At 34.9% G+C, this 72,089-nt stretch overlaps 2 protein-coding genes across 2 annotated transcripts; both read right to left on the bottom strand.

The window, feature by feature from the left end:
* Positions 1–36,127: 36,127 nt before the first annotated feature.
* Positions 36,128–41,356, bottom strand: LOC138306610 (uncharacterized). The gene has a single exon (XM_069247049.1). The coding sequence runs from the start codon at positions 41,354–41,356 to the stop codon at positions 36,128–36,130; it is 5,229 nt and encodes a 1,742-aa protein (XP_069103150.1).
* A 255-nt stretch (positions 41,357–41,611) lies between these two features.
* On the bottom strand, positions 41,612–70,270 carry LOC138306609 (streptococcal hemagglutinin-like). The gene is made up of 2 exons (XM_069247048.1): positions 70,169–70,270; positions 41,612–51,421 (listed from the first exon to the last, which is right to left on the bottom strand). Exons 1-2 carry the CDS (start codon positions 70,268–70,270, stop codon positions 41,612–41,614), a joined length of 9,912 nt encoding a protein of 3,303 aa, XP_069103149.1.
* Positions 70,271–72,089: the final 1,819 nt, after the last annotated feature.

Genomic DNA, 72,089 nt, shown 5'->3' with positions numbered 1-72,089 from the left:
GTTGTTTAATTGACTATCAATTGGCTGTTGATTGCTATTTGATTGGCTGATCACGGTCATTTGATTAGTTAATTGATTGTTAATGGTGTGTTGGTTATTCAAATGATCGTTCATTGATTGTAGATTGTTATTTATATGTTCATTCATAATTTGAACATTATTATTTAATTGGTTATTCACGGCCTGTTGATTATTTAATTGACTGTTCATAGTCTGCTGATTGTGATTTATTTGCTCATTTATAGGTTGTATATTATTGCTTAATGCATTGTCTACTGTTTGTTGATTATTTAACTGACTGTTCACATCCTGATGATTGTTATTTATTTGTTCAATCATAGTTTGAATATTATTCAATTGATTGTTCATGGTCTGTTGGTTGTTGTTTAATTGGTCAGTTTGAATATTATTATTGAATTGACTGTTCAAGGTCTGTTGGTTGTTGATTTGTTCATTCATAGTTTGAATATTATTCAATTGATTGTTCATGGTCTGTTGGTTGTTGTTTAATTGGTCAGTTTGAATATTATTATTTAATTGACTGTTCAAGGTCTGTTGGTTGTTGATTTGTTCATTCATAGTTTGTATATTATTGAATTGACTGTTCAAGGTCTGTTGGTTGTTGATTTGTTCATTCATAGTTTGTATATTATTCAATTGATTGTTCAAGGTCTGTTGGTTGTTGATTTGTTCATTCATAGTTTGTATATTATTGAATTGACTGTTCAAGGTCTGTTGGTTGTTGATTTGTTCATTCATAGTTTGTATATTATTCAATTGATTGTTCATGGTCTGTTGGTTGTTGATTTGTTCATTCATGTTCAGTTGATGAATGTGATTATTACTGCTTTGTTGTAATTGCTGCTGATTGTTTAGTTGCTGATTGTTATTTGACGGGTCATTTATTATCTGCATAGTAATTACTTGTTGACCACTAACCTGTTGATTAGCGTTTAATTGATCATTGATTGGTTGTTGATTATTGATGAATTGATTATTAATGTTCTGGTGATTGTTAGTTAATGTATTATGCGTTGTTTGTACATTATTTGTAAGTTGACTATCTAATGACTTTGTACTGAATTCATTAATGATTGACTGGCGATTATTATTTAATTGGCTTCCCGCATTGTTTAAATTAGTATTTAACCCGTTACTAGTGGTTTGCACGTTATTTACATTTTGTTGTTCTATTGGCATTTCGATATTCCCGTTGATATTGTTATTGTTTAATTGTCTGCCATTTTGTTGCATGCTACCAAATTCTAACCCGCCAAATCTTGTATCGGTGACATGTTGTTGGTTATTTATCTGATGCATATTGCCATGTTGTTGATTAACGTCTACAAATGTGTTTGTTACCGGTATATTGCTTCCCCTTGTATTTGTTTGTGTATTACGAACTTGTGCATTATTTGTTTGAACGTTTACACCATTATTGACGATAGCATGTCTAGAAGCTGTTTGGTGATTGTTGACAATTGGCTGCGGACCCTGATTGTTGACCACGTTCAAACCGCGATTGTTTGTGGTCAGTTGGTTGTTTCCTGTTTGTTGGCTATGCCTGCTGACCACCTCCAAACCTTGACCGTTCATAACCAGCTCATTGTTTAATGTCTGTACACCACTATTCCCATTTATAACATGATTGCCTGCGTCACCCGCCATGCCCATCGGTACAAATGATGGTTGATTATTCACGTCCAAAACCTGGTTTGCACCTTGATGTTGAATTGTTATACGGTGTGACTGTGAATGTTCTGCAAACGCAGTCTGTCCATTGTTTTGCAGATTTTGTTGGACTGCAGTGATACCAGGGTTGAGATCAAGTGCTGGTAAAGGTCCGGGGTTTTGTGATGGGTCCTTTTGATTGTTACTGAATGATGCAGACACCACATTTACTATCGCCTGTCCGAGTGGATCCGGCGTTTGAAATGTGGTCTCCATCGAAGGCAACTGATCAATATGGCCACTCTGACCGTTTATTTGTTGTAAAAGATCTGTTGTTTGATGATGTCCACCAGGAATCGAAGAATGACCAGTAAACAACGGGTCATGTCCGGTGGCTGTGAATGGCTGGAAAGGCATGTTTCCATTTTGGGAAGTAGCACCAATAACCTGCACCGAAACTGAACCGGTACTACTCGCTGCAGTATTTGCTGCGACTGGTTCAATCCCATTTCCAATTATCCCCGAGCTAGTGATTTCGTTCATAGGCGATCCATTGTTAGATTGTCGATTGTTTGTATTAAACATTGCGTCAAAAACAGCTTGAGCAGGATCAGGGTTAGCAGCAGAAGCAACAGACGTTGCTGCTTGTGAAGTAGATTGTCCTGATGAGGACGATGCCAGAGTCCCGGTATTGAATTCTTGGGGTCCATTGGATGACCATTGTGATCTCATTTCATGCCATTGGTTAGATACGGTTGGGACTGAAGATATATGCGATTGATGGTTCAGATTATTCATATTTTGTGGACTAGCAAACACCGGAACTAACTCTCCTGTAGCTCTTATCATCGTTATGGCATTTTGAGTCCTCAGGTTATGCGTATTTCCAGACATTGGGTTACTCTCCACATTTACCTGACCTGCAGGTGTTGGCCCATTTATCCCTTGTCCCGGGGTAGGATGCATGAAAGAGTTGCTTTTTGTGTTTGTTTTAGGAACACCACTTACCTCTATTGGTTGAAGAATGTCACTTGCACTGGCTGCTGTCTGTGTATTGGTCTGATCGATCACTGTACTTGCAGGCGCCTGGTAGGCAATCACTTCCTGGTTTTGTTTCTTTGCCTGTGCATTGCTTGCGGCGACCAAATTTTGAAGTACGGATAAGTCTTGTGTGTTTGTTTTAACAGTGGACACCGGAGGTACAGTAACCTGTGGTTTCAGGTAAACAGGACTTAGTAGAGGTGGCGGATTCATCTGTTCTAATGGGTCAGTCCGTATGTCCGTCTGTAGACGGTTTCCTGTGAAAGGATCCTGAAGTGCACCTTCATGCACAATAGCTCCCCCTGCCTGCCCTTCTGGTACAATACTACCTTGCTGGATCAGAGATAACTGTGCATCAAGTGCAGACTGACTTGGACTCTGCGGTTGCTGATAAAACCCCTGATTGTGCTGGTTACCTCTATGAGAGAACGCCTGCTCCTGCATCATGCCGATATGTTGGTTGCTCTGAGCACCTCCGTTGGGTGTCATGACTTGTATATTATCAATCTTTCTCATCGCTTGTGGGTTTGGATTTGGCTCGTTCGTAATAGGCTGGCCGAATATAGGCTCCGACACCAACTCGTGTAAGGAAGGTGAAGGTAGAGGACTCGGTGACTGTAGATTGACGGCTGGTTTGGTTGGGTTCACATTAGCGTTCTTTCCAACATTTTTAGCAGGAGGTACAGTATTAGCGAAATCGAAACTTCCTGGATGTTGTATACCTACATTTGGTCCATCTATAGATTGCTGGACGTTTTGCTGGATAGAAGGTGCATTGGTGACTTGGGAACGAGAAAACTGCTGTTGTGGGGGCGCAAATTGTCCACCAGAGGAAAATGACGAAAACAGTTGCTGCATCCCACCGCTCGAGGCATGGTTTCGCATCGATTGCGCCATAGCGTTGCCAATGAGTGCATTTTTCACTTGTGTATGCAACATAATTTTACCACGTTTAGCGCCTCCAATGCCCTCGGTCTGTGGCGCGTTTTCGAATACAGTGGATGAATGATGTCTTGTTTGGCGATGTTGCTGCTGAGGATTACCTGCCTGACTTTGCTTTTGTTCTATTGGAGTGTTTGGATTTTGCTGCATTACGTGTTCAGGAATTGGCATTTGTTGGGCATGTTGCTGATGTTGCTGCTGCTGTGTTAATTGTTGTTGGTTTTTTGCTGGATGCGATTTATGTTGTTGTGGTCCCACCTGGTGTTGTTGCTGATGATGTTGTTGATGTCCTTGTTGATTTATAAAATGTTCATGCTGGTGATGCTTTTGTTGTTGCTGTGCATGTTGATGGGTTTGCTGCATTTGTTGTTTCTGTTCTTGATGGTGTTGTCCGTGATGTTGATTTTGTCTTTGCTGGTGATGGATATGATGCCCCTCTGGCTCTGTTTTCCTCTGCTGTTGTAGCCACTGCATATGTCGACTATGATGACTCGACTGATGTAGATTTTCTAGTGGTTTTGTTATTCTATGCTGTTGGATATTTTGTGGACGTCCATGGCTTTGCCAACTTGACTCTATCGGTGTGTTCCGAATTTCTTGCCGCTGTCGGTGTTGTAAATGACCCATAGACGATTGTGACAATGTCACTACTGGTTCCTGGTGGGGTACAGTTTGCCTCAACTGTTTTTGTTGTTTTTCCCATTTAAAAGGCATAGCACCATGCACATGGCCTCCCATCATCGGTCTGTCAAACGTTACGCCTTCAGAGACTGGTTCAGCTGCCATACCGATATTTGTTGATGGATTTGCCACAGGAAAGTGTGAGTTTTGAACTTCAGGCATTGGCTCAAACTGTGCTACCATTGGATTATCAAACAACCTGTCCTCAAGTCGTATTGGATCAAAGTTCATAACTGTTGAAGATGTTGCCGCCTTTGCTTCCGACCTTGCTTTGCTACCGCCCGATGTAGATTTCAACTGTGCATTTTTGCTTTTTTTAGCGGACGCAAGCTGATTTAAAACTTTTAGTACATCCTTACTATCACGACCTCCATTCGTCTGTATTGCTTTATTTTTACGGCCAGCAGTACGAACAAGTTTATGTTTTTTCAACAGCTCCACTATATCTAACGCAGAAAGCCATTTCTTACTGCCCTTGGTTCCTGTTTTAGCTTTAGGATTTACATTCGAGGATGACTTTTGATCTTGTGCGAGATAGGTTCCTAGCAGCCTCTGCCATGATCCTGACTGGTCTGGTGTCTGCCTCGACTGTTTCGGACTGGTTACGGACTCCGATCTCTGCAACAAAAAAGTGAATAGCTAGCGGTATTATCTTGCCAATTCAAATTCAATGAAACAGTCTGAGATATTACAATATAAATGCTGCAAATCAATCAACAATTCGAAATGGATAACATGGCATATAAATTAAAATGATTCAAAGTTCGAGCGTAGGTATAGTGTTAATCGACACAAAATTATGTCTTTTATTGAAATATATAAAATTAGATATAGATAATCAATAAGCTATTCAAATGCGGTATTCTACTCATTCATAGTGCAAACGAAAGTATTGGTAGCTTTATCGATTTACAGTAATTTGTATTAAAAATATATACAACAAAAACTTCCATCAAATGTATCGTGCGTCTGAACAGGGTAAAATAGTTAGATAGTACACCTGTGTTATCAAACCGATTAATGAACGATTTCAACTACGCACCATTAAAGAGATATCAACATAGACATTCCATAGTAAGACTTTTTGAATATTTTTCAAGGAAGTTCTGAACGAGAACTTTTTTGTACAGTCATAGATAATTTAGGAATAAGCAAACTTTTTAAATCGTCTTTATAGATACCAGTTGTGTAATTTGTTCAGTAAAATTGGGCTTTTAATAATGTTGTATTATTTAGTAGATTAAATAACATATAATAGTGAGTGTAATGAAAAGGAGACGATACCATATCGTGATATGAAATAATCAAATATAATAATAACGCCTTGTCAAAACATTATAACAGCTAGAATTGATAAACTCGATAGGAGTGAGGTTATTTTTCTACTTTATATAATTAGGCGTCAACTGTACTTGTTTTTCTACTTTATATAATTAGGCATCAGCTTACGTAGGTTTTTAAGACTAAAAAATTCATATATAATAGTAAAAAAAATTGTAATCAATCATACCTTTTTTTCGATGAAAACAATAATTATTTCTGAAATTATTAAAATATATCTATCACATGATTCATTTTGATTAACTGAAGATGACTGCAAGGTATGTCTGTTAAGGAAGAAACGTAATTGCGACGCCATGCTTTAATAAATTGTAACAATTGATGTCAGTGTGGACGATGTTTTGACGTAATCAGTCATACGCTTATCACCAATAACAGAATAGTAATACTGCAGCATAATTCTTCTAAAGTTATAATTTAGAAATATTAGGGAAACTTTATAATGGTGAGTTATGAAAAAAGTACAATGCAAAATATTGCATCCCATATTTTTATATCTCTATAATTTCAATATTTCCGTTAACAATTCAGTTTTTTATTCAGTTTGCCAAAATACACGTTATCTACAATTACGAATTATAGGTTTAAAAATGAAATGCAAACCATTTTATAACTCGTATAATGGCATTATTTAGTTTCAAATCAATAAGTCGTTTATGATATTCCGTATTAAACCTTTTTGGTTAGGTAGAATCTATTCTCCGTAGGATTAGTAAAGACGCTATTTGAATAGATTAAATATGTCAGGAAGAGCAACATCTCAATTGTCGGATAAATGCGCATTGTGTACATTTACACGTGAAATTGAATGGAACGCCATTGAGGTAATTTATTCAATGCATATAATTTGCAATTTCAGGTTGATTTTTTTAAATGCGTTTTTTATAAAAAAAACCGCATATGTGTATGTACAACATGTGAACGGTTTCTTGGTTTGAAATTTCAATAAAAGGAATGTTTATCTACTAAAACAATGAATATGGACGAAAATCTGCCGTTTTAATAACGTCTCTGTACAGACAACATGCGTTTTTTCTGTGGTTCGTTTTTATGCTCGAAGCAATATTGGTATAAACATCAACAGTCCATGCACACCATATCTTCGTAATTATTTGATAACACTTGTTTTTGTCCGTATCTAATTTGACGGTCTCCATGAAGTTCGAGAGAAATTTACTTTTTGTTTAAAAGGTACATCGATATTTAATTCCCTCGTGTCATATCTCATATAATTATATTCATAATTATACATTATACTGTTATTTTACTAAATAAATAAAACGTGTCAATTCAGCTTCATGTTACAATATCATATGTTTGAAGATGCTCCATCGCCGACAGAGCAAAAACGATACTCGTCATTTGAAAAATAAATTGGTATGTAATCATGTATATAAATGTTTCGTTAACACAAAAAGCAATATAAAATATTTTTATTGTTTTTGTTACATGCGCAGTCAATACTTCTTTCTATATAGGACAAAGTGTCACGGGATTTTTTCGGGATGCAATTAAATATAATTAATATTTCTATATTAAATTAAAATTAGAAGCTTAAGTTCAATGATTTAAACATATTTTATTTGCATATATACAAATGGGATCAGATAAGTAAGTAACTTTTGTAACCGAATTAAAATATGATTTTGCCTGCTCTGGTTTAGTATTGTAAAAATACCATTTGTCAGCGATGGAGCATCTCCAATGTTTATATGTTAGATAATGAATTCGCAAAACACTTTGTATGGTTTTGGCATTTTTTGACCCCAAAATCCATTAAAACGGTTATTAAGTATTAAAATTGTCGGATTTGACCTATTTAGTACATCCTTAATTTACCTGTAATGATTTTGCAGCTTCAGTTTCCATGGTAACTACTCGAAAAATGCATACATAATGAAAAATGTGGTAATTTTGATAATTTTGTGGTAAGATTTTGTATTAGAAACCATAGAGCGCATCCTTGAACAAACTTCATATTTCTCCTAAGACTGTATTGGATGTGCATACATATTTTCAGTAAATATTAAGTTTGGACAAGGATGCGCTCAATAGTTTCATAGAAAAAAACTTTCCACATTTACATAATGTCTGCACATTTTGAATGGTTGCAAAATTAGAAAACAGTCATCATAGTGGAATCAAAAATATTACAAAATCTCCCTTCAGTAATGAATATGAAGTATATGTATTTCATCTTCATCGCACCGCGAGCATGAGAAATGTATCACTCATGCATAAGTTAAATCATAGTACAAAAACCCCTCCGGCTTAGGCTATACTACATACCACAATTATGTAATAATTACCATGGTGAAATTCTGAACATGTACCTAGCATATCAAACAGTCTCTAAAGACCTCAGTTAGCATATTTTACAATTCATTAAGACCATTATTAGGAATGACATTAAATAACTTAATAATAATACACCCAAAATGATATTTATGCAACCGACATTGTTTTCGATAAGAATTAAAGTTTAGACTGTTATGTATTTATAAAACAAACGCGTTTACATCATAATTAAATAACTGCATGAAATAGCTATTCCATGCAAATTGTATACATTTCGTTTTGCATAGTATTTGCTCTTTAAAGCGAATTAAATTGTAACGTCTCTTTAGTTTGCTCAATACGTCATCATTTGTTGAGAAAACAAATCAACTAGTATTTTTGTTTACGAAAACCGATGACGTAAAATATCATCTGTTCAAATAGACTATTATTTACATAACGAAAGTAAAATCTTGCTTTATGGAAGCGACTTAACTTAGATAAGCGGATGAATGGGAAATTGGTTTTGTAATATTGATGACGTTTTGTATCATTTTGGGCGAATTTTGATATGTATCTAATGTGGTTGATGATTTAAATCTGAATTGTGTTAAATCAGAATGCAGGTAATAAGAAGGTTTGCCGGTTGTACTTCATAACCCCTGTTTGCTAGTGTATAAATAGATACAAAGAGATAATGTACAGGCATTAATAAATAATAAATACAAATAGGATAATGCAGTGATGACCCTGGTGTCAGGATGCCACTTACTGTTTGATTCCAGTTACGAAGTGCAGAATGTCATAATGTGTCACCGCTATAGGTGTTTGATTTCTGTTTTGAAATGCAGATGCAGGATATGACTCATACTGACAAATGATTTCCCCTTAAAAACCCCAGAAGCTGGAATACCATCGACGATATTCTCTACCATGCAAGCCATGCAGTTCCACTATATACTTCATAAGTAACGTTTGGCATTTTTTTTATATCTATCATTTAACTCTATGCCATTAAAACAAAGTTAATCGTATGCTTTGAACTATTCCGTCGTTGCATGTTACAGAGTTAGATCCCTTGCGGGTATTTATCGACTGCTACGCCACTATTTTTTAAGCGCAATTCACGCCATTTTCTCTGAAATGTATGATTTTACGTATGCAAACACATGAACTCACAATTAATACCTACCCGCAAGGGCATATAACTTTGTAATATGCAAATATGGAATACCATCGACTAGGTTCTCTACATTGAACGCCACGCATCGTTGATTTATACACTAAATTATTTTCAATGCAATTTATTCTTTCACTATATATATTAGTCATCGCTTTATGATTTACACAATAGCTGAGTAACGTTTGACATTTTTCTTGCTATCTCTTAACATTGTGCCATTTAACATATAGTATATCGTATGCTTTTCATGTTTGTTTCCGCATTGAATTATTCCGTCTTTGCATATTAAAGGGTTAGTTCTCATGGGGATAGGCATCGATTGTTACGTCAGTTTTTTTCACTTAATTCGCGTAGTTTACTCCTAGATATATGGCGTTACGCTCGCAAACACATTACGTCACAATCAATACCTACCAGCAATAGTAGATAAATCTGTTATATGCAAATACTGAATAAATTAAAAACGTTACTAATAATCTAATTAAAAAATATATATATTGAAGGTTAAAATTTACGTGCCGTGCTTTTCATAATCACCAATCAAGAAGATTTTATATATATATTCATCACCAAAAGTTATCCACAGTTTTAGAAACACAGTACTTTCAATAAATATGTTTAACTTTACAAGTTCAGACATCAAATATGTGTATACGGTCAGACGATGTAGCCAAATTACGGTCGAATATTTGATTTCACACTTTAACAGTGTATTTTTTTTATTGGTAGGTTACTTCTGTAGGTGTGTTTCCATCGAAACATATATCTGAACAATTTCATAGGGCATAATATATGTGTTATATAACTAACGTTGAATACAACTGAAGCCATTGGAATGATTTTAACAGCTTAATTCATCAAACCTTATTGTTTTCAATATATAACCGAAGAAAAAATAGCATGTCAAAAATTTCGCCCAGTTACGTCACATATATTGTATAACTTTAATATTAGCCTAAGCGACCATCTCCCTACAATGACCACCTGCGTATTGGGAACATTTTAAGCGTATATTAGTATTTATTGGCCATTGCTTTGTGTAAATAGGCCACTGATTATAGACACAATTCATTTTGTCTCTGTCGGTTTTTGTCTGTAACTTTTTCATCCTCTTATTGTTATCTAAAGCTATTTTACAGTGTTATCTATAATGGAATACTACCAGAAGTCGTAAAGTAATACTTGTTTGAATCTCATGTGAGACACATTATTTCCACATTAACAAAACAATACCATCATAACGTAATGGTCTCTAGACAATCACGGCTACTGTTCCAGCATGACTATCGGTAGGTTCCCAGTATATATCTTGGTTTTAGAGATAATTTCCTCTTCTCTCCTTGGTAGTTTTGTATAGATAAACTGTAGATGGTTGATCCCGTTTTTAGTTTTTAAAGCTATTTCACAATGCTATATATGTATATATATAACATCATATTCATTTGTCAGGTCAAACTGAAGTACAATCACGTTATTATAACGCGATTCAAGTCAGTGTCAACGTAGCCCTCGGGGCACATTAACGGCATTGAACACTCTCTAGGTCTGGCATTAGACACGGAAGTAAGTGGTTAAGATATAACGTCACGTGATAGCTAACCACTAAACGCTTGTCTGTCACGCTTCTCTCAAACACAGACAGGGATCGTGAGACTATTGATACACTAGTTTATAATACACAAATACCCTCCCATGATTATATCAACCAAGAGACGTCGGATTAGACACACATAAGATTCATATGCTTCAAATTGCATGGCGAAGGCTTTAAACGTTGACTGTCTGACTAGTGTTCGACACATTGTTTTTAATTTGTTGTTTTTTTTTACCAGATTGCGAATACTTGCGGTTACGGCAGCAAAAACCCAATATTATCAAAGGTTGGGTCGACTTATTTCTCAGCACCGCATCATTATTCCGAATTTGCATATTATAGAGTTATCTGCACTTGCGGGTAGATATTGATTGTGACGTGATTGGTTTACGAGCGTAACGTCATACGTTTCGGAGAAAACGACGTGAATTTCGCTCACAAAATAATGACGTTACAATCGAAACCTACCCACAAGGGAGCTAACTCAGCATATTTCGGACATGTAATTGTTCATGTGTTAATATTAGGGTCATATTATCATGTACTTCCTTTGTAAATACCTATGTGATTGGTATGTGATTGTATAACGTAAATGAGGTTATATCAACTTATATGGATATATACACTGGACGCTTACCACTTTTGCACACTTTTGTGTATGCTTTGCATATTACACAAATTTTTTACTGCCCATTGTTGAATAAAGCATTAATTCATACATTTATCTCTGCCACTCCAAAAGATATATACAATTCGATTGTCGTCGATACATGTTTTATGCTATAGAAATTGTAACGACAATTAAACAGCTTATTGAATCTTAACTTTCTTGAAATCTGATCATTAAGGTCAATACCAATATATATATATTTATACATTAACAACGTTCTTTTTTAATTCGAACTCGATATTGATCATTGCCGAAAATCTCGAAATAAATCTTCAAATTTTTAAATGTTTTTCTCTTGGGCTTTCTTTATCCAGGATGACTGTTTCTTTGGTTTATTCACGTTTTGGTAGTAAAGTATACCATGTTATAATGTAGTATTGTTTTGTATTCTTCTCATGGTTCGTATAATATGTCTGTAATACGTGTAACACAAACTATGTTTACAGCAAAGCGATATGGTTGGTCTCCCAGATGTTTTCTATAACCATGATTAACTGTATTGTCCCGATTAGCTTATCAAATTGTAATATATATTAATTTTAACTCCATAGCGATGTGAATCGTTTTAACAATAAAGTTTGGACTATTTTTTAGCTTTTTATGACTTACGTCCTAATGAATATATTAATAACAATCATCTGACGTTCCTTTAACAAGATAATTATCCAGGATTTGTTCTGAATCTATAAATATCATTATCATTATCATAACATACAAGTCTCATTTGACACGTTACGATGGTATTATATATAGTAAATCGGCTCTAAGTTACGCATGTTGACGCCTGGCTATCTAAGTTAATTCACCAAGTTATTGACTTGTCAACGGCGTATATTGCATTAAAAATTACAGGTTCACTTGCATCTACTCGGGTAATTGAAAATTAAGTTATTTTATTCATTCGTTTACAATTCATATTTATAGATTTATAGAAAGTATGGCTTATCAATTAATCGATCTTCGGAAAATAGTATCTTCCTGTACACTATACCAATAACATATGAATAAGTATATAAGGATTTATATCTTCATTTTAACTTCTTACACGATAATGTGTTTGTAGCCAATTTAATTCAAATGAAGATCGATTCCTATATTTCCATCACGGTTTTTGGTTTCAGTGCGAATAAGCCGGTACTTACGATCGCTGTCGTTGCTAGGCTTAATATACTGTATATACGCTAATGTATGCGCAATCATGTTTTACAAAGACACGGGTGAGAAAGATGTAACTATTTCAATGTGAAAATGAACGTATCCACGGATACAGTGGTAGGTAGTTTACATAAGAAATTTGCCTGTTACATAATTCCTTGATGCAATTCGATTACCTAAAATATCTTAAACGATTTAATATACGCATATATGATTTCCAAGGAAACCCATAGATCATTTTTTCAATGAATACCTTGATTTAAGCTACACTGTATATATTTTCTTTCCAAAAATGATACCTTTGGGAGTTGACATCCTTAAACTATACTTCGTCTGTCTAGATTGCAAACACAGATTTTCACAATTCTACACGCATTCTTATTGATTAATAAATAAATTATAGAATTTTAAATATTTATCAGTCTAGTAACTGATTACTTTAAACACATTTATCGCGTGCGGTTAAGTTTCGCGTTTGTGGGAGCAATACGAAATCGCAAAATTAAATCCTCGCGAGACCAGTCGTTAAAATAAGTTATAACATCGCCGCGACAACAAGTTTATTAATGGTTTTGAATGCAGTATACAAAATGTATATACTTTTTACGTTATTAAACTTACCCTGTTCGGATTACATAAGCTGAAATTCCACAATAAAACGGAGAATATACATCCATAACACAAAGTCCTGCGACCAGACGACATCCCGACTAGTGATAAAACAACATCTGTACTGGCTGTGAATATCTACCTATTAATACCGAGAAACATCAATTAAAATTCACAGATCATAATGACCTCGTTCATCTTCCTATGTAAGGTCTACAGAAGACCTGACACAGAGGAATATCATTAGCGATGTCTATTTCATTGATGGATATAACGTTTTATATTACATCTGTCACTGATATGTGTGGACCTAAATCAAATTTTTATTGTAGTCATCATAGCTACTTTTGTGCATTTGCCATTTTTGTTTTTTATTTACGTAAATTACTGTATTAGTTCTCAGATCTTATTTTTTGTAAAATTCAAATCCCAATCAAGTCTAGATTACATATATTTGCACTGTATAGAAACCAAGTTTTATTGAAATCCCTCCAGTTCTTTAGAAAAAAAGTAGTTTCACTGCTTTGTAATAAACGGCATCATTCTTAAAAACAACAGGTAAGGTATTATGTTCCTATATAGATTAGGCACATTAAAAATGTATAAGGACTATTATTTGTTTGCAATCCCCCGGTAGTTTGGAAGTAGTCAGTCGGTCGTTGTGCCTATTCTGGATTTATATATTACAGATTTAGCTGCCCTTGTGAGTAGGTATGATTTCAGACTTCCTGTGTTTGAGAGCGTAACGTCATACCTTTCACAAAATAATGACGTCACAAAAAATCACCCACAAGGGAGAGAACTCTAGTACGCACAGACAGAATATATGGATAAAAAGACAGGCGAAAGGCTGATGGTGTTCGGTTTACCGTTTGAATGTGATTGTTGATAATTATCACCGAATATATCAATTTAAAAAAGTTTTTTTTTCAGATGTCGCAGTACATATATATGTCCTTAAAGGGACAATTCAGTGAGGCCAATTCGTTACATAATCACGAAGCAAATATTACATAAATGTATTGTCTACATTACTTTATAAACATATGACAAGAAGTGGCAAATTCAACATTATTATTATTGTTAATTATTTTGAATAATACCATTGAAATTCCAAATCGTTGATCAATACGATTAAGCAGATACAGCATGTACGCTCCACCTATACCTGAGTCAAAGCCACGCACGTTAAACAAATGCAATACATAACCACTGAGGAGTTGATGAAATTATTTTTGGACAAGAACATACATCAAATAAGGTAAACACACTACTGTGTGAGCGATTTGAGTAGTTCTAGAAAACCAAAACTCTTTATCACACAGGTAAGGGTCAGGGTTCGGCATACACGACTATGTGTAATGGCGATTGAACATTTCACATACAAAATGTAAATTTTACTACAGTAGGCTTTTCTTGCATATCACAGTAAAACCAACTAACCCAACTAGCCTAATTTCCATTAGAACTGGTTTGTTTCCGAAATATGTGCAAGTTTTAATGAGCTCTTAGATAAAATTGAATAAACATTTTATATGTGTTTTACGAAACGAGTCAAAATCTATTTTGATTAAATGTACTTTAAAATAATTAATCGTGTATCGATATATGTGACTACAGAACGCTAGAGTTTTTGGGATTGGAAAACTCAAGCTTAAACATTTTTTTTGCAGGAAAAATATTTACTGACAGTAAATTAAAATTGCGAGACGACATATAAAAAACTTCACATCATAATACCACATATGTTTCATTTTTTAATTATTTCTAAGTAAAATTTTGTTTGTTGGGATAATTTCCTTATAGACAATCCTTTTGTCACGTCATTCTCGAATCCTAATCTCTTAAAAATGTTTATTGACATCACAACGCCGTTTATATAGTGACGTAACAATATACTCCCTGTGCCATATGGAAAACACTCCTCACCATAGAACACATGGTACATAGACAGATATTACATAAGCGCAATCACATGACAATCAGGCATATTGATGCAATAAAATGACCAATTAAATATAAAAAAGTTATTAAACATTTTTGAAAAAGAGTATGATTTGTGCGTAAGAATTTTCGACCTTACAAAACGTGAATTTTGTAATATATAACATGTTGTAGTTATGTGATAAAAAACTATTTTAGATTTCATTTATATTAAGATCAAAGTAGAATTTAAAAATTCTGCCGTAAACGAAGATAACGATCGCAATATAATCACCCACAACGCCACCCATCCCAAACACATAATTATCAAACACACAAAATAACAATATTATAAGATTTGTTCTATCAAAAACTTTTGTTTTCTATCTTGTTTTGATGCTGTTTTTCCTTATGGTGTACTGTTATATACTGGATAAGTTCAATAAAATTAAAATTTAAATACGACATATTATATGTTATTGCATTTATCTATAAATGTCACTGTGAAAATACAGCAATTAATGAAGAGAGAGAGAGAGTTTAAGAAAAAATATCGTGACCTTTTTAAACCGGAAACGATATTCATTTTATATCAATCGATCAAGTAACAATCACTTCTTGAATAAATAAATAGACTTCTATTGTATATATAAATAAAAAAAATATGATAAAGAATAAAATGTTCTGAGACTTGACAGGAAAAGTATCACAGCTGTTGTTTCCTGTGAAATGTACATCATAAAAATAATATAAATCTTTCATTTCCATTTCACATCTATCAATAATACATTTAGAAAGAAACGATTAACCTCATCAACTAAGGTCTAATATTTCATGCCATTATTTGTACATGAAGCATCAACAATACAATTGTCATATATCATAATGACGTATTACATTTGATATGTATTTAGTATTTTAGTACATGTAGACGTAATAGTAAAAACATACTAGGTAAAACAGGAATAACAAACTGCTTAAAAAAAGAATTCCAAAAGCTGTCGGCGTGTATCTGGTACTCTCATGTTTGTCACTGTTACAAAACGTTAATTGTAAAAACAAAACAATCAATGAATAAGAATGCGATTATTTAAACATATAAAATGTAATGATGAAAAAAATGGACGACAAATTGATTGGACGTATTATTAAATGTATTTGAATAATATAATCACAAAGCACTTTCATAAAAAAAATCAGACATAATTTTCCACTATTTATTTCTTCAATATTATGAATCGGCTTTGTCATTAGATACACCTTCTTTTGCTATTTCGGTGTTTTACGTATTAGTTTGATGTTAGCTATTAATGATACAATGGCAGATGTATGATTGAAGATCAACTAGTTAAGGATTAATTTGATTATGTCTTTATGCTGTGTCGTTTTACCTCGTAATCTCGCGTTTATAATTGAAAGACTCTTTTTTTTCAGTTATGAGCCGAGTTACTAATATAATGTTTAAAGGTCCATTACCTTTCCGAAATGGTTTTTAATGTATCAATTGGAATATAAAACGAGTTCGATAATTTTGTAGAGTCGCAAAAGTTATTAGCTTACCTTTAACACTTCACATTTCATCACCTCCTAGACAATTTGATTAAAAGAAATAGAATGACAATTTCCATAACGCGGGTCGTCTTATGTTTCCCGTCGCCGTCCTAAATACCGAGCGGTAGTTGACTATCACTGCGCCATACGGAGCGAAATGACATTCCACTGTTATCAGCAGAAAATCTTACATATGTTGGTGTTGTAACCTCAACTTAGGACATCGGTGTGTATTTTCTGATGTTGACATTTATGTTTTGCTCCGGAAAGGTAGTGGGCCTTTAAGGCAATGCTTGTTGCAAAGAAAATTAAATTGTATTGAAATACTATATTTTGCAAGTGGAAACCATCTGGGAGCCTTACGAGCATTATGGTATATAAGATCACAAACACGAACCATACAAATATATTCCTAATTTGCATATTACAGAGTTATCTGTACTTGCGGGTAGGTTATTGATTGTGACGTCATATGTTTGCGAGCGCAACGTCATACGTTTCGAAGAAAACGACGTGAATTGCGCTCACAAAATAATGACGTAACAATCGATACCTACCCGCAAGGGAGCTAACTTTGTAATATGCAAAGACGGAATAGCTTAGGTGTTGACGAGGCGTTAGTCAAAGTGAAAAGCAAATCAAAACTCACACGTCATCTCATTCATCAGTCAGGAATATAAGCTGATTGATTTACTTCTGAATCATGTTGACATAAATAATCATTTCACAGTTATACTGTCTAAATCATAATCCTAAAGGACACTTCTTGATATCGTTCCATCTTTCAGTATGTGAAAACAAGTAAGACCTGGTGATGTTGAAGGGGATCATTAATGTGTTATTTACATTAATTACGTTAGTTGGATGGTGTAATATTATTTTTTAAAGATAATTCATCATTGATTTTTAGCAGTTTGTTTAGATAGAGTGCAGACACCTGATAAATCAATACCGCTTCATATATGACGTTATCGTGACGTCAAAACAGAGGTAATATCGTTGTTTGGACAAAAACAATACCTCCATTAAATTTAATGAAAAATTACATTTGTTTAGATTTAGAAAAAGTAGTATTACACAATTTATGGCTTGATGTTAAGCGTGAAAATAACAAGAACATTGAACATTCTCGAGTGGGATTTCATGATTCATTATTGAATCACTAAAGAGGCTTGTATTGATATGATCATGGATAACATTTTATATTTTATATGTGCTCCGTATGTTTGGTAGCGGGATCTGAAACCATACGTATACCATTGTTTTATATCACATTCGAAATAGTAATATTTACCCGAACAAGATATTATGCAGTGGAAATAAAGATGAATTAGCGAAATAATCATTCTTAACAAATAACTAAAGATATTACTTTAGTGTTAGTGTGGATAATTCCGGCTATGGAAAAGAACGTTTGCAATTTTTTTCCACTGTATATGAATATGGATTAATCACAGATGATAAATGCATAAGTTAATTGATTGCGTGTCTATAAATTCGCGGAAATGAAATAAAAGCAAATTAAACAACAATTTTTCCATCGCAAAAAAAGTTCAAATGAAAGGTACCACAAACATACAATAGTAAAAGGTTACTATTAAAATATGTGCCAATTTCACGAGAATGCTTAACTAACCATTATCCTGGTTTTCATAGTGTTACCAAAAATCGGCTAATCAGAAAGCTAGAATAAGTTTGATATCCAAGAAAAAAATAATGTTTATAAATGAATCTCGTGGTCGTTGTAGATACGGGGAAAATTGATAAGACAATCGATACCTTATTGAATGAATAATAGACACCAGTGAGAAATACTGCTCCAACATAACACAAATACTATATTTAGTTCACCTACATCAAAGTAAAGGTAATTAATTATAACAATATAAATTACGCCTTGGTGTTAACATTTACCAAGCGGGACAGTCCTTTAGTATTAAAATGCCCACGCCTTGTGTGGATTTAAGTAACTCATTGGAGTAAGTAACTGTCGGCTGATTTCTATAACTAATCGATCAAACTGACACTGCCGAACCACATCCTGTCACGTGTCATAGACCATACATTCTGAACAATGATATTTTCAATTTTTATTTGAAATTACCACAACAGTATGTAACACCCACAAACAAATCCAGCGTATTCATTTCTCTCATCATCCATATTTATTCAGTCCTACGTATAAACTATTACATAATATCATGCAAATTTTCATTCACAGAATCAATTTATTACCAAAAAAGTAAAAAAAAAAAAAAAAAAAAAACGATATGTAAATCAATAACTGATAATAATTAAACGATGTTTGTAACGAGGAATTCCATTGGCTTACAAATTACATCAACAGCCCATAAAGGAAGAAAATGGCGTCGTCGGTAACGTCGCTTCTTATTGGCTGAGATAACGGCGTATTGATTCTATAAATATAAGAGTCCCAAAATGAATTTAGAATTCTGAAGAGATATACAGCTAATTGAATTATAAGGAATATATTTATTATGTTATGGCGATATAACACAAACACCTAAGTGTACTCTCATCAAGCACTACTTTGAGTATGTAGATGACTTTTGTGTTATATTCCCATAACATATTCAGAATAATCCTAAAATAATGCTAAATGATAATATCTGATTTTTATATTGGTATTGAATTATAATTTATATCTTACAGACATAAAATAAATAATAGTCGTTATATTTCATCTTAATAAGCATCTTTCTAAGCAAAAAATGGAACTGGAATATATCTAATATAAAAGTTATCTAAACATGCCCAAGTTAAAAGTCAATTCATCGTCATAGATATATCGGCATGTCAATTTAAAGTACCATAACTCGGCTTTAAATAACATTATGACACAAATACGCCACGATAATAACGAAAAACAGATGACCTCATTTAACTACATATAGAACATGTTAACATAGATAGACATGTATCCACCGTCGAGTTGATGATTGATCTGTTTGTATATATTAACCATATAGGGAGTGTATTCAAATTGACCAGAAGTAACTTGGTATTGTAATAACCCTACATCAATACCCATCATATTACTCACTTCCCCTTGTCATGACGGGTATGTAAATTAGATGTGAAGTACGATCTAACACAGCTGGTATCGGCACCAATCAAATACCCTATAGCGAGGATTATATAAACAGATCACTTTGATCCGCTTATTAATGAAAAATTTCTAAACCTTATTTACCCTGAAATCAATATTTAAATATGCTCCACCGCCGACAGAGCAAAAACGATACTCATCATTTTAACAATAATTGGTGTTAATCATATATATATATATGTCTCATAAACACAAAACATAATATAAAATGATTTATTTTACTTTTGGTGCAAAGGACATAGTGCGACAGAATGTTTTCGGAATTCAATTAATTATTTTTAATATTTTTATCTTGAAGTCAAAGTAGAAGCTCAAACTTTTCAATGGTGGTTATGATGTAAAGTAGTTAACTTTGTAACTGGAGAAGAATACTAAATCGTACGCTCTTGTATTTGATAGAAAAAATAACATTTGTCAGTGGTGGAGCATCTTTAGTTTTCTGCTTTTTTATAACATCGCGAAATATTTGACCTCGCTTATAACCAATCCAATTGAAATTAGACCTGTAATTCCGCTCCCATTACGATATCCTACGTCATGCTCCAATACAATATTGAGCGTAACGTGGAGTATCGTAGAGGGAGCGGAAATACAGGTCTAATTTTAATTAGATTGTTACATACCCTAGAACGAGGATTATCTATTCACTAATTCGCGGAACATCAATATGGTAGTGAATATTTGACCAGCTAATCAATAAAAATTATTCAATCAGAAATTACCCAGAAAGCCAAATGTAGAAAATTTAAACCCGCTTATATTCAATTTTTGACCCTGTAAATACCGTATACACCAGTCACATCTAATGCACATTTTTGATATAATATAACAATTTATGCCATCTGAATATACTTTATATTTCAAACGATTCATATACAATTCCGTAAAACAATATCAGATATTATCAAGCCATTTCCAGTGTAAAAGTTAATGTCAACTGAAAATAAGCTTTACCTAGTGACGGATGTACTAGTATCAATAGTGGTTAGAAAAAACAAGTTTTATCATGTCATGTTTTAAAGTATACCACTTCGAATTCACATTAGAACAAATGAGACAATATCCTTGTTATGTATTGACGAAACAAGCATAATCAATTATGAACCATCGTGATGCATAAATTTTCGGTTAGAATGAAAATTCAATAAAGTTTTATGAAACCCACATATATGTTCTTTATGAAAAAACTTATAATAATGCCTTGAAAAACACTGCTATATTTCGACATTTTTGAATATAAACAATGGGCAAATTTTCTGGCTGCCAAACATATTGCAATGTGTTATAGTCTAGCTAGAACCACGTTACGTTACGTTCAACTCCATCCGACTGAATGTCTGATTGATGAAGTACAATATAAATAGATCACTTTAACGGCTCAGTGTTCTAGATCAGTGGGATAAATTATTCCATTAGATGGGTAATGAGATTGAGTGCGTTCATACAACAGTCAGTCATTTAAGTACATACCTATAATACTCCAAATATTAGGAAATCCTTCCTGTCATATACCAAACATTAATACGGTGTAATGATGGATACATCCACTTTGTAATATTCTGATTTGTCCAAACATTTACAACTGAGGAAAAACGATGAAGACGAAGAAAAATTTGGTTTAGAATACGAAATAAAATTGTGAAATGGTGAAATAGTTTTAGCAATCGTGAACTAATCAAATAAAGTCATATAATCAATGTATTAAATAGATTACAATGCCAACCAAATGCATTTTCATATCCATTTCAGTACTTCATTAATTATTACTGTGCACTGGTTAAATTGGTATACAGTTTTCATAGAGGTTCCCCAACAAATTACTGTTGTTTATCATGTTCATTTTCCTGTTCCCCCACGATGCAAAAATCACTTGGAAGGTCTTTATCACTACGGTGTTGATTCCTGTTGAAAACAAGCGTTATGACGCCCTTCGATTTTGCGAATTCAAACTCAACAAAAGTAACGGAACAATATCAATAAACCAGATATTTTCAGCACTAATATCGAGGTTAATCAGGCATAGAGCTCGATACCAGGTAATAAGAATTTCCTGTAACAGTTGCGATAGGAAAAATATTTCGATGTGAGTAAATAAATTTTTAATTTCTTTATTCTGAATACAATTTCTAAATTTGACGATTCGGTCCCGAACATTCCAATGACGTCACTTTTTAGTCCTTATTTATGAGCCCGGGTGATTCGACCTTGCAAACTGGCGTTTTGAAGGAATAAACATTAATGTGTGGTATTATGGTGGCAATTTGCACTCATATACGGCATAACATAGTTTAAAATAATAGTGTAAGTTTATCGTGAAACATTTTAACATTTAAACGTCACTTTGACAAAAAAAAGTTAACAGTAGTTCTAGACTATCTTACAGCGTTTGTGGATACAATGCTTCGTTTAGTAGACAAATTTCATGAAATATTGCACAAAACATCATTAACATGTTTCTGAAACATATAATTAATTATTTGAATTGAATATGTTTGACATTGTGAGTAAAAAAATCTAGATCTATTTTGGTTTTTCGCCTTAAAAAACCGATGAAACCGCGGTACTGGGTCGCGAGCAGTTATCGTGATTTTTTCGTGTTTTTTTTTCTTCTTCTTCACTCACGCTAATTCTTTTACATAACCAAGAAGCAAAATATGGCATAAATGTATTGTTCTACCTTTCTTATGAAACATATAACATAATATATTGACAAATTCCACGTCATTGTTTAGTATTTTAATTGATACCTTTGTAATTACAAATCGTTGATCAATACGATTAAGCAGGTACAATATGTACGCTGTACCAATATCCGAGCCAAAGTCACGCACGTTAAACAAATGAACTACATAACCACTGTGGAGGTGATATAATGATTTTTTAGGCAAGACAATTCACCTAATAAGGTAAACACACTTCTGTCAGAGCGATTTGAGCTGTTCTAGACAAAAGTAGCATTACTCTACGAGCAAGGGACTGGGTTCGGCATACAAAATATTCGACCACAATGTGTAATGGCGGACAGCGAGTGAGTTTGAATATTTCACACGCATTTCACCACCATGGGATTTTCTGACATATCACAGTAAAACCGACTGATCTAATTTGCATTAGAACTGGGGGTTTTCCGATATATATACAAATTTTAATGTTCTCGTAGAATGAATTGTCCCTTTAAAAAGAAGCGATCTTTGAAGACTTAAACATTCACATGGACTATCTTTAGTCCAAAAAGTTTCGGAAATAGCTTTCATTTTTTTATACTTGAGTTGAATGCATTAAACCGTCGGACCTGTTCCCGACATCGACTGTACATGTAGGCCTACCATGCAGTTATCGTGATTTTTCATGCAACTTAGTAGAATTTTACGATGCATACGTAGTTGGCTCGATCGAAAGATATAATCTAGAATATATAGTATTGTACGATTTCACTGCATATAACCAAGGATCTCACTTATAAATCCTTGATATAACTTTGATATTCCGTGGTAATGTATAAAATGAAAACTGTCGTTTTCTCCGTATCAACGTAACACGAGCCTGTGCTTCGTCTCGGCGAAATCTAACTCCTTCCTCTCAGGGGTGTCTTCACCGACGTTCGAGCATTTCAAAAAAAAAACAAATCAGTAAAATAACAAATATAGATTATCGTTAAAAACTTTGTGATTTGTGATCAATGTGTTGTTATCATTTTTTCACTTCTCTTCATGTTGAAACAACAGCTACATGCACATTACATTTACAAAAGTTGTTTTCCTATTTGGAAATACTAAATCATACATCATTAAATATTTGCTATTAAAGATAGGTGATTAAAATAAAAGTGTTATCTCCTTCTTATAAAAGAAATCACTGTACATGTATATATAAATAAGCAGGAATATGTCTTAGTGTGAAAGTGCAGATCTTCTGATCTTTCGATTCTCACCACCGGCGGCAATTTTTTTTATTTTTAATTTTTATTTTTAGTATATCATGCAAACATGCCTATTCAAACTATTCACAAAATCTGGTGAGGGCTTCATGAACATGTAGCTATTACTACAAAATATATAGTTATATATCTGAGGATTTACATCAGACACACGGTCAGTATCTTACAGTAGGCCAAGGACGTATCCTTGAATAGGCCTGTTAGTTTTATTTTGGTGTCGACACAGAAAGACGAGAAAACTCCTGTCTCCTGGACATTAAAACAAATCATTTATTTCATCAAGGCAAATACTAAATAATTTGAAAATTCCATTTACTGCCTGCAAAAAGATGTCCTAAGCCTATCGCTACTCACAATGCACTCGATCGTGGTCGTATATAATGTAACTTTTCATCGATAATTTGATCCAGATATATCTGTCTTCGACAGTTATATTTAGAATTATGAATATGTGGAAGGAACGTGTGTACCAGATAAAACTACCCATCTCAACTGCTATTCCGGGACCGTAAAATGTAATATTGGTCACCTCAGCCCAAGCACAGGGGCACGCAAAATATTCATTATGTAGAATAATTGCTGTGTACATGTACGTCATGTCCAAATGACTGAAAATTGCGAAATATGAATTATATATTATGTAAATATCGCTTAGCTTGTAAACTTAATAATACTATTCATTCAAGAATATAGTTTTAAATATTACAATATTTTGTTGATAATTGAGCCATATCGGATTTCTTTGGAGATGCCTAATATAGGCTTTGCCTGATGCCAAATCCTTTTGCATCTTATTTGCAATATAAATTGCTGAAACTAAAATTTATTATCACCACTATATGGAGACAATTTGATCTATGTTTTAAAATATGATTAATGATTAAGTCAAATATCTTTTTTCTTAGACATTTTATCGGTTTCTGACAAAATGAGATAAATCAGATATCTATAGATAATGTAAATTAGCTCTCTCGAGGAAAACTTTATAAAGACAAAGGAAATGAATATATTTATATATTTTTTTTTAATCGCATGCGCTATTAAAACTAGTTTATATATCATAACTTTTCAGGACAGTTATATACATTTGCGTGTAGATTTAGTTAGCAATACTAATCCTGCATAACTTCGCCTATACAACTAGATTGGCAAACATCATATGAAAGTATTATTTGAAGCGATAAGAACATTTCAGATATAGTATTTTATTCCTTATGTAAACCCAAAATGATTAACAGTGAACAGTCGGGCAAAGGAAAGCGAAAATCATTCAAATGGTATAAATATATCCATGATATTTTTTCAATAGAAAATATAATTTCCCTTCAATATTTTCATCTTGGTGCCAAATTCAAATCTATGCTTGAATATTTGCCTCAAACGACTTTTGAAGATAATATATCTTGGCGATGGAAAGATAGATTTTGATAAAATATTTTTCCGCAATAGCAACAACATAAACTCATGGATTGTCTAAAGTGTAATTCAAGTGGAATCTATACACGGAATTCTTCACAATCATTTTCAGATATCGTATCCAGGCAACATGATGGCTTATTTGTGCCATTTCTTAGCTTTGTATAGCATCAGATCGGTGGCATCGTGACATAAAATTATCAGTTAAAACAATTTCTATTATCAGACTATTACACTTTATAATGTAATCTATAAGATGTACTTTATAATAATATTACCGCTCGATTTCTGTCTAATAATATAATTATAAAAAAGTCATTTTTAGGGGTAGGGGTTTAGAAAGGCTAACTACTCAAAAATTCCGCGGTCAATTTGTTTATATTTTTTCATCTTAACCCAAACAACTGTCTAATTATGTGGACATTAAATAAAGAAAATTAAACGACACAATTATTTGAAATTAGGTATTAAAGTTGAAATTCAAATACAAACATTGACCCTTTAAAGGCCTCAGTTATACGCATTCGCGTAAAAAAATCACAATTTATGTATTTTTCAGAGTGGAAACGACATTGAGGTTATTGATACCCATATAAAGTTACATATTAAAGATAAAAAATGTTGTGTTTGTAATACTTAACTTAAAAGTCATTACAAAGTGTTTTTCTGATAATAAAAATGAAAGCAATCTTTCAACGTATGCAAGCACACGTACGTCATGTATATATTTTTAATTGATTGATTTATCAACATGATATTTGTTTTGATGGTTTAATTTTCCTATAACATTCGGTATTTAAATGACTAGTCATCGATTATGTATACATCTTGTTAACACTACTACGGCAGGTTGATTTGGATAGATAACCAATGAAAGAGCTGAATGAAAATTATGTAATATAACTTATAAGTACTGTATCTAAGCATTACTCTCAATATCTCTTGGGTTTATGATATCATAGAGAAAAACGGAAATACATTCCCCATAGACAACAAAAGTCTATATTACCTTCTGTGAAAAATGTTCATTCGTTCAATCTGAATAAATGAGAGAGCTACTATTTAGGCATTGATTTTATTGAGTTTACTTTTTTATAATAAAGCACATTCAGTTGTGATATTTCAAAATAAATCCCTTAAATTGTAGGGAGATATCGGTCTCCGAAAAATAGATAACGAATGAGGACTTGAGCCCAGTCCGGGTCTCAAACTCATGAACGACGGTTCCCAATTACCTAGATACCGAGATGTATTCGCGACTTACACTTCTGCGCCACATAAATGTCCTCAAAATGACATTTTATAAATATAGTGTATTCCTGGTTGGCGATATGATATCCCAGCATTTTCACGGTTAAAAATCGTCAATTATATGATATTAAACTGGAACACAATGTATTTAAGATAGAGCAGCTTACATGTCTGTAATAGGAGATTTATTTCGACATTTATATTAAAAACAATGGGCATTTTTTTTGCTGCCAAACATATTGCAATGTGTTATAGTCTAGCTAGAACCACGTTGCAGTTATCATAACTACATTGGTGGAACACTTTGTGATATGTCAGGAGCCCTTAGGTATAATGATCACCAACAAAGTACAATTCCAACAGGACATACAAATCAAACCTAGAAACAATGTAAATTTAATTTGAGATCATGATCGATCACAACCGAAATTGTGTTTTGAGCATCATAACAATACTAGAACTAATTCAAAACAAAGCAGTACTCAGTATGTGCAATAAACTACAATTGTTATTATCAATGTTCTAGATCAACAAATTACATTAAGGGAGGTAACTCGAAATATCTAAAGAAAGGTTTTTTACAAAATAAGCTCAATGCGCTTGCAGTTAAAACCCAGTAACGTATCTATTAATACAATGACAGTGAGATCTGGAATATTTGATACAAACTAATTTACCTTGATTAACACATCATGTGAAATGAGAGTAGACATGGTAAGTACACAGGTGACTGTCACAGTATAAGACGCGGTTTATTACCATTATAGTATAGTAATATTAACGCTTCCATATACACTATGACAGACCCTATGCATTAATAACCTATAACTGATCATACTACAAACAATTCATCGGTATTCATACACAAAGTGAGTCACTACTTATTATCAGCGTTTTTTTTTTGTTTCTTTTCGAATATCTCATATCCGAATCATGACGCAAATGTAGAAGGTCATTATGGTATAGTGATAGTACTTTCATGAACACTTCGACATACCCTATATTACAAACAATTCATCGATATTCATACACAAATGTGAGTCTCTACTATCCGCTATTTTTTTCTTTTCGAATATCATGTATCCGAAGCATGACAAAATTAAGAATGACATTCCAATCTGTAATACTTCTATTAAAGAAAACAATATGTTTTAAAGTCTAATTTTGGTTGAAAACGCAATTTCATTGACTCTATTTACCTAGCATTGCAGCTGTATTTTAACTGTAACAAATAAAGAAAGATTATATTAAAAAAAACAATTGCGTAATACAATTATTAAGGTGGGAATGTTTAGCATAAGTCCACACAAAACAGGAAGTACATCAATGTCTTGGATATAGTGTACCACGTGACCTCTTCGATAAACTACAAACCACAGAATCAATGTAGTAAATCAAAGGTAATAAATCATTTAAGAGTTAGTGCATAATACAGGTTAAACAGGAAACTCTTATTCTTAAAATATTAAGATAATTTATTGAAGTCATTGATTTCCTTAAATGTAATTATTTGATGAGTGTGATATGCAAATTATCCACGACCTTAAGCAGTGTTCACTGTTCTTCTACGTAGTCAACTCAGTGCACAATTTTGTTTAACATTTGACCAGGATTTGCATATTTGAACAGATGTTAAAACCACAAACATCAAAATACTAGTAACTATATGATAATCTGTTAATTGCTGCGATATATCAAAGCATGCCTGCTTTTTTCCGACACTCAATGTAAAATTGAATGGACTCACTGAGTACATGGAATTTGGTAATATTCAACGGCTAAATATTAATCATTAACGGCTAATATTAATGCAATACCAATCATAGTTTTGAATATCTCTGTTTCAGCTTATGCAGTCAGGGCAACGCAATTGTTTATCATGCCGAAAGAGAATGAAAGGCACACATCTGTATCCTTCCTGACATGACTTTCTACCTCCTTATATATGCGCGACACTAATCGACTCACCATCATTTTGAGGTTCGCCGCTGTGGTCGATCGAGGCCATGCAGTTATACAGCATAGTTAAATTACATTTTAATTAATCATTATACAAGCAAAAATAATACCCAACATACAAACAAACCAATCAACAACAAGCACACAATCTATCCAACACAAACCATCCAATCAACAACAAGCACATAATCTACCCAACACAAACCAACCAATCAACAACAAGCACACAATCTACCCAACACAAACCAACCAATCAACAACAAGCACACAATCTACCCAACACATTCCAACCAATCAACAACAAGCACACAATCTACCCAACACATTCCAACCAATCAACAACAAGCACACAATCTACCCAACACAAACCAACCAATCAACAACAAGCACATAATCTACCCAACACAAACCAACCAATCAACAACAAGCACACAATCTACCCAACACAAACCAACCAATCAACAACAAGCACACAATCTACCCAACACAAATCAACAACAAGCACATAATCTACCCAACCACTCAACCAAAAAAGTAATGTGATTGCAAAACACAAAAAAAAAACTCATTTATCATAAGATTTTTGCTTCGTAAAATTAAAATCTACCCTCTGGTTAAGTCCATATAATCCAGAGTTAAAACGAAAATATGTATGTAGTAAAATTGAGTCAATTGAATGAAATTATTATAATTCAAATTAACTTTAAATAATTTCTTCAAAATTGTAAATGTGCTAAAGATAAAGAAGTCGAATTCCTGTTTTTTCATTGCTTGGAAGAAGACCAGAGTTTCAAAGTAAAGGTTGTTTTTTATCGAATTATGTGTATTATTAAACATCTTAAACGATTGAAACGGTCTCCTCGGCATGCGATACGAAATGTGTGATGAACACGTAAATGTTTTAGAAGAAGTGTGGGCAATCCGTGTGATATTTCCTGTAATTGTGGCATTCTTGTTAATTTCTCAAAATATCACCAAAAAACATATCCGAACCAATTATTCCAATATAATTCTACTTAACATTAAACAACTGCTGATACATTCACTAAAACAATGATGTGGCTCGCCAAGAAGACAGAAGCCTGTGCCTACCAATTGCACCACGTACGAAGATCAGTATTATTAATTAACTTTGAAGGTAGAATTATTAACGCATGAATACAGATGAAAATTGAATTTTGTGAATCATAACGAACATAACGTTCGTATTTTGTTAACAAAGTGATAATAATATCATTTTAAGATAGGTGTGGTTATTCCCCTTGCCATTGCAATTTTATTGATATATATATAACCAAATAATCAAAATAATATCGTGTATATCTGTACTCGAATCCACATCTTTTAGAAAATGTAATGGAATGGAATATAGAATATAATTAAAAACTAATAAATAAAATATGTGTTTAAATAAATACACATTATGACATATTCATACTCATGAAATAACTTATGTTGTGCCATCCTTATGTGTGTAATATACTTAATGCAGTTATTTCCCTTTACATTTAAAGTAACAACGCCTTATTTTGTTGGTTTTGTTTCAGATTGGCCAGATTGACGAAACAATCCTGCTAATAATTAAGTATTTCATCAATAAGTTGCCAAAATTACAAATGAATCAATAAATAGTTACAACAATATATACCAGGATAAATGTTATCTTGTTGGTGGGAAATCGGTGTGAATTATTATTATTTTTTTATCATTGAAAGTTCATTTTTGAGTTACGAAAGATCAAATGCAAATTACAAAACAACATACTGGTGACACTCTTGTGTCTAGAAAAGGCACTTGTAACATTTGTTATGAACAGTAAGAGTCTATTGCACATTTGCTTTTGAACAGACAAAAGTTACGAATAATTTAGGATAACATTACGCAGTGGAGTTTCTCAACAATTGGATACTGATTTAGATATAAAAAAACTAGATTATAAGGCTTTTCACATGTATATAAGAAGGAAACTTTGATTTCAATAAACTTTGTTATGTTTTGTTCGAATCATTATGCGTGTTTGATGCCAAGACAAAAACTTGCGCGTAACTGAATTAAATAACAATAATAACACATGGATAACAACTTGTAAAATACACAAGGTTAAATTGTTTAAAATGCAAATGCAATAAATTATTGATTTAAACATGGCAGAATGTTTACACCGTTTGCTACCTGTAATTATTTTTGTAGTTTGGAACTATATACAAAAACATCTTACATAGTTTTACTGATAACTAGCAAAATGTATCATATTGTGCAATGCCCATTATATACACGTTGGTGGTTTTTCGTGCAACATTATCATCAATATTGATTGGTTTTACGCCGAACATTGTTGTGTTTTGCATTAATGAATATAAAAAATAAAAGTTTAACAAATGTCATTACTAGTAAATGGTCATCCTCGGTTCATCAGGGGTTCCGATCACTTACGACCTCTACACTTTATTGATTTGGTCCTTTGAGGTACATCAAAAGAGTTGTATAATGGTACACTGCGGTTGGCTGTGTGGCTTTGAAGTTGGCGTCACTCTCTCTCTGCAATCTTCAAAGTAAATTTCTTTAGGCCTATGATTGGTTCAGATTTATTCACCTAAGGTGTCTTCAGTTTAACTATGAGATCGTCCAGGGGTATAGAAATCGTAAGCGTATTGCGTCTTATTTCGATTTTCATTGACAAACAAAATGTTGTGTAACTAAATACATTATTGCAGATGCATTATGTATATTTGGCAGTTTGTTTAAAAATTAAAGTTAAAATTTAAATTTTCATTGTTTAGGTACTTAATAAATAAATGTTAGAGTACAATTTGCATATTTTGAAAATCATTTTTTAACACTTGTTAACACTAAGTGATCATACAACAGCCTTAATGGCATCGACCAAACTTTAAATGTTGTTGCAAATGTTTCTTTAATAGCACTTTCAGCACGAAAACCAAAGTTAAAATAATAAACTAATCCATCATAGCTTCTTCACTCACATCAATCCGTATTATGATGGTAATTGAATTATTGTCCATATATCTGTTGATTTACACCGATGAATCATCACACCTCTCTCTCTCTCTCTCTCCTTAAATCATTAGTGACAGTTCAGGTCCGTGGGAGGGGGTTATTGACATCATACTTAATTACACTTACGTATATCGGGGGCGACCAATCGACAGGACGACATGAGGTATATCAAAAAGTGATTGATTATATGGAGTTACTGATTTTTATAGAACACCTCGGGGAACTTATATCGTGTAGGTGGCGATAAAAGTCATGTTGGAACTTCTCACAAGGTGCCGTAAAAATAGTGTTATGTTTGAAATTTTTTTTAATTTTTTTTTGTTAGCCACAAAAAGGCGTTTGAAAGTCGTGTTTCGTAAGCTTTGAGTAACATAAATGTATATCGTTGAAAACAAATGCGCTTTGTCATGACCTATTAAATCTTGGTCTAATTTCTGAAGATTAGGTGTAGACAGCCGCTATACAAGGTAGAATATTTTAACCTAAGATCAGTACCTGTTAACTGATATATGTTGGATTTGATAGATTGTTGAATCCTTACTGGTTCTAATACATTAGAATTGACGATGACACAGTATTTTTGAGTGTCCGCATAAGACTTGCCATATAATGCTTATTGTGACTGTCACCGTTATGTAATGGTCCACTACCTTTTCGAAACAAATAATTAAAAAGATATTGAAAACAATAATAACATCAGAAAATTTATATCGATACCCTAATACGAAGTTTCTACACCAAAAACATGCAATATTCCCTGCATAATCTATGTTATCAATTAATCAAGTCAAAAGGCAAAAGTTTATTTCCGCAAAATATTTCAAAACGGAAATCGTGAAAGGTAGTAGTCGCAAATGAATGTTGGCTTAAAGTATCTCCACCACATTTGCAAACAATCCCGGAAATCAAACGGTGACTAAACTGTATTGGATATTATATTTGTCATGTCGGATTTCATTGGGGGGGAACCCAGAAGTGAAATGAAAGTCTATCTAAATTTGGAATGTTATAACGACCATCTGAGTAATTATCGTTATAAAAAGGATGAGTATAGGAGAAATCGTCCACATATCTCCAGTCATTGTCAACAATAACAGATTAAGACATAGCGATCACTACAGGTAAATTGACCTTAATGGTTTATCCAGGTGTTTACAGTGTCATTAATTAGATTTTAGTAGTCCTAGGACCCAATTGATAAGGATATTAAATACAAAAGCAGGAAACTAGCTTCCCATGGTCCACCTGCCCAGTATCAATTAACCTGCCCCAATCGCCTTTCGACATTGGTAATATATGATATAAAATATTTGTGGCTATTTTTGTTTCATCATAAATGATAGATAATTATATGAACGAAATGACAAAGATCTCCCGATGGACCTTTGAAGATTAGGCTTGGAATTTTGGCTTATTAGTGTCATATAATACTAATGATATGCCTTCATGAAAGAAATTGTGATACTAGAAATGCCATGGTGCACAAAATCTAAATAAGGTTAAATGAACTTTGATTTTAATTTTCCAAGGAAACAAAGCTCAACTTACCTGAATGATTCTTACTTTACGTCTCTTTCTTTGATAAAGTTAATGTTTCATTCATATAAAGTCTACATGTTTTTTTTATTTATTAGCTGTGTCAATTCTGAGAATAGTAAAACATATTGCCAAATTGATTTAAGCTAGCGCTTCGTGTTGAATTTGCCTCTGTTCAGTTGGTATTCATATTTGCTTTGAATGCCAACTGAAAGACGTTCAATGCTTATATTTTCATTTGGTTACAATTTTATGATGAGATCCCAAAAACATTTGCATCCATAATGAAACAATCATTCGTTATGATCATGGATGGAACAGCCATTTGAACAGCCATCTTCCGTGATCGCTTGGACGACAAGTGTGACGTCATAATGATAATGACGTCATAATAAGCGCTTGAAGTTCATTGTCTACATGTCTATGACTGTCAACTGCGTTTGGTAAGGTTACATTTTGTACATAGTGGGACTGCAATGAAAATGTAAATATTATTGAAATGAACACAACGTATATATGTATAAAAACCTGTCACATGAAGGCCATAGAGTGATAACGTCACAAACCTAACCAAAGTTGAAAGTTACAATGACTGATCGACTTGCATTGAAGAAAACGTGAATTGTAAAGTTTACTCTTCAAACAGAAATAAGAATCAATTATACAATTACATGTTGAAATTAAAGTATAGGCTGATAATTGAAATAGGATGTGTCAATAATAAAGCCACGTCTCAGAAATTGAAACACCTAATTGCTTTAAGTTAGAGATTGACAGTGAACACATATTGAATGGTAATGAAGTCATTACGAGAGACACGCTGATGGGGTTTCATTACAGGTGATCAATGTGTAAGACAGTTTGATGTTACTCGGTGTATATGAGCTGGTAACGACGAATATCTTATTCATTGGTGACGTCACTCATTTTCGTACAATGCATTAGCTTAGCTCATAGCACGAGGAAGACATAGATATTACTCATGTTTTTTATGAGTTTCATGTATGGTCCTGTTTATTTGTTTTCTTTGCGAGTGGGCTTCACAATCGATTTAGACTCTTATACAGACAACTCGCATTCATGATTTCGTTATAATTCGTATATTTAGTTATTTCTTAACGTTTGTCTACAATATTATGTAATGTTAACTACTAAATAATCATGGTTTGTTTGATGTGAATATGTATTTAGAAATATTTTAAGTGAAATTTTAACTAGATGTACTTTGAAACAAATCACGTTTTGCCGTGCTATTAGAATAAACACTGTTTACACTGTTACAAAACAAACACTAAATCATATATACATAAAGATTTCCCTGTAATAATGATTTTTATTAGGTTAAAATTATGGTATCAGCTCATAACTGTTTAAATGAGATTGACTTGTGATCTTTTATTTGATAAGTTCATACGGTAGCGTAATAGTATGTTACAGAAAATAGTCGATAAAAGTGCAATTTCAGGTAAAAGTTGCATTACAACACAAAACTCTGAGTATACTCTCATCTTGACCACTCCGCCGCAGTTTATTTAAGATACACTCAAATTATATATGTTATCTCCATAACATAGCAAATATGATGCTATTTCTTGGATGGTTTTATAAAGATAGCGTTGTTACCTTAGCGATATAAATATAGGAATATTAAAGATATTTTGACAATCAATTTGGCAGATAAAGGCCAGGGTGGTGGTGGATTTGGAGGGTGAATTTTATAGTGTTCTAGAATATTTTAATTGCTAGTCCGGCTGAGTATGACTTAAAATGATATAGATGTGGACAAATTAAGAGTTTTAACATGAAATTATTAGCTGTTGAAGTAATGTCAAAATCATATTATCGATAGCTAGAGACAAGCCTACTGTTAAAGGATATGAAATATCAAAATGAAGCGTTTGGCTTATTTCACTATTTTTGTAAATACATATACAAAATGTATATATTAAACAAAGCTCTCTTTACATGTAACATATTCATGCACTATTGCAACGAAATTATTCTGTTTATGAAATTTTCACATTTTTTGTAGGGAAAAAAGAAAATAATTACAGTTCAATTGACGATGGATAAGAGTGATAGTATAATCGGGAGACGAGAAATCAAGTGAATGCTGTACCTTAATTTTATTGAGATGCACCCATCGTTAAAAGCATTTTATAAATATTTAATTGGAGTAAAGATATTTATTGACACCATCGTTTCAATTATAGATAGTCTTTCACTTGTCATATGTTCTTTGTTGAAGTTAAAGGTCGTGCACTAGATGTTGTAATCGTAGATGTTTTGTCCATTAATTTCACATACACGTAATATTTATTGATATAAGAATCGTGTTTCTAAATGTTGAAGGTGTATATGTATTGCAAAAATAACACAACTGCGAAAGGTGTATACCGGCAAATGAGGAAATCAAACACTCGCGAAAATACCCACTGTTACAGTATTCTGTTTGGTTTTAATTCAATCCAGCGATTAGCTATGTTTAAATTTTTTAAAAACTCGCATTTATGATTCTTTTATTAATTTTGTTTTAAATTTTAAAAATAAAAAAACGACCTTGAATTTAAACAAAAAGAACAAAAGATAAGAAAACAAAATACACTCAATAAATGTATTTTAAACAAACAAGGAGACAAATACAGAAGAAATGTTGCTATATAAACAAAGTCGGACATAGTGGATTTCGTTATTTTATAGGAAAGCGTGATTTATTTTACACCTATCACGTGAAATATTCAATTTAAAACAATGTCTCTTTCACGTGTATAACACTTAATCTTTATAATACGCATGAGTATTGCGTGATATAGATATAAAAATATTGGCGGAAACACAATTCCATGGGTAGTAGATAACATGCAACGATTATCTAACAAAGAGGTTCAGTATCATGGAAGATATTCTCTCAGGCATTAGCGAAAGTCACTTTGTAGGTTGATATCAAGTTGTTTATTTCTCGACAAGTCAGAATCCAAACATATACTTAGCTGATGCCCGCTAAATAGTTTGTTCACCTCAATAAATCATTCGCATATATTTACAAGAATACCAATCCTCAAGAACCAGGAAAATCAGCAAACTCGAAAAGTATTATGTATCATTTTCACCACGAGAACAGTGTGTTCCAGTGTCGATTATCCTCCATATATCACGGATACACTTCCTGTCAGTGTCTACTCCTTTTTACCTCATCAAATAATAAATAATAAATAAAGTTTAGTCCTCCTAAATAGGTATTATCATATAACCTGTTCCGCATGACTTGGTTTTGTTGGTTTTACTGGGTTTAATCGTCCATGCGGCACATCAACGATCATTTCTAGAGCAGGAACTGAGATATCCCTCGGGTACATTATCTGGTTCACTTTATATGCCGGATTGTCAACAGTCTTTGTCTGTTTTAAAGAAGTCTCCGCATTTCCGGTTCCGGTTTTTCCCGGCATTCGGTCTTGTTTGGTAACGGCATTTTTCAAAACTTTAAACATATCAGCGTTACTAGAGATTCCATTCACGAGATCTTTGGTGTTAAATCGTCCTAGAGTATGGGATGTTCCGTCTGTATGATCTGATTGAAGATGGTTAGTTGATTCCGATAAACTATACCCTACATTTGAAACAGACGTCGGAGAAACCTGACGTGCTGCTGACTGATTGACTCTAGAATACACTAATTGTTGAATTAGCTGAGGATCCTGAAGGTTAGATTGAACTATACTAGATTTCGTTGGTCTTATTTTGCTAGAATACATTCCATTTGAATGTTGAGTTACAAGGTCTTGTTTTAAATCCACATTTTTGTTAGGCTGTACTACATTATTTGTTATGACTGAATTTTCTGATAGGAGCAATCCTTCTTTGCTAATTTGCATCTGCTTTTCAGGTTTAAAGCTATTCAATACAAGCTTCCGCAGAAGGCTATTTGAGCTTGTGCGTTCTTTTCTTGGCTGCAAAGAGAGAAACTCAAGTCCTTTTGGAACCTCGGGTATGACAGGGAAGCTGTGAGGCAGCCATTCGTGATTTGTTGAGGGAGTCGTTTTAAGGATACCAGCGGAAATGGCAGCAAATTCCCACTCTTTAATGTTCGAACGTGGTGTTGTGGTATCGTGCCCAATACCTGGTGATTTATTTTCTTGCGTCTGAATTTTGACAACACTTGGCGCAAGCTTGCTCGATTGACCTTTATCTGTAGCATTAGGAATAGGACGACCGTTATCTGGTATAGTTGCTGCAGTCTTTTGACCAGCGTTCCGTGGGAATGGACGTGATGTGGTTGTCGAAACAGAACTATGCGAACCTTCCGTTTTACTTTTGATATCCTCATGTTTGTGAAATATAGGACCGGTGGTTGTACTTGCGATTATAGCAGACGGAGATGTGCTCGGTTGCATAACACTTTGAGGCGATTTTGTTGCAAGCAATGGCGGCGCGGCTGTTGATTTTTTTATCAGATTGATTGGCATTGTTGATGCTGTTACTCCCATGTCTTGGCGGGTTGATGGTGTGCTCGTCGTCTTGACAACAGTGGAATGCAACGGCAGAGACTCAAATGTATTTGCTTTCAAGTCCGATATATCCAACTTTTGCCTTGCAGTGATTTTAGATGTGTAATTGTCCTTTGCTATCGGATGACTTGTGTTGATAAGGTCATTCAGATTAACTATCAGTTTCTTAGACAAAGACTCGCCTGTTACTGATGAAACAGTGGTTGTCACAGCTAACACACTATGCTTGTATGATATATTATCAGCTATTCTGACCTCCGGGGAGGATTTACTAGTTTGAACAGTCGACTTTAATGGTACGATAGATGGATCAACTGGCTTTGCTGATGGAAGCTGCTTAGTCGCTGCTGATGAAACTGCAGTATGGTGGTTTGAAGATGATTGACTAACAGTGGCTAACCGTGATCCCCCGATGCTCTTACGTGAGTTGGCTATCAGAGGAGATGCAACTGTGCTTTTAATACTTAGTTGAGTTGATATATCTTTGTTCGCAACGCTGTTTGTGGAAATGGTTGACGATTCCGTTGGCTTTTGGCTTGCTGTTGTTGTTGTGGTGAGTCTAAGTAAAGAGGCTAAGTCCAGATTAAGTCCACCTGCTGAAACTTCCGGTAATGGGGTATGGTGCGCTTTGCCACGATTGCTTCTGTCTTGAAGATTTAGTTTCGAAAGATGAGCTACAGGTGTGTGGGTCTCTAAGCCTTGGCTAGACAAAGTCATCGTTGCACTCGCAGGAGCGGTTTCTGTTGCGTCTAGTAGAACAGTTGCCTTTTTTGGTGCACGCATGTCTTGTTGATTTCCCGGATTTTGTTCTGTTTTCACAGGCAACTGTTGCGATGATGGTTGCGTTGCTAGTTTAGGTAGAACCTCATTAGATATTGTTACAGAATGCGTCGCTGCGGAAAAACGATTCTCCTGCATGTGTTTTACGGGTTGAATTGGTGGTTGCTGAATTGTAGTTGTCTCTTGATGCGTAGACATTTGAGTAGGTGTAGGTATCCTTGGTTTTTTAGTCTTTTGAGGGACCGAATTGTTAAGAGCGTCTATATTCTTCACTACAGGCATCACTTGTGGTGATGGACTTTCAAGGTTTAATTTACCGTTTAATGACAGCTGCTCTAAGGAGGTAGACAATCTTCTAGTTATTTCAGCTGATAGTTGATCTTTTCTTTCCAGTTTTGTTGTCTTATCATTGTTTTCCGTAAAACTATTCTTATCATTAATACTGTTTTGATGAATATCATTAGCGGTTTGCCTGCCAACCATTTTCACTAATGATGTCAGAATTCTGGATGCTATAGAATCAACAGCTTTCTCATCGAGTGCAGCGAAGGGATTAGTTGTCCTTGTCTTATTGTTCCCATCGTTTTGTCGTCTTACATTTGCCGTTTTCGTTTGTTTCGGATATGTTAAATTATCTTTCTCTGCCGTAGTTCCCTTTTGACTATTCGAAATATGTTGTATTTCATTTTTGGTGATAAGTGTGGCATTTGCTGATCTCGATAGCAGCGGATATGCATGCATTGGGTTTTGTGCTTCTTTGGACACACTATTGGTATTTAAAGTGGTGATTTGTGGCATGTTATTAACATCAACTGGAATTGATTTTACGTCCATTGCAGTTGGATTGTTTGAATATGACAAAGTAGATTTATCAGTATTTGAAATGTTCAGTATCTTATGCAATCCACCATGTAATTTGTATCCTTGTTCTACTCTTTTACTAGGCGAAGATGTAGGTTTAGAGGTAAGGACCTCATACGATGTACCTCCTATTCCGGTAGCAATTACTTGATTGGTTGGTATGGACGAAAGTTGATTTAAAGGTGTAACTGTTGCTTTACTTGTAGCATCAAGACTGGAAACTGCATCTGGAAGTACACTTGGTCTAACCTTTTCAGGAACGACAATCATTGGCGAATTAAAGTGTTCGATATTCACATTTGTGGAACCATGATTTGCACTAGCCTCTATCGGAATAGTATTAGTTGATAAACTGACTGTTGTCGGAATTGTAACTGTTCTTGATCCTCCAATTATGTCAGGTGAAAAAGTCGATGATGGCGCAGTCGTTACACCACCCTTAACGGCCGGTGATGTAGAAGTAAAGGCTTGTGATGTAGTCATTGATGAATGGGTTGTTTGAGTTGTAGCCGCTGGTGCTTTAGTTTTAGCCGCTGGTGCTTTAGTTGTGGACGCCGGTATTTTAGTTGTGGACGATGGTACTTTAGTTGTAGCCACAGGTGCTTTAGTTGTGGACGCAGACATTTTAGTTTTGGACGCTGGTGTTTTAGTTGTGGTCGCCGGTGCATTATTTGTAGCTGCTGGCGTATTATTTGCTGATACTGTTTTATTAGTTGTGAATGCTGGTGATTTAGTTGTAGCCGCTGGTGCTTTAGTTGTGGACGCCGGTATTTTAAGTGTGGACGATGATACATTAGTTGTAGCCACTGGTTCTTTAGTTGTAGCCGCTGGTGCTTTAGCTATAGATGTCGGTATTTTAGTTGTGAACGCTGGTGATTTATTTGCAGCTGCCGGTGATTTAGATGTAGCCGCTGGTGTATTAGTTATAGATGTCGGTATTTTAGTTGTGGACGATGGTACTTTAGTTGTAGCCGATGGTACTTTAGTTGTAGCCACTGGTGCTTTAGTTGTGGACGCAGACATTTTAGTTTTGGACGCTGGTGCTTTAGTTGTGGAGGCCGGTATTTTAGTTGTGGACGATGGTACTTTAGTTGTAGCCGATGGTACTTTAGTTGTAGCCACTGGTGCTTTAGTTATGGACGCAGACATTTTAGTTTTGGACGCTGGCGTTTTAGTTGTGGTCGCTGGTGCATTATTTGTAGCTGCTGGAGTATTATTTGCTGATACTGTTTTATTAGTTGTGAATGCTGGTGATTTAGTTGTAGCCGCTGGTGCTTTAGTTGTGGACGCCGGTATTTCAAGTGTGGACGATGATACATTAGTTGTAGCCACTGGTTCTTTAATTGTAGCCGCTGGTTCTTTAGTTATAGATGTCGGTATTTTAGTTGTGAACGCTGGTGATTTAGTTGCAGCTGCTGGTGATTTAGTTATAGATGTCGGTATTTTAGTTGTAGACGTTGGTACTTTAGTTGGGGACTCTGGTGCATTAGTTGTAGCCACTTGTGTATACGTTGTTGATACTAGTTTATTAGTTGTGGACGCTGGTGCTTGAGTTGTAGCCGCTAGTGTATTAGATGTTGACACTGGTTTAATAGTTGAGGACGCTGGCACTTTAGTTGTAGACACTGGTGTATTAGTTTTAGCCTCTGGTTTATTAGTTGTAGCCGCCGGAGTAGTAGTTATAGCTGTTTTCTGAGAAGTAGTCGCTGATAAAATTACCACTGAGTGCGTTGTACCATCTGGTGAACTAGATATTGTCTGAACTGTTCCGATTGATGAGTTAGAACTTGTCTTATTACTTGCCGATGAGTTGGAAACCATATGGGATGTGCCCATTGGTAATTGGAAAACTGGCTGAACTGTAGGACTGATGGAAGATGGGAATGTTGTCTTTGACGGCCTATGTTGCTCTGACACAACAACTGATATCTGGTCAAAAGGCTGTGTCGGTTTTACTGTACTAACTTCGAGTGTGTATGGCGCTTCTACAACCACCGCGGACCTTATAAAAGGCGCTATAGTTCCATGATGTGTTCCCGTGTTTACATCTCCGTTGCCACCACCAGTAGGATGCATGAAGGCAAAATCGGTTAACGCAACATCCTGAAGATGAAGACTTGGTGAAAGCACACCAAGCTCTGTATTACTGTAGGCGGTGTTGGTGATGCCTCTGCTCGCCGATATATGAGTTGGCTGGAGTTGAAAGTTTCCCAAAAACCGTTGATTGAGCGAAGGATTGGTATTGCTCTGAACTGTTGGAACCAGTTTACGGTTGTTTACATGGTTGTTGGGTACCGAAGTTAATGGTCTCGAAGAGGACAACATATCCGACGGACTAAGCTGCCGACTAGGAGTGAAGAAACAAGGTAGTATAAGTCTCGATCGGGCCAGAACAATGCACAATAAACTAAACAATAACCTTTACTATAAAAAAGACAATATGAACAATTTAATAATTTTATAACAATGATATATAAAATACTAATAAACTGGATATAAACTACTAATACAATTTCCCTGGGTATTGCTATTAATGAAATACTATTGTGTCGAAAACAATTACGATACGGCAAATGTGCTTTAGACCCACAACCGTGCCTTATCGTACCTTGTCCCTCTGTTGCCAGTCGGGTCGGCTGTTGGCTGACTCCTTGTTTGGTGGGTAGACGAAGACGCACCTGGTCGATTTGATCCTTGTTTTTGACCTCTTACGATGGTATTTCTCGTCATTGAGTTGGTCAACAGATTCGTGGATATTGTTGGATTAGTCTGAATAGCTGGTTGAGTAAGGCCAATCTGACTAGAGGCTTCTCGCATTTGCTGCTGACCCGTCTGAGAAGTACTGAATTGGGTTAGGGGTCGAGGACTGTTTTGCTGGGATCTAGTAGAAGATTTCGTTCCTAAAGTTGCCACGCTTCGCTGTTGGCTTGAACTACTGATCCTAGGCTGAGAGGCTTGCGTTTGTGACGAGACTGTGTTTGGCTGTGGATGTATAAAACTCATTCCTGTTGATGTAGTTGGACTATTCTGTGGCTGACGCACTACGTGTAACGTTTTTGAACCTCGCTGTAATAGATCATTTCGCTGTTTTCTCTTTTCGTTATGATGACCATGCATAGATGTTGCTGTTTTAGGAGGCGTTGATTTGCTAGGTTGTTGTTGCCTGTTTTGTTGTGTATCTACTTGAGATTGCTTCGCTCCGTGTTGAATCAAATGAGTACTAACATGACTTCGTGTTGCCGTCTGAGTTGTAGGAGGTTTAATTTTGCTTTGTTTTACAGACGAAAATCCATTTTGAGACGACGGTACATGATTGAGCTGTTTCATTTGTGTCGACATCTGATTTGTAGATGAAGAAACAGGCTGGTTAAATCTTTGATTAATTTGAGATGTCCCCATTGTAAAGCTAGCATGTGTCTGCCCTACCTGAGAATTCGGCATCTGGAAAGAAGATGGTTTGCTGTTTCGGACACTCTGAGAAGAAGTCCTTGTTGAAGAACTTGTAGGGTCGATCGAATGTTGGAAGGTTTGAACCGATCCCATCTGAGAGGAAGTAATAGGTTGAAGCCAATTTTGAGACGCTCCCGTTTTAGAACTTACCGGGTTGCTAGGCTGTAGGCCATTTTGATGCGTCCTCATTTGAGATTGAGTCATCTGACTATTTTGAATCATTTCCATCTGGAAACTTTCAAGGCTATTGGACGGATAGGCATTATGTGTCATTCTTCTTTGTGTCATTGTAGGACTATTAGTCTGCTGACCACTTTGAGCTATCTCCCTATGAAACTTTGTGGGATGAATAGGTTGATTTGTCGTTGTTTGAGAAGTCGCTTTGGTAGAAGCCGGTTGGATAGTATTTTTACCGTTTTGGGAAACCATATGCACACTTGAATGCCGGTTCGATTGACCCGACGTTTGGGATGCAGGATGTCCATGTTGGCGATGTGGCGAAGCTCCATGTGTTTGGGCATTCTGTTGAACGACTACAGAGGTCTGAGGTAATACCGTTTTAGAAGTTGCAGACTTTTTCGGTAAACTATTTTGGCGTTTTCCTATTGACACGGACTGTGGCGTTGGAGCATGGATTTGTTGATTATGTTGACTCGTACTGATTCCATTTCCAAAGTGATTAGTGTTTCTTTGACTAAGTTGAGGTGTTGTGCCGGACGGAACACTTTTATGTTGATGGTTTGTTGTTCGACCCTGAGATCCTGATACTTCTATGTTATTGGCTTGGTGAACATTAGTCAGTGTATTGCTACTTCCTGTTGAAGATAATGCATTGTTTACGATTCGTAATACATGCTTCCCCGGTGTCGTTGGGTTGTTCGGTATCTTTGATGGCTGTCCACTTGGCGGAGCCATTGATGGTGATATCCGAAGAGTACTGGTTATGTCATGAGAAACACCCTGTGAAGATGTTTGTTTCTGATTTGGAGATTTTCCCATTGAAACAGTAGTTATAATATTTGGTTGGTTATGCTGATTTAATGCTATCGTATTACTGTTAGCTTTCTTTGGCATTTTGTTCAGCGAAGCAACTGGCTGGACATTTTTCTTGATTATAGAAGATTGTGTTTGACCTGCCGACTGAGTGTTACTTGTTTGTTGAGCCTGGTTCATTGCTTTTGTTTCGGTGTTGGGCTTTTGAGCTGTAATTGAGCCACTTGCAGCTTTCGGACTATTTTTCTGCGACTTTCCTACTTGTGCAGTGGATATTCTGGAGGTTGATGATGATAAAACCTCTGGTGGACTATTTTGTAGTTGAACATTCCTGTTGAAATCCGACACGATTGGAGAAACCCAGCCTATAGGGCTACTATGTTGTAGATTCTGAAAAGGAAATAGAGTATCTCCAGGTGTTAGTGCTGACCAGTGAGTTGCAGTTGGACTGCCAGTCATTCGTGTATTTGAATTCGGACTAGTAGGTTTCTCTACTAGGTTGGAAGTAGACCTGACTTGCTGACTAGTTATGTTCACCTTCGCGGCTGGACCTGAACTCTTCTGTGCGTTTAATTCTCCAATAAAGTTCTCATGCGTGTTTGTTGAAGGCGGGTTCGATTGATGTTTTGACTGAGCTGTGGTAGTTTGGTTAGGCTGGCCTGGTGATTGTGGTTTATGTCCGGTTGTAGCAGTATTTTGTGCATGTGTGTATTGTCCAGTTGCGCCATTTGATTGTCCCTGTAGAAGTTGACTCGATGTGCGTGTTGACTGACTCGATGACGATTGTCGAGCATGACCATTGACTTGTGTTTTAGTGTTTTGAACGGGTGATCCGTTGGACTGTACTGTTTGATGTTGCCCAGTGTTACCTTGGCCTACCATCTGTTTAGCGGTTTGTTGTTGTGATTGAACTGTTGATTGTTGCCCAGAAAATTGTCCGGGATTTCGGTTACTATTTACGCCTGCTGTCTGACGCTGCGTTTGATGTACAAGTTGATCCTTTGGCGGGCTAGGTATATTTTTCTGCATGTGTGATTTGGTTCCAATCTGTTGTCCAACTTGACCTTGAATATGACCAGCAGATTTTTGTTGTTGAACTCTTTTACTATGTGATTTGTGCACTGGTTTAGGTCGACCTGTCAATTGTACAGACACTGCAGCCTGATGACCAGCTGTAATAGGCATGTGTTGACTAGTCTGTGATAAACTTGGGGATAGTTGGCCTATTTGACTGTTGACCTGCCCTGTTTGTGTAACTGCTTGGCTTTGGCTTGTCCGTCCTAGCTTTGAATCAATTCGTTTGACTTGAATTTTCGAAATCTGATTTATTTCTGGTTGAACCTGATTGTTTGACAAATGAGTATTCTCTATCATTTTACCATTTTTCAACGTTTGAGCAGTGCTTCCAATGTCAAATGACAACGAATTGACTGAAGATTGTACTAAAGTGGCACTCGGCGGAGGTATACCATTTTGACTTACTGGAGATGTATTTACTTTCGGAGCATTACTTTTAGTAGACGAAACGACTGATGTTTGGCCACCAGATGAGTTCAGAGTATTTCTAGACTGCTGTGATATGCTGTTCATCACGGTTTGGCTTCCTGAACTTGGTGAGAAAACTTGACCATTTGATGAAGCGAATACGTTACTTGTTCCTGTGAATTCTTTAGTGTGTCCATTCGCGGTATTTTGAATGGCATTAACATTGGAGTTATGTCCTGTTGATGAGCTATGTGACCTATGTACTGTATTGCCTTGTTGTACGGGCTGATTTTTGGTTGATGGTATCTTGGTTTGTGTTGTTATAGTATTACCATGGCCACGATGTTGCATTTCTCTGTTTCCGGTTGGCTCTTTATTAGTCACTACTTGAGTAATTTGCTGTGAAGATACAGTTGACTTCTGATTATGTTGCCCAACTTGTACGGGTAGTTGACTTATTCCAGATGATTTGCTGTTCATTGGATTACTTTTCTCGACTGGTGTTGATGAAATAGTATTAGACTGAACTCCACTTGACATTTGTTTACTGGCTGAGAAATGATGTAGATTATTCTGTTGGTTCATCGTCTGATCCAGAGTTAACCATCCCTGGTTAACAGATGTTTGTGATGGCATAGAGTTACCATGGTGACCAGACGACAATTGTTCGTGAATGGTATTAACCTGGTTGCTCGGAGACGAATTTGGCGATGCTTGCAAGGCATTTCTTTGATGTCCAGCAGATTGCGGTTGAACTTTTGTATGTTGACTATTCATTAGTTTGTCTTGGGCACCAGATTGCTTTGTGATATGATTTGGCGAGTTACTTTGTAGTTTAAAATTGTTAACAATAGGTTGCTCAATTAAATTAGTTTGCTGAATGTTCTGTGTATATCTCGTGGTAGCCGGAGTATGACGACCCTGGTTATTTGTTAACTGTTGGTTATTCTGAGGAAATTCTTGTCTCCTTAATGTTGTCCTGCTAGTGAACGATTTTGCACTTAGAGTCTGACCTTGATTGTTCTGGCTGACCTGGCCTTGACCTCCTCCCAAATGTTCTTGAAAGGCATTCTGAATATTGGCTGGCTGGCTCGACACTCGGCTACTGCTTGGCGTACCTGGCTTGGTGATGGTATGTGTTGACTGTCCGTTTACTGCGTGGTTATTTGACTGTTGATTGCTTTTTTGATTTGTCGTTTGTTGCTGGTTTGTATTTCTATGGTTGGTGATCGCCATATCACCATTCATCAATGAATGTGGTGATTTTGTCTGTGACGGCGGGGTATTTGTGTGGGTCGTAATTGAAGTTTCTACATTCGACGGATTATGTTGTATATTCTGAGATGAAAGCATATTACTTTGGTGTCCAATGATACCTTGACTAGCAGTATGCGAACTAAACGTGGACTGCTGCACTGACTGGCTAGGTCCTTGGTTTGATTGTCCGGACGGTTGATTGTTTAAATTATTTGGCGGCTGTCCTGCAGACTGACTTGATAATTGTTGCTGACCAGTCAATGCAGTCATTTGATCAATATTGTGAGTATTGCGTAATGACGGATGCCTCTCAGCTTTTTCTGGTACAGTTGTTTGCAATGTATGACCATTTACTGATCTTGAAACAGAGTTGAATTGCTCGACCACATTGCTAGGTTGTTGTGGCAAGCTATCGGTTGGTGTTCGACTTCCTGGCTGTTGTTGTGTTTGCGACGAAGAGGACCATGTGTTGAACTGGCTCGGAGGAATGTCCCTTATTTGCTGCGGTGAGTTCCTTGTTTGTGCTTGACTTCCTAGTTGTTGTGTTTGCGACGAAAAGGACACTGTGTTGAACTGGCTTGGAGGAATGTCCCTAGATTGCTGCGGCGATTTACTTACTCCGGTTATACCTCCCAGGTTTTGTAAAGGAAGTTTCTCGTTCATTTGAGCTGAGGCAGAATTGACTTGTCTGCTTATACCATTAGGTAGGTTTGGTAAGCTTTTCTGCGTTCCCATAGATGACTTGGAGACTGTATTTACCTGCTGAACCGAATTGCTAGAATGTTGTGGCAGATTATTCATGACTGTTTGGATGTTCGTATTTTGTAACATCTGTTCATTAATCGGAGCTACATTTACCGGATGTGCAATATTGTGGCTTCCAATCGGCATTTGGGCATTTGATGAGGAATGAACACTGTTAACATGGCTTGGTGTAGTATTCGACTTCTGTGATGAACTACTTATACCAGTATTTCCTACCGCATTCGTTGATGTAACATGTCCTGACGAAGACACAGAGGCACCATTGAGATGCACAGGAATGTTAATATTTTGTGGAGCCTCTCTATTCTTTGAGGTGGAAACAGTGTTCAGTTGTTGTATCATATTGCTTGAATGTTGTGTTATAATGTGTGGATTTGTCTGGCTACCAGTGTCCTGTGAAGAACCGTGACCATTTGTCGAAACCAAACTTGTTTTACTGGCAATTGTACCGGACTGTAATTGTGTTGGATTCACTACTGATTGACTCCCTAATGGTTGCGGTTTCATAACAGAAGCAACGGATTGGAACTGGATGGGTGTACTTGTTTGTTGATGTGTTATACTTCCTGTTCCGGCATTACTTCTTATGCTTTGCGAAGACAATAGTTCACTTGGCGATGCGGGGACAGTATTGAATTGTTGACTTTTACTACTTGACTGATGTGGCATGATATTCTGTCTTTCTGTGATTTGCTGGGCCTTGCCAGTAGTTGTCATGGTCATTGCGTTTGGTGATGTATTGCTGGCTTGTGGTTGGGAGCTGCTCTTCTGTGATATGACTTCTACATGTGTGGCTGAATTCATGATCTCTGGAATGCCTTGATGACCCGCTAACTGTTGATTGCCCTGCATTTTAGAATGACTCTGTGTTTGACTTCGTGACAAAGACTGATGAGGCACATTGCTTTGTTGTGCTTGTGAACTACTATGGCTTACTGCATTATGTGATGCCTTTGGAACTGAAGAAGTAGAAATCGGATGCAAATGTCCAGGCGAGTTCATGAAACTATGAGTACCACTATTGTGTCCGGAGTTGTGTCCAGATGTTTGACCTAGATGTAAAGTGGTGATTTGTCTTGCATTATTGGTAGACACCTGTGGTAATGTTTGACTGCCTGCGGTATTACCATTAGACTGTTGTTGTGAGACAGATTTCATCATTGTTTGGCTTTGGGTTCCTTGCAGAGACATTTGTAAAGTTGATGGGGTTCCAATGGTATTACTCTGGTGAGCCGTATTGCCTGATGGTTGTGGTAAGTGGCTAGTTCCCGAATTACTTTCCCTCGATAGCGAAGTTTGTGAACTTGTTGATGTCGAAACGGAACTAACCTGACTGGCTAAATTACTAGGTTGGTGTGGTAGGGCACTCATTTCCATAGAAGCCATATTTAGGTTTAATGTCTGCATATTCGGTGAAGAAGAAACACTTCCAGGCAGATTTTGAATGTTTCCATTATGCTGGGCACCCGCAAACACTTGCTGTGAATTGCCAACTTTCACATGATTGTTTTGCTGACTTGTAACATGCGGACCAATATTGCTTTGCAGATTTTGCGGCTGATTTTGTGAGTGATGTATAGGAATATTTGGTACTGCCGCATGTTGTCCGTTAGGATTAGCGTGAACCCCCCGTAACATTTGGGGCATGAGTATACCCATGTCTGCCGCAGATTGACTCGTTAACACCGTAGTGGGTCCATGAATGTTACCTGTTTCACGGAGCGGTGGCTGAGGTTGACTTGAAGTTTGCTGAGTATTCCCGACATGTTGAAAATTAGTCGACTGCGATCCTTTTTGATTGCCTTGCATGCTATTGCTGACTCTAGTACCAGTCACCATTTTGGTATTTGTTTGAGATGGAATATTCGATGTATTCCCTATCGTCACGTGGGTGCTGGTCTGTGAACTAGCTGTAGAATGTCTTTCGCTTTGCTGAGTATTTACGGCATTATGAGCATTTGTTGACTGTGGTCCCTGTTGATTGCCTTGCATGCTATTGCTGACTTTAGTACCAGACACCATTTTGGTATTTGTTTGCGATGGAATATTCGATGTATTTCCTGTCGTCACGTGGGTGCCAGTCTGTGAATTAGCTGTAGAATGTATTCCAGATGTAGGTGACATAAAAAGTTTTTGATTCGTTGTAGACGGAATACTGTTTTGAATGTTTGCATTACTAGCTGCCTGTTGATTTCTTATAGGCGCAGGCGCGGTATTAACATTTCCGTTTCGTTGGAAAATGTTGCTCTTCTGTTGTGATGTTGCAATATGTTGTCCAGTCGACGGTTTAGTTACTGTATTGGTAGGATTCAATTCGACATGGTTACTCTTCGAGTGATGTTGAGGAACGGTTGGAGTAGCAACAGTTGAAGTATGCGCCTGTTTTTGTTGATTTATATTATGTGGAGGAGAAGACATCTGCATCTGATTTCCGCTAGTTTTAGCTCCAGCAGGGACGTAATGCGGGAGGACATTTTGCGCTGTAGATGAAGCATGTCCAATAGATGAATGAATGGATGATGAACTCGAATTCGGTAATGGAAATTGATTGGTTGATCCAGAAACAGCACTATTCTGATTGGCTGAACCGGGAGTAACCGCATTGTTATTGACTGGTCCGGAAGTAACAGCATTCCGATTTGGGCTAACTGCATTTCGACTGACTAATCCGGCTCTAACAACATTATTATTTTGCTGTTGATTTTGAACTGGTGAAATTGAGTTTATGTTAGTGGCTGGATGAGTCTGCATCACTGGACTACCATGTCTTTTTCGAAGCCAAGAAGAGACCACAGCCTGCGTGATATTGTGTATAACGTTCATATCTATCATGGGCTGATTTGGTTGGTTAGGGACCATCATTCGTGACAAGCCTATGTGTTGCGGGCTGTTATGCTGGCCTGAAGCTACAAACTGCGCATTAGACTGCGGCGGATGGTGTTGCTGTACTGCCATGTTACTAGGCTGTTGATGCGTTGGTTGATGGAAATTAATATGCAAGTTGATAATAGGGTGATGGGGTGGACTAACCTGTGGATGGGCATTTCCCTGTGTCTTTATATTAACTCTATCCACACCGGATGATGCAGGGAAGGTAGGTTTATTAGTCGATGTAGAAATATGCATGCCATGTGGCACTGAAGATTGCGGCGTGGATGAACTGGTAGTTACAGTGGCATCAATTGCTTGGAACGGATTATTTCCATTTAAGTTGATCGTACCTATTTTTGGAGCCGTTGGTAATTGCGACGTAGTAGTTGTAGAAGGAGACGGAGGTGCAGTTGTTGTTGCTGTTGCTTTTGTTGTTGTTGGTTGTTGTGTTGTTGTCGACGTTGAAGGAGTTGTGGTTGATGTCGCAACCACAGTATGTACTCTGTCATGTGGGGCATGTGTTTCCATTCTATGCGTCTGGTGACTATTGGATGTCAGGAATGGTTGGTTTGCGGCATGGCCATGAGCAATTCCAACATGTCTCAAAGAAGATTGTCCAGACGTGGCTATCCCCGTTTTCCTAGCTCCATTAGATGTAGGTTGTAGGTCAACAGGAGAGAAAACTCTCGAAGTAGCAATACGGAAGGCACTGTTTCCTTCTGAAATGGGGTGATTCAACGGCATTCCCATCATGGAAGACGAGAAACTGCCCTCGTGATGACTATTCAAAAATGTGTCCTGGTTGCCATGTACCTGAGGCTCGATTTGAGTTACATCTACAAGGCCTGCTTGGATTTCGGGCACGTCATTCCTAAACGTGTTTGTCGGTTCAGGCTTGCGTTGTCGGTCAAAATGTAGAGGCCTGTTTCGAATCTGCAAATAGTTGAGGTGGCCAGCGGATAGTGTACCTGGAGTTCGCGGTTCAAACAGGTCAGGTTGTGAATTAAAGGAAGGCGATGATTTCATAACAGATTTCAAAAGTTCTCTAGCATGGTGAGAAAGAATGGCTTTCCTGATCTCCTTGAACATTGCATTCTGTGAAGAGGTTCCCTGAGATTGCTCAGTGACTGGAGCCGACAATTTCGTCAAAACGTCTAGATTTGAGGTTCCGTCAATCTTAGCGGAAGTGTCCTGGTTCTGACTGGCAGTGATTCCTGTATGACCTCCGTGATCTGGATGAGGATCAACCCCAGGAAAGTTAAAGGCTCTGTGATGTAGGGCCACTGGTGAAGCTGGTTCTGCAGGCATTGGGAAGCTGAATGCTCGGTCAGGGCTTGGGTTTAACGCTGGCTCACTTACTGAGACGGAGTTGTCCTTTTTCACAAATGCCATGCCAGGTTTAGTAGAAGAAGAATGTAATGCAGCAATCATTTGCTGTCGTTTTGTAGGAGCACGGATTTGCATGGAGTTAAACTCGTTTTTAGTTTGTCGTTTTAGCCTGTATTGCAGGTTGTCGTCATACCGCGTACTCTCTCCATCTTGAATAGTTTTTGTTTCTTGGATATCTGCCTGCAACAGCAAATATTATTAATCGAATATTAGAAATAATGCAGGTAAATATAATAGAATAATTACAATTAAGACGGGGACTCTTTTCCTTTTTATTGATAATGTGCAAAAACCTATTACTTCTATATGTAGTATTCTGAATAAATACGTATATTGCATCATAAAATTTCACCATATTGCTGATCAATATGTTTTTAAGAAATCATTAAATTTCATTTAAATTGTCATACCAATGCAATTGTCTTGACGACAAAAATAACATAAAAATCGAGATATTGCTTAGAAATATATGTCTTACCCCACGAAAAATTACAAATACTTCTGATAGCTAAGGCGAATATATGCATTATTTTATTTTCAATGAATTGTTAGTCTACATATTTCGTTGCAATTACATTTTATCACATAGTTAGTTTTACTTCGGTTAACGAAATACATTTGAAATATTACCAAAAATGAAAATCACTTAATAATTATAGAAAGAATCTGCATCAACTTTTGCTAGTCATTTCCTGTCACCAATTCAATCAAACATTAATTGTAATCAATTGTCGTGTGTCCTTATCTGTTTCATGTACAAGTCTTTTAATTTGAAATATGAATAATAACATGAGAGATGAAGTAAATGAATGTCTATATTTCCAGTTGATTTCAAGTACTTCCTTTTATGTCGATGTTATATATCAATGACGGATCATGACTACACCCTGACGTGGAGAGGTATTTTAACACCTGTAGTTTTACCGTCGCCATTGATCACACTGAACCACGCTGACTGATTCACCTAGGGAAATACATCACTCGCTAATTACACAGTGCTGAAATATCCTATGAACAAGTGTAACTGTTGTTGAGTTACTTTGTTGAGATAGTTTGTTTAAGGTCGAGATAAAGATAACTTTCCAATACACATGTCATTAATGTTGGTCAATACAAGTGTATCATATGAAATTACTTTAATATTTTCTTGGCGTTTGAGATCACCACTTTTAATGATTTTAAAATGAATTAAACGACACATATCCATTGTAAGCCTACAATCATATCAAGGATTGCAGGATTTCCCCGTTACAAAATTAAGCTCAGTGCTATTGCTTTTGCCAATGTTTTTTTTTAATTTATTGACTACGATGGTGGAATATTCCTATTATCATACTCAGTATTTGAAAATGCAAGTGGAAATATAAGTAAAAACTTCATTTTGCGGCGCCAATGTTTACCCAATGTGAAAAAACCATCAGCGTTTTTGAAGTCAGTTCAGTTAATCTTCATCAGCAGAAGCTGCTATTGCTTTTTAGTTGCAAGCGTTCAAGTGACCGTCCATCTTCCAATATAATCAGCTAACCAAGAACGGAATACCTGTTGCGGAAATAACAATTTCTTCCTTCTCTTATGTGGATTTTCTTCACAATTTTGGGTTTGGGAACAAGAATAAAGTGTTAATTTATGAATAAAAAAATAAATAGAAAATTCAGCTCCGATAATTCCGTAAATTGAACTTTTTAACAGGGCATAATTAATGGTTACGAGACATCTGGCTGCGCCCTTTAAGGTCTTGCCTTCAGTCATATTACACTTGATTATTGTCTTGAATAGGCATATTATCATAAGTTATGTGAGAAGTATACAATTGTGTACAAGCGTTGACCATTGATGTATGGCCCTAGCCAGACCTATCAGGCACTGGAAGGAAGGTATCAGGAAGCAACATTAATATTGGAACTTCTATGATCGTAGCTGATGATGGAGGAACAGCATTTTATAAACTTAATAACAAGAACATATACATAACTTTATGATTAAATTATTTGACATAAGTTTAAAGATGCTCCAAAACCGACAGAGTATAAATAATATCTATCATTTGGATAATAATTGATGTTTAATCGTGTATAAGCATGTATAATTAACATGAAAATACATATATTTCTTTTTTTGCTTTTTATGCATGCGCAATCACTACTTCATTCTATATAGGGTATAGTGTCATGCAGTTTTATCAGGACGCAATCAATTATTTCAATATTAAAGTAAGAAAAGAAGCTCGAACTTTTCAATTGTGGTAATGGTTTAAAGTAAATGCCATTTGTTACTGAAGAAAAATACCAATTCATCTGCTCCTGTTTTTAAAAGATTAAAAAATACCATTCGTCGGCGGTGTAGCATCTTAAAAGAATGTTGTCATTGTTGTCTGTCATAATAGTGTTAAACAATGCCAATAGAAATCCGTCATAGATTTCAGAAAAAAAATGATATAAAAAATATGACTGGAATCTGTAATTTAACGTACAGAAGATAATCTGTTATCATCTGTCTGTGGTTATATCTTATATGATCGCTAGTGCCTTTGCCCCTTAGAATATATAACAGCAATCTACAACCATGGAAAGCGCATATTTTAAAGTCACATGTAAAATATCAAAATTATGTTAACTATGACATTGTGTCATGGTCATCGAAAACGTGTGTGTTTATATTTACCAAAGCTGTCGTAAGATAAAGTTTTTTACTTGTATAGTTTAGGTGTGTAATTAACATCATATTTGGGTGACGCCATAGACTGTCAGACAGTCTGTTGGTTGGTAACATTATTTAAAGTTGTAAAAATTGTCTCTTGGCATTACTAATAACTATTATCCAGAATGAATAAAAAAGATTAAGAAAAAAAACATGAATTAATTGCATTAAAGTATTCCTTAATATCAATCTAATTAAAAGATTTATAATTCTGCTCCAATATGATGCTCTTCGTTACACTCCAATACACGAGCGTATACGTAACGAAGATCATCGTAGTGGAGCGGGATTAAAAGTCTAATTTTAAATAAATTGCCTTAATAAATATGTTTCCATTTTTTGACTATTAATTTACGTCAATAATTTGTGATTTCCATTATTAACACAGTGGTCGTATTACACCGTTAACATAAAATGAAGTAAACTTGGTTCATCAAGAAAGTATATACGTACTTATTTTTCATTTCGTCGGGGTATGAAAGAAATGTTGTGTGAATCTGCGTAGCAGATTCTTTAAAAAGTTTGCAAACAAAATAGCGGATCCATCAAAATTTCTTTCATACTCTACTGAAATTAAAAAAAAAATGGCATGAATGCTTAGAACTAATTTCCCAGACTGTTTGATAAAACACGACACGTTTACACATACGGTTTGGTTGAATTTAAAAGGGATTATTTTTCCAAATCAAAACGCAACGTCAAGATTTATATTGTGACGTCATCATAACGTCGGTTTTTTCCATATTGACATGACAAAAGTCTGCCAATTTGAAAGCCAGATTTAGTGCGAAAACAAAGAAATACAATTTTTGTTCTTGAAGTAAACAAAACATGAAACGTATATTTATAAATCAATATATGCTTTTTTTCTTTCAAGTCGTTTACATATTCTGGTCTGACACTAGACTGACTAATAGCTGAAAAATTGGTGGTTAGGTTATTACTTCATAGTAGCGCCTCAATATATTACGTATTGTGAATGTTGGCGTCCTTAGGTAAAAGGTGATGTTAATATTTTTTTTTCTATTTGATAGTGCTATCTTACTGAAGGGTACGGTCAAAGACACCGGATGCAAACACACATCCGGGAACGTTGTACTAGCAACAGAATAATTAATCGTACCAATCCCTTCAGCAGACATATAATTTACCATTTTGAGACAACGTTATGGCTTGTCATAGGAATGAATGTCTAACGCGTAAAATAGCTAAGTCACAACGTAACATTTGATGCTAAAGAAACCTTAAAATGACAATTTCAGGGAACAAGGATTTGATAGCTTCCCTTAAACAGAAACGAAATTTGCTCTGCTTTTAAGAGGTGTCACATTGGTCATGATTAACATTCAGTATACCCGTGTTGGTCTGAGTATTCAGATTCGTGTCTTCGGCAATATGATCAAGTGAGATAGCTATATAAGCAGGACACAATTTCAGCTACAATAAGAAACACAGCTTCTCATCGACATTGGCATCTCGTTCCGAATAGGTTATCCTTAAAATCCCACATCCGTTAAGCATACATCGTATGCAATGAATGTTTTGATTATCAAAGATTACCTTTAAGCATTTTAATTTCTTAAAATTTAAATTTAAAAACTTAATGTTACCGAAAATTCATTTAGAACGTAACGCTATTTTTCAGAAAAAGAAAACAGCATCAACAAATGTAGAATACACACTTGATAGTATAGGGATATCCACAGACGTCATTAAGTCGTTATACTATACAGATACATATGTTAACAATTCCTATTTTCAAAGCGATATCTAAATATATATTATATAATGAAAAATTCACATTTTTAAAGTTTTGGAGCAGTTATGAAAATAAATACTTATTCTTACATGTTTGCTGTAATCTTCTTTATGGACACAAGAAATTACGTTTAAAAAGTAAGGCTTAGAAGAAAGTTCTCCACGACATATAGCCTGTTGTGTCACTCATTTTTCCAAGGCCAATGAAGTTGTAACGTGTGGTAATCATAGGGGGTTGGTAACATTGTGTAACTTACATAAATTCATATTCAATGATAGAAATATTCTCGACTAAAAACAAGTTTTAAATTTTTGAACATTGCATAATTTGTGTCTGTTGTATAACCGTCTTTTAATTGTGAGTGTTTTGTTGATTTATGAAAAAAAAGTTTAAGGGTAGTAAGAATTTTTCACAATAAAATTAAAATGCATGGATTAGGGTTTTAAATCGTATTGATTTAATGAATATTGCTGAATATTAAAAAAATGATTTTTACATAGATCTGTAGAACATGTTATAGTTTAGAAAATAATCTATGTTTATATACAAGGAAATAATAATCTTACCGAAAACGAAACTGAAATCACCATATATGCAGCAAGTGCAAGCAGGAGGCTGGTACTACTATTCCTGAAACACATCATTCCTATAGGTGTAACAAGTAATGGCAATTAGTGCGTGATATCCATGCCTAATGTTCCTTGTTTAATATTATCGTCAATAACATAAGGTAAGTATATATACCACTGTTCAGGTAGCTAATTTACATAAGAATACAGTATTCATCAATCTTAGGAAAGCTCTGAAGGCCGCGTTCATAAACGTGTGATTGCAGCGGTAGCATGACAAAGGAGCTAGTTTATTCTTTTGACGTACATCACTCACCTGTCAAGGTTGTCAATTAACTCCTCGTGCTAGCAATCACAGCTGGTTTATTTTATTTACATTTACTGCTATAGGATTTAATTAGAGCCACGCTGAACTGTTTATTGTTGAATATACCTTATCATCTTTATGTAATATTATTATGAGAGAGGGGCTATGATCATTTTCTTTTATTCGATCATCAAAAACAAATGTATGGAAAACAAGGACATAGTCATTCAGATCCCCCGCCAATGGAGATATCAAAGCTGAAGTAAGTTTGATTGTGGAGACTTACGTGTATGAAAAAAACCAGGAAAAAGGAAGTTGAGCTAAAGAAAGATGGAGTATAATTCAAGTAGAGCGGGCCTGCAATTGTTGAATCATGTATACAGCCTTGAAATTTATATTAGACTATATATACACCAAGATGGGTGGAGTTTTGCAAAGTAACATTTACCATTTACCATGATATTTTCAGCAATGTTTCCATGGTAACGGAAAAAGTGCAAAAAATGAAAACCTAAAAATAGCAAAAGGAACTACTAGATCATAAAAAGAATGTGTCTATGAAGTTTCGTGGAAATATCTCTGCTGGTTTTAGAGTTTTTCTCCGTAAATGAACCTGCTACAAAAATATAATATTTTCAGCAATGTTTCTATGTTTACAGAAAAAACACAAAAAGCGAAAACCTAAAAATAGTAAAAGGCACTACTAGACCATAAGAACAATGTGTTTATGAAGTTTCATGGAAATATCTCTGCTGGTTTTATATTTGTGCTCCGGAAACGATTCTTACACAAAAATCTGCCATTTTCAGCAATGTTTCCATGGTTACAGAAAAAAAGCACAAAAAGCGAAAGCCTAAAAATAGTAAAAGGCACTACTAGACCATAAGAACAATGTGTCTATGAAGTTTCATGGAAATATCTCTGCTGGTTTTATAGTTGTGCTCCGGAAACGATTCTTACACAAAAATCTGCCATTTTCAGCAATGTTTCCATGTTACCGAAAAAAAGTACAAAAAGTGAAAACCTTAAGATAGCAAAAGGCATTACTAGACCAAAAGACCAATGTGTGTATGAAGTTTCGTGGAAATATCTCTACTGGTTTTAGAGTTATGCTCCGGAAACCATTCGTACGGACGGACGGACGGACGGACGGACGGAACCCATTTGTATATCCCCCGCCAACTTCGTTGGGGGGGGGGGATAAAAACAGATACACTACTTAAATTTACCCCTAAACCGTCAATCTGTTTGATTTTTGTTCTCTTCAACCGCATCATGTTTTTAACTTTTTAAACTTGATATACAGAAGGCATGCGTACTTTTTATTCCCTATCCTTGAATCATTGATATTTTCTTCCCATTTTATTACTGATATTTTAATCGCGTGTAAATGTTTTGATAACTCTAAGAAAACAAGTTTAATATTAATAAAAATAATATTTAATGGTAGATTTTATGATAGCTATTGTCAGAAATATTGGTGATTAGTCGTTTGGATAATTACAATCAACTATGAAGAAGATTTATATTTGTTTTACATTCGTGATTTCAAACAGCTATTATTACAGCAGCCAGCGAGTAATTCAGAATGTAGGAATACCAGAAGATAACATTATGGAGGAAAAGACAAAAATGTGGTACTCATTTGTTGTGGCTCACTTATGGGTTATATCTGACGAAACAAAATATGATAATCCCAAGCAAACCCATTCCTTTCCCTCAATTCATCAGTATATAGTATATCATGCTAATAAATTAATTGTAGTTGTGTAACACTCAGAAACAGCTGTTATTCGTGATATTATTATATTTATTAGAATTTGTTTATTCGTATTGACACCATTACTTCTTAACCAACCGTTTTCGGTTTGATGAAGTTCTATCATAATAATAACAATGCTGTTTTGCTGTAGGATAATCAGATGCTGATAAATGACAATCTGGATATCGCAGTCGTTAGTAACCCAGACTGAGACATCACTAAAACTCGGAGTGAAAACGCGGATGACGGCATGATAACGCGGACAAAAATAGTACCACATAGACAATCTTTTTATCATTAAAGACAAAAGTTGCATAAAAAAGTAAATGTTATCATATGTTAATTGTGTGTTAAAGATATTGACTTTAAAACTACATTACATCGACTGATGTCAACATACGTTCAGGATATGTAGCAGACAATAACATGTTTAATGAGTACACACGTACACGTACGTAACGTGACCTACCCAATGAGAAACGCTACTCAAAATGGAATACTTTTAAAATATGTCAAATAGAATTCTCAGTTTACTAGATAACTAACAATAACTCTTCTGAACAAAACTAAAGGTGCTAACTAGTAACTGTGGCGACTTTTATATGTCATTTTTTTCCAATTGCTTATTATATTTTTTTTAACATGAAAATAATGATATCGTGAAAAAAATCCGGGTAACGACGTTGTGCGACAACCCTAAAAACACCACGTATTTTAAAACAATGAAATAATTGATGAATGAGATATTTATGACAGATATGTTCCTGAAATAAACCGAAAAATGTGTGAACTTTCCTTTAATGAATTCAAGCAGTTTTTATAATGTCTCAATGAACCATATTTAGGAGGTGTTCCATTTTTGGTATTCGAAACTGCTGGAACACAGGGCTGAACCGGACATGCTTCAAAGCTCTCTATTCTAAAATATATAAACTGCTGACAAGTAAACAAATCATGACATTAAAACCGGAGGCTTCTATTTGTGGAAAGTTAAGAGAAAAATCTGGATTAAAACACACGTTTGAAGTTTTTTTCACAATTATCTTCAAAAACGTGTTCCAATATGGGTAGCGTCAAATTAACCTTTGGATTGTGTCATAAATCATGCAATGGAATAAAAATTTTGATTATATATAGTGTACCCTCGATAATCCGGATACCTCAGATCCCGACCTAAAACATCAAGATCACTAACTGCCCAAACTGCCGATTGTTGTATTATTAGACAATATGTAACGTTACGCTAATCTGTTCACTCCCGTTTCTTTCCTGACTGAGAGTTTAACGGTTTATCGACGTATGAATTTTAGATGGTCCTTTCTATAGTGCTGACTATTTTGTTTGACAATGTAAATCCCGTAAATCAATTATGATCTTATCATGGATACATTTAAGGAACTGTAATGTCTGTGGGGAGAATGCATTGTCCGTCACAAATATTACAGAAGAGAGATATAATTGTTGTGTAGAAATTATAAATCTGATAATAGTAAAATGGGATGTAGTATTCAACGACTTTGCATTATCTATCGGAAAACGCCCCGCATGAAAACCCATAGCTGTTTTACATTGCAAATAGGGAGTTATTCTAACAAAACATTTAAAATACATTTATGATATATTATGGTATGGATACATGTACATGTACAGTATAAATTTTAATAATTTGCTTCCTTTGTTCACCTGCTCGGAACATATTCAACGTGATATCAATTATATAAGTATTAAGATTTATATTATGCGATTGATAGGATAATCGAACAATTGCTTTAATTATATGGAATATAGAAAGCTTTGCGAATAAATCAATAAATCGTATATTTATTACAATGAATGAATTCCAAAATAGAATCCATAAATGTTACAATTATGTTTCGTTTGCAAAACATATTTTGTAAGCATCGTTGTTCAACGTACCGGGGTTGATATGATTTTTATAAAGATTGATACCTTTTAGCTTATAAAATAAACACATTTTCTTCTAAACGTATAGGATGTATACACGACTTGAATAATTCTACAATAAATAGGAAAAAATGCTCTTAATCCACGCGTCTTCATTCAAGGGGCACTTCTTGATGAGCTTTGACATCATATACCAAAATGTTCAGTAGGTCATCCTCTTTCGTGGAAAAAATGATGGTTTCAAAGGTCAAAGTTGGGGCCACCTTTTATTTCCTACTATTTTAGGTCAAAGTTGGGGCCACCTTTTATTTCCTACTATTTTAGCATAAAGTATGCTAATTATGTATAGTGGAATGTTTTAAAATACTTTTAGATAAACATTTTGTCAAAATATCAGCAATTTTGGTCTTCTTAGGGAAAACTAAGAGCAAGTTAAATAAGTCATGATCTTAGCTATACACATCAATACTTGATAAATAGTATACATCGGTCTTTTCCCCAAAATGGTTTCATAAATGTTTGTTTTTGTTAGTTCAGACACATTGAAAAAACTTCAGAATTATCAAGAATGACTTTTGAAAATATGCTATAATCAAAACATTGCTATACCCACCCTCATTACGCACAACGAAAGTTCGGTGCCAAGGGGGGAGGGGAGGGGTGTTTATATTGAATTGTCTTGCCTGTCTGTCTGTCTGTCTTTCACAAGAAAAATGTTTTCAAGTAACTTCTTCTAAACTGCTAAATAACTTCCTTGATACTTGGCAGTAAGTTGAGGACCATGTGTAGATGTGCATGCATGTATCCGTTTGGCCATTGTATTGGTTGCCATGGTTACTAGGTCACTATACATACAGGTCTTTTACCGAAAGAAAAGAGAGAAAAAAACCAACTAGCATGTAATAAGTCCGTGCAACTCTTGAAATACTGGGCCAATGTTAATTCATCTCCACAGTAATGTTGAAGAGAATGTGTAGATGAGCAGGAAGGTTTTCATTTGTTGATATACTGGTTGCCACAGTAACCTGGTCACTGTACACACATTTTGTAAAGTGGTCAATAACTCATTAGTTTTTTATCAAATATGTTTAAACTTTGTCAATTATTGTAACTTATATATGTCTATAATATGACATATCACGCCCTTCTATAGAGATTAATATGGGCATATAAACAATGTAAACAAAGTATATTTTTTGTGGTTGAAAGAAGATTGGTTTTCGGTTGCTAGGGTATAAAATAATTTGCTATGGTGGTTTAATTTTGACATTTTTCTAAATAAATCGCCTGTAATGGGGCTTTCATCCATATATTATATATTTTTGTACATTTGACACCTAATTTTGCCGTAATATATGTAAGCATTGATGCCATTATTTTTAAAATTAATTTGGGTATGAAATAAACTAGATAGTATGACCTTTGACCTTGACTCTTTCTAACCTTTTATAAAAAAAATCCCATTATGAGCTAACAAAAAAAGTTTTTATTAAATGAATTTAACATATGACATATATTGAAGAAGCAAAAATCAAGTTAGGCGCTCTAAAAGTCAAAACATAATCACACTCCCGCCAGTTTTTGACGTTTTACAGCTTCTAAACCATTTGACCTTTGACCCCTGACCTTGACCCCTCCACATTGTTAAAAAATTGACACCATCATTTTTTTCCAAAAAAGGGTGGCCTACTGAACATTTTGATATATAGTGTCAAACTTCATCACGAAAAGCCTACGGAATTACATAAGCCCCCGGTCTATTACTCAGATCGTTATAAATTATTACAGTCAAATACTAATGGTTGTAGAAAGGTAAAATATTTAACATTCTTTAGATCTGATTGAAGGAGTGACTATTTGCTATGCTACGTCGTTTTCGAAGTCAGATTTATATCCTTGATGAAAATCGTTTCCCTGTCGGAAATTATTTGCGCCGCACTAATCCTTCGTGAAACAGAATCTAGCTTCCGTCAAAATGTCCTTTGATGATGTTTCAACATATAATATATTTGCATTTTTAATCAGAGTTATGCATGTAATGTTATATAAACATAACTGTCTGCTTCTTGTCCAGTCCAGATATCGGTAAGATATGCAAATTTATTCAAATTATAGTATCATTAATATTCATATATAAGATTGACCTACATAAATTAAAATTTAGAAACATTTTGTGTGGTTTATCCGATCAATGTCGCTGTACTTAAACTTACGCTAACATAAGCATAGATGTGTCATTTTCATAAACATCTAATTAAAAAGATGTTCCACCGCCGACAGAGAATAGAGAATATTTGTCATTAGGACAATAATTGATGTTTAGTCACATATACTATATCTATATCTCACAACATAGTGAACATGATATGTTTTGCTTTTGTTGTAATCAGTAAAGCATTCTATTTCTCTCATACTTACACGTGTAATACTGGCTAGTCTAGGGCAATACACTCATGTCGCCTGAGGCTGTATTGCGGGACTACCCATGCAATAAAGATTCATGACGTCACAGCGTTAACTAAATTAGTATTTTCTATGTACAGTTTTTAAAATTTCTTTCAGAAACTAGGGTAGATTTACTTTAAAAGATACATGCAACGGAATTTTCGTTGATACTATCACGTAATTTCCATGTATGGAATATTAACTTGCAGTCGCGTTTTTCTCGAAATTATTTTAAAATGGCGGATTATCATAGCAGTGAAAATCCAATAAAACATCGAGGTATGAGAGAAAAATACTCTTTCATACGTTGAAAGAGTATTTTTCACACATTTTTGGGGGAATCACAAAATGTTGCAAAACCCTCGGCAAGCCTCGGGTTTTACAACATTTTGTGACCCTCGGGTAGAATATCCCTATCCTACATATCCACGTATGAAAGAGTCTTAGAGTATATCACGATTTAACAGATGATATAAACATCCGTCGGTGGCGTAAGAAATATAATTTAATTCTGATTGATACTGGTATTTATATTGGCTTAAAAATTTACTTTATGAGCCCATAAAAGAAAGAAATAGCATCGCCGTTTGTAACGTCGCTCCTGATTGGCTGATATGACGGCGTAATGATTCCATGCACAAAAGAGTCCCTTATAGAATATTGACGATATGAGTTTTAGTAAATCAAATAAATGGATTGTTATAATTATTTAGATGACACTCAGATCTTTGCGCTATATCTCCATAACATAAAACAACCTAAATAAGTAAATCCTAACACTTTAACTTACTAAAGATAGTTTTTCTAAAGTTAATTCTATTTCAAATTCATCCTTAAATAAGGTACTATCTGACACATTTAACGTTAGGTGGCCACGATATTTACCATAGATCAGTTACACAGACCTACGTGAAAAATGATTGAAACTCAAAATATCATTCTCGATACTACACGGGTTACTATCACTGACATTGTATCCACCCGTCGGCTATCTCATAGTAAAACTGGAGGCAACATAAAACACAGGTAACGTGATCCTTTGATGTACATCACAGGAATTGTATAACGGTACCTTGCAGTCTCCACAGGCCTATGATTGGTCAAATGTCTTCTAATGAAGAGTGATAAAAAGGTAGTAGTACGAAATTAAATCAATAATTAAGCAGACTTTAAAGCAAAACCGATAAATGTGCTCGCTGCCTTAATATGCACTTTTTTAAAATTCATGACAAATGATATGTTTTAGAACCCTGTCAAATTATTCAGTAATTGCGTAACAATATAGGGATTGGATTTCGTTTTTATGTTAACCATGCTTGTATGGAGCAATTCCTCTAAGAATATATTCTATGGGGCGCGTTAGCGCCCCATATTGAATATATTCTTAGAGGAATTGCTCCATACAAGCATGGTTAACATAAAAACGAAATCCAATCCCTATATTTACACTCACACGACTTTATATTTATATTTTATGCAATAAAATCGTCATTTGAAAGTGACGTAATTATTCAATAAAAGTCGGTCAAAAGTGGGAGGAGCTTACTCAATTGAACAGCGAATGATGACGCTTCACGTAAGGTAGAATTATTCATCCGCGAAGACAAAAAAGTTCAATATTTTAGTGTAAAATAAACATGACAAACAAAGTAAATTTCAGAGATAATTTTATTTAATCAGATCAGAACTTTAAATATATATTCAATTTTGCTAAAAGTTAATATATAGCGTAATAACATAAAGAATTTGTACACGGCCACATGTGTGAACTCTGTGACCGTTATTGTGCAGCGAGGCGAAGCTGACGCATGCTTACACACTTGAGTTTGCCGAAGTTGGATAAACACCGATTTTCAAGTAGCTCAATGTGTTTGAGATGTCGTCTGACCTGACGATATTACATCCTTGGGAGCCATGTGATTATATAATCTACGCTTAGATCCATATCGCCATCGATAGATGAAACAAATTCACTTGTGTTCGATGGATATGTACAATGTATTTGTGGTGACGCGTAACTGTCAACACGTGGATTATTAGCGGTGCATGTTTTATAATACACATGATTAAATTCTCAAAGAACAAAGACAAGAGGATATGTTTATAACTGACCTCTATCAGAGGGTCTCACGCCCGTCCATCCCAAAGACTCGATCGTAGGACGAACATAGGCACAGAGGTAATGTTTACATTAGACAACCATCATTTTTAACAAAAATGAAAGCACGTCGCCCCGGTCGGGATATTTTTCCGTTTCTTTATACAATTGTTAATTTAAAAATTGTTTGAATCATATATAAATATAAAACATGTATATATCGTTTACATTTTCCCAAAATTCTATGAAAAACATCAGTATACACGTAATGTTGCGTCAAAATGTAAACAAAGCCATGTGTTTCTTTTAAAAAAAGTAGTCCTTTTACGTTGCACAGAACATTTTCATACGCAAGTTCAAAGTTCAATGTTACCATGCAGTTATGGTAAACAAAATCGGCTAGTATTAGCGTATAGTGACCAAGCCTAGCAAGTGTAAATATATAACATTAAAGGCGAAACAAATTAAACCGGAACAATAGCAACCATTGTTGTGGTGAATGGAGTTGATATATTAAGCATGTGAAACATATTGATATTACGTGCGGTAAACATTACGTAGTGTGAATGCATGCGATTTCCTTTACTGTGTGTTTTTTTGGTTTCATTTTCTCTGGGTTTGTTTCCTTTTAAATAATAAATAATTTAATCAAAACATTGCTTATATTAAATTACAAAAGCGACAAAAACAAAGTCACACCCACTTGATTAAATAATTTTTAAATAATTAGCTGTCTGTTCATCAGATTCTCCTGACAGAATCTTCATTACAACTTGTCATATTACCAGGATATTGACCAAATTGCGGTAAACCCTATTTCGTTTATTGCACAGCGGCAATTCAAACGTCAGCAGAAATGAAACCTATTCGATCGATCAATGATTGAAAACAACCTAGAATGGGAGTTGATGGTTTCCCAAAATCCTATCTAACCACACCACAAAGTTTTGTGGTATCTCAATCAAATAAAACACATATTAATATCATTAATCAAAATGTACCAATTGAAATTTACCAGATTAGAAAAACTGTGGTTAAAACAAGTGTCATGATTTTCTTTTACTCAAGCAATAAGCCATTATCTGTTCGTGCACCATTAAAAGTGTATATATATATATAGACAAGTAAAGGATACCAAGGATATCATATGATACAATGCTTGGTTCATGTTTACCTACATGTAACAGATGGGCTGTTTGTTTTCTCAAAACATACCCAGTTAATAGAGTCCAGAGTCGTCCGCATAGAGTCAAACGTTTGAAGATGATTCACCGCTGACTTTTTCTATCAATAACAAGGGGAAGACGCATTAGTTGTTTTCTTCAGTTATATTACCTTACACCAATAGTACCATTGAACAATTGGAGCTTACTTCAACATTAAAAAAATATTAAAGAAAAAAAAATCATGAAAAATAAAAAAAAATTATATTACTTTTTGTGTTATTTAGAGAAGCATTTACTAGAGTGAACACCAATTATTGTTTGTTCAAATGAGCATTGTGTATACTTTATCGGTGGTGAACCATCTTTAATAGTATGTTGAGATAGACGGTGTCGACTAGGCAAAGAAAGTCATTTAATAAAGAAAGAACCTATACAATCTCAAATTTAGTCTTCTTTGATAATTATACAATGGGTGCAACAAGTGTTATTCAAACGCAGCGCCTATCTAAATTTAAATTTTACCCATGCACAATTACAAGTATACTATCTTCAGTCAATGGGTGTATTTTATATCTATACTGCTTTACGTCTATGGAGTTTCCCGCCTATTTGCTTTAAAACAAAGATCTTTTTGTATATTTCCTGGCATTGATTCAAAAACGATTGAATTCATTATGTTACTAATTTATCATTTTAAATTAAATCCAGAATATAATTAATTTCGCTCAAAATGTATTTAAATTATAATTGATGAGTACGGGTGTTAACCTCAATTGACTATGCCGTTATCGATCTGTGTCATTTTGCTGTAAGGTAAAATAAAAAATAACGAGCAGATCTTAAAACATCTATATCACATCAATAATATCATGTATATGTGTGAAATCCTTTTGGTATTTTATAGCAAAACCTCCAATGATGATACCGTGTAAGTTAAGCTTAAACTGGATTGTTAAAAGGATTATGTGGGTAGATATAAATGGTATCATTACATAGAAAGCGTCATTTACTGAAATGTTGGTGCTTGATGAAAATGACGGCTTTGATATTTGTATGATCAGGGCCTAGTTTCACGAACATTTCTTAAATTAAAGAATACCTGAACATAAAATCCTCATAGAAAAGCATAACAAAAGTTAAGAAAAAATTCTTAAATTAAGTAGGTGTTCATAAATTCTGTAACGCTTTCATATGGAGAGTTTTAAGTTAAAGGATTCCTTCAATTAAAGCCTATTACAGGCTCATCTACTAGTTTGCTGTATCTGAATTGGTAAGTTTTCAAACATAATCCTATGGCTCCTATGCAAAGAGAATAGAAAGTAAAAGTATAGCCGTAAGATTTGTTGTTAGTTTACGAGCGACTGCGATTGTCAGGTTTGGAAGGTATCTAGCGAGTAAGTAATTCAATCATCAAGTGTTTCAAAAGTAGTCTGGTAAGAAAATAAAGTGTCTCTTTATAATACAATTTGGATTGAGACATGTAGGTGTATTGTTGTCATATTTGATATGTATTTAATCATATATTCAGACCTGACAGCAAATACACTGTACTGTTTTGTGCTGTACGGAGATGTATTTCTTGGTGGATACACAGGTGCAAAAACGACCATGTATTTTCTTAAAATAGTATAGGTTGTTCATATTCCGTTTCGATTACTTGTCAAATCCTTAGAAGGCTTTAAACCTGTCAATGATTGGCGTTAATTTGTGTTGATTTGTAATGAACTAATTATTAGTTAGATTCATTAGTTTCATGATGTACTATTAATATACTTATTCTAGCGTTTTTTTATTTTAGTGCTTTACGCGCTATCTTTGAAACGCTTATTCGCATTTTTTTCGCATTTGTCCGTATGCTTTTCTGTAGATTATATGAGGGTAGATTACTTGAGAGTATTTGCCTGAGCTCTGAATGAGTTCCGTATTGTACATTCCAATTTTTAAAATCAGAAGCCGTTTCAAAAAGATAATTTGCGAAAAAGTTACAAAGAAAATGGACCCATTAAATAAAATGCACTTTAGCGGAATCACTTTCAACAGCGAAGGTCAGAATGCAATCTGTTTTTTGCCATTTTTAGCTTTACAATAATTTCGATACTGGGACAAAATGAAGACAGCAGCAATATATTATAAACATTATATAGATAACTTGAAAATGCCAAGGATTTTTTTCTAGGTTTCAGGATTTGAAAAGTCACACAGTCATCATACGTACCGATTCAACCAAGTATACTGCATAAACAAGTTGATGTATGACGGCTGGCCAACATCACAACCTGAAGTTTCAGGATATGCTGATTCCTTTAACTTTGTAGATACATATTTTACATACGCACTAACTTACCTAAGTACACCAAGTAAATAACTGAATCCTCAGCGGCTGGGCAACATCACAGGTTTCTTATGTTAAAATCCAAGTCAACTAGCTGACCTTATTTATTGGTGGTCCCTTAGGTCTCATAAGAAGTTTTGTCAAAATAGGCACAGATGTGTCAACTGGGGGCTGATAATTAACATTATCAGAAACTAGGAATGTGGAGGTCATGGAGGTTCGGATGAACTGAGGTTAAAATCCTCTTCAGAAGATAATGCAATGCGAAAATTCATAATGGGCCCGTGTAAATGGTATGCAACCCGACCAGGCCGGTATTACATATTGTAAGCGTGCTCAATGATCATTATCCTTTTTTACTTTAACAACATCAAAAGTTATTCATGAATTAACCAATAACATGTCATCGCCCAGTCATCATTTATGCTTCCATATTTAACAGGGCATTTCTTACAATGAAATACTAGCATTGGATCCGTATATCTTGTGGTATATCTGTGGCGAAACACTTATTCTGGCAAGTACAAATGGAGGTATTTACGGAGCGAAACCTTTGAAGTTGAGCTATAGTCTGTTTCAAAATCTAACGTCAACTAAGATTATTTTTCAATAGGGTAATTTGTATCCTGATATTTTAAGATACACTATAGCTTTATTTCAAAAAATAACATAGATATGTAAAGATATTTTCGCTAAATTGTAATATATTTAGCAGTAATTAATAGGTTAAAGCACTAATCTTATTCTCAATGCTTTCAGAATGAATCATGTAATATAATGATATACTATCAAAGTGTCTCCTGTAGCTTACAACGGTGATTACTGCACCATCATAACATGTAAAATACTTACAGCAAAAACCAAGATTCAGTAGCTGTGATGAGTCGGCGTAGGTCAGGATTTCATTCTAGTAGCAGTTCTTAAAGCTGACAATGCAAGTTAAAATTATTAAAATGATATATTTTTTAAAAATAAGTATACTCGTTGTTCAAGAATCGTTTATGAGACATTCCCCGGTTGAGAACAGCCATTTTTGTTTTACATTCCGACGACTCACCGACCCCTATATAAAGCGCGTGAATCGACACACGTGCGCTCATTCATGTACCCATACACCTAGCTAGCAGTCCACAGTATATATCACCTACAAATAGGTAAACAAAACCCTCACCTGTAAAACTATATGGGACTTTTTTTAGCAAGAAAACATGTCAACTCCTCTAAGATGTCATTTAGATGTTTCTCAAAATAAAATTCCAACGCAAGTGAATAGAAACCCAAACAATAATCCGTCCAAATATCTCCACGTATATCATCGTACTCGATGCACTCAACTGACCATGTACACGTGACTACGTACCTGACCCGAACGAGCGACAACTATCAAGGACACACACGTGTCGATGTACATGTACGTTTAAAACTTGGTGTATATTGAAGTGTTTTATTAGTTCGTATTGGACATATGTTGGGATATAGCTGACAACACATTCATCTATTACATCAATGAAATATTGTCAGGTGAGTGCAGTGTTTATTTTCAATTTGACAATGTTATTTGCAATATCGGGGCATGTGTATCTGAGACAAAACATGTTTAGAATGACACACGTGTGTCAAGTGTCCCGTGCTTTATATAGGGGGTTGGCCAGTGAAGGTTACTAAGCAGAGCAAAAGAAAAATGGCTGCCACTTCCTTAGATACCACACTGTCATAACTAGGGGATGTCTCAGAAACAATTTAAAAAAAATATTTCGTTAATATATATTTTTTTTTAATTTCAAATGCATGTTTTTAACTTGCATTGTCAGCTTTAAGGGTTATCAATCGTTTTTCGATGGCTGCATACTTCTACTTTTTTAGATGGGATTGGAGCTCCAGCATCACTCTGGATCCGGCTGACGTCATGTTCTGCATGTCTGTGGACATCTGTATGGTGGTGTAGATGTTGGGATGTTTGTGTGCATCACTCCTCCGTTTCCATGTCATACTTCCAGGTGGTTGGACCCTCAGCCAGCAGGTGGTTCCATGTCCCTATGTCTCAATCTACCCACTGTTCTGTCACGCACTCGGTGGATGGCATATGTGGATGAGGAAGGTCGGTATCATTGGCATCCTCCAGGGCCTGGAACTAAACCGGACGTTTCAATGAAATGAGAGGCGACACTGTCACGTAACGCACAATGAGGAGTCTCACGCCGTCGTTGTCACGATACAGTGTCTGAAGTCTTGTCAAATAGGCATGTCTCCATATTCGCTTAAAACCCCTTTTGCATCAATTCAAGAAATGACACTCAAAGGCGACAAATGTAGTAGTCGGTTGGGAGAGAATTTTGTGTTCGCTTACTTCAACTTTGAAAATAGGTTTATTCAGCCTTTTGTATAAGTATGCATGTGATGTACTTTATTACCCTAAACCTGCTTCTGAGGCACAACTAGCATGCATAATGATGATGTAAAACCAGCTAATTACAGGGATGCATCAACACTATACTGTCTTTAACGGTTTTGCACCAAATTGCTATGTTCAAAACGTAGATGTTTGATACACATAGACCCTGAGAGTCAATCGCAAAAATTTCAAACCGCTATTTTTTTTCTTGTTTAAGTTAAAATCTCTTAAAAATTGATCTGTGTCAATACCGACAAAACTTTTTACGCCCTACACTTCTAACGATTTTAGTAAAATTACCCGAGAGAAAGATCTTCGAAGTAGAATTTCAATATTGTTATCAAGATGACAATTAAATTATATTCGTTCTTAGATATAATGACGGCATAATTTATATGAACTAAAAAAATATCAAGCTCCATTGCAAAATATTTTCAAATTTATTAAAAATTGTATTTACGCCGTATTGTTTGATTCAATTGATTAAAATGGAATGTTAAGACGAATTAATAAGTTCGACTGATTATCCATAATAAAATGATTTTAATCATAATAATCAATATAGTTACATGTAATACAAATTATGCAACGTGTGAAAAAATGATGAATCATCTTTTTTTTTAAATATGGTTAACGTAAATGGTAATAAAATAAATTTTAAAGAAGACTATAAATCAATAGTTAAGTCATTCATCAACGTTTTATAATTCGCCTAATAGATGAATTATGATCAGTTATTGAAATAGAGTTCTTATTGCTTAGGTGCACAGTTCTCGTGATTAAAAACCAGAAATGATATAGTTTTTTTTTTTTTTTTTTTTAATAAAAAGCAACATGCCAATGAGAACCAATGCATATACTATCAAAGTGTCTCCTATATCTTACAACAGTGATTACTGCACCATCATAACATGCAAAATGCTTACAGCAAAAACCAAGATCCAGTAGCTGTGATAAGTCGGCGTAGGTCAGGATTAATTTCTAGTAGCAGTTCTTAAGGGTTGTCAATCGTTTTTCGATGGTTGCATACTTCTTCTTTTTAGATGGGATTGGAGCTCCAGCATCACTCTGGATCCGGCTGACGTCATTATCTATGATAAATTATATTCGTTATTAGATATAATGACGGCATAATTTATATAAACTAAACAAATATCAGGCTCCATTGCAAAATATTTTCAAATTTATTAAATATTGTATTTATGTCATATTGTTTGATTCAATTGATTAAAATGGAATGTTAAGACGAATTAATAAGTTCGACTGATTATCCTTAATAAATGATTTTAATCATAATAATCAATATAGTTACATGTGTAATACAAATTATGCAACGTGTGAAAAAATGATAAATCATCTTTTTTTAAATATGGTTAACGTAAATGGTAATAAAATAAATGTTAAAGAAGAATATAA

This window comes from Argopecten irradians, chromosome 13 (genome assembly GCF_041381155.1).
Source record: "Argopecten irradians isolate NY chromosome 13, Ai_NY, whole genome shotgun sequence".
Lineage (NCBI taxonomy): Eukaryota > Metazoa > Mollusca > Bivalvia > Pectinida > Pectinidae > Argopecten > Argopecten irradians.
The sequence above is the reverse complement of the archived record's forward strand: the minus strand, read 5'-3'. Positions and strand labels throughout refer to the sequence as shown.

Excerpts from the sequence above, each read along its gene's own strand:
- LOC138306610 (XM_069247049.1), bottom strand. The coding sequence starts at position 41,356 with ATGTTGTCCTCTTCGAGACCATTAACTTCGGTACCCAACAACCATGTA.
- LOC138306609 (XM_069247048.1), bottom strand. The coding sequence starts at position 70,270 with ATGACATGGAAACGGAGGAGTGATGCACACAAACATCCCAACATCTAC. Across the intron at positions 51,422-70,168 it reads TGACGTCAGCCGGATCCAGA|GCAGATATCCAAGAAACAAA; the intron begins GTGATGCTGGAG and ends TTGCTGTTGCAG.